The sequence below is a fragment of the Primulina eburnea genome, chromosome 5 (genome assembly GCF_022965805.1).
Source record: "Primulina eburnea isolate SZY01 chromosome 5, ASM2296580v1, whole genome shotgun sequence".
Classification (NCBI taxonomy): Eukaryota; Viridiplantae; Streptophyta; class Magnoliopsida; order Lamiales; family Gesneriaceae; genus Primulina; species Primulina eburnea.
The window spans coordinates 29,797,195-29,869,283 of NC_133105.1; positions in this window are offsets into that span (position 1 = coordinate 29,797,195).

The window sequence follows — 72,089 nt, forward strand, 5'->3', positions numbered from 1 at the left end:
CTAGTTTATGGTTGTACACCATTAGTCCTTATGACCCGGGACAACATTGAGACTCTATGTGCTAGCGTTTCACTTTGACTTGTTTACCGAGTCTCATGGGGTCATCAGGTGGCAAGGTTGGGTGTTATGTCGAAACATATAGGAGTCGATGCATTGTAGTCGGGGATTCACCGCTTACCTTCGGGTATGGATATCCTATGTGTTATCATGTGTATGTAGGTTGAAATCTCTGGCCAGATTATGGTGGTAATTGTGAAAGGGGTTTCATAGATTACACCATTGATGCAACTACGACATGACACATAGTATCGATTCATTGACAACTCTCGATGTACCAATGGTTGTCGAATCGGTCGGGATATATGAGTTGAAGGGACCGTACTGTACGCTAACCATAATTGAATGGTTCTTGCAGGCACTATCATTTGATACCTAGGGAATCATGTAAGCGATGCTGCTAGGCATTTAACATGATTGGTTGGGTATTATCAGACTTGAGTTCTGACGTTCTTGTTTTCAAGGTGTTGATAAGTAAGAATGGAGCAATTGGGGTATGCTCATATAAGGACATGTTTAGTCCGAATCACATGGAGATGTGAACCCACGGCTAGTTGTATCAATGAACCATTGAGGGCCACACAAGTACTGGCTTTCTAGATCCCGTTGAGAAGTAAAAATAGTTCAATGTGTTGAACGGCTTATAAAGGAGTTTACAAGCGTAGGGAAAATTAGAAGTATGACTTCTATAAAGGAGAAAATAGTTCAATGTGTTGAACGGCTTATAAATGAGTTTATAAACGTAAAGAAAAATAGAAATATGACTTATATGAGAGAAATGTAAATTTTGATTTATGGAAGTGTTCCTAAATTAAAATTTGGCCAAGTGAATAATGTATATGAAAATTGTGATTTTCATAGACATTATTATGGACTAAATTAAATTAATTCAAGTGTTGAATTAATTAAACACTAGTGGACCTAGTAGAGTCCAAATAATTAAAATTAATTCAAGTGTTGAATTAAATAAATCATATTGAGTCTTGTAGAGCTCAATTTAAATTAATTATTTAACTAGTGGGACTTGAGTAAATTCAAGTAATGTTTAATTAGTCTCAAATATGTTTGAGATAATTAAATTTAGTCCATGGTTTTTTTTTAATTTATTAAAAACCATATAATATATGCATGCATGGGAGGTGAAGAGTTGGAGACAACTTTTGCAACTATCAAGGCTTGGCATGCTACTTTTGTCTCTACTTTTTACAAGACCAAGACAAGTCTCCATTCCCTTCAATTGCAATAGCAATGGCCGAAATACTCCCTCAATTCTCTCCAAGTTTTTCTCTCATTTTTCTTCTTCAAGTGTTGAGGAATGAAAAATACTTCTCTTTGAAAAATGCTCTAATTTTTCTAGTGCAAAATTAGAGTGGTTCTAGCTAGTTGGTGGTGGGCTTAATATTTGAGCAAGGTGGGCTCAAAGGAAGCTTGAAGATTGTCTTGCCATTGAAGAGCTTAGTTGTATATCAACTAAGTTGGAGCCATCATCAATCTTTTAAGATTGATAGGTACATTTCTATAAACACCCAATGTATGTCATTTTTGGTGTTTATTGTATTTGCTACACATTATCATGAGGTGGCCGAATTTTTGATGAAAATTTAAAATTTTTAAACTTCCGTTGCGCTTCCGGTCACCGTAACCGATCCCCTTTCACATTATACTCACCCGGCAAGTCGAGTTTGTAGGCATTGTCATTGATCCTCACAAGAACTTGGAATGGTCCATCGCCCCTAGGTAATAGCTTTGAGCGTCGCTTCTCCGGAAACCTCTCCTTCCTCAAGTGTAGCCACACCCAATCGCCCTTCTCAAATACCACCTTATTTTTCCCTTTGTTGGCTTGCCTAGCATATTGTTCATTCTTCTTCTCAATGTTGGCTTTGGCCTTTTCATGCAACCCCCTAACAAATTCAGCCTTCTTTTTGCCATCCATGTTTAAGCTTTCACTCACAGGTAAAGACATCAAATCCAACGGAGTCAAAGGATTAAAACCGTATACAATTTCAAATGGCGAATAGTTAGTAGTAGAATGCACACAACGATTATAAGCAAACTCAACAAATGGCAAGCAATTCTCCCAATTCTTTAAGTTCTTCTTGAGAATAGCACGTAATAAAGTTCCTAACGTCCTATTAACTACCTCAGTTTGACCATCAGTTTGAGGGTGATAGGTCGTAGAAAACAGTAATTTAGTGCCAAGTTTAGCCCACAGTGTTTTCCAAAAGTAACTTAAGAATTTAACATCACGGTCCGACACAATGGTCCTAGGCATGCCATGCAGCCTAACGACTTTTCTAAAGAATAGGTCCGCAATGTTAGATGCATCATCAGTCTTGTGACAAGCAATAAAGTGTGCCATTTTAGAAAACCTATCCACAACAACAAATATAGAGTCTCTCCCCTTCTTTGTCCTAGGTAACCCCAAAACAAAGTCCATAGAGATATCAACCCAAGGTACACTAGGGACGGGAAGTGGTGTATATAATCCATGTGGTAGTGTCCTGGACTTAGCTTGTCTACAAGTTACGCATCTCTCACAAATACGCTCAACATCACGTTTCATGTGTGGCCAATAAAAATGTTCATGCAATGCACTTAAAGTTTTAGCCACACCAAAATGCCCCATCAAGCCACCCCCATGTGCTTCCGTAACAAGTAACTCACGAATTGATGACTTAGGAATGCACAATCTATCCTCTCTAAACAAGAAACCCTTATGCAAATAGAATTTATCATGTTGACCATGCATACAAGTTTCAAACACTTCTTTAAAATCATCATCTAGCACATACAATTCTTTAACAAGCTCAAACCCCAAGATTTTAGATTCCAAAGTAGAGAAAAGCACATACCTCCGGGATAGTGCGTCGGCCACTATATTTTCCTTACCTTGTTTGTACTTGATGATGTAGGGGAACGTCTCTATGAACGCCACCCACTTGGCATGCCGCTTGTTCAGCATTTGTTGACCTTTAAGGTGCTTTAGAGATTCATGGTCCGTATGGATCACAAATTCCTTAGGCCTCAAGTAGTGCTGCCACGTCTCTAGAGTCCTCACAAGTGCGTAGAACTCCTTATCATACGTGGGATAGTTAAGCGCTGCCCCATTGAGATTTTCACTGAAGTAAGCCACCGGTCGTCCTCCTTGCATTAGCACTCCACCGATACCTACACCTGATGCATCACATTCAATTTCAAAAGTATTAGCAAAATCAAGTAACACAAGTAAAGGTGCATTAATCAATTTTTGCTTAATGAGATTAAAGGACTTCTCTTGCTCCTCGTCCCAATGGAATGGAACGTTCTTCTTTATCACCGCCATCACCGGTGCCGCCAATGTGCTAAAATCTTTGACAAACCTCCTATAGAAGCTTGCAAGACCATGAAAACTTCGGACTTGACCAACATTAGTAGGCGTTGGCCAATCTCGAATAGCACTTACCTTGTCTTCATCAACTTGTATACCCTGTGAACTTACCACAAAACCAAGGAAGACAAGTTTGCTAGTACAAAATCACATTTCTTCAAGTTAGCATACAAATTTTCAGACCTTAATGTGATTAGCACAAGTTTCAAGTGGTTAACATGCTCCTCTAAGTTTTTGCTATACACTAGGATATCATCAAAATAGGCCACAACAAATTTTCCTATGTGTGCACGCAAAACATGATTCATCAACCTCATAAAAGTGCTAGGTGCGTTAGTTAAGCCAAAAGGCATAACCATCCACTCATACAACCCATATTTAGTTTTGAAAGCAGTTTTCCACTCATCACCTTCTCTCATCCTAATTTGGTGATACCCACTTCTCAAATCAATTTTGCTAAAAATGCAAGACCCATGCAATTCATCTAACATATCATCTAGTCTAGGTATGGGATGCCTATACTTAATGGTTATGTTATTGATTGCCCTACAATCCACACACATACGCCATGAGCCATCTTTCTTAGGGACTAGTAACACGGGCACCGCACAAGGTGACATGGACTCACGCACAAACCCCTTATCTAATAGCTCACTTACCTGTCGTTGCAGCTCCTTAGTTGTGGGGACCCGGACGCTAATCATCTTCTTAATCATCGTTGGGATTTAATTATCAGTTCTGATAAACAGGGTCTAAAAATTTTTCTTTTTAAAATGTAAATGCGGAAGGTAATGGAATCTAAATAATATACATCTCTGTATAACAACTACAATTCAGTAGAAAAGTACAATACTGTACAACCTCAGTCTAAGGTTTAGTTACTAAGTTCAAGTAATAAAACAAGTCTACAGTAAGTCCGGAATCACCACGCTATCTAGTCCAGCCTCTTTCTCATCTTGACCCTGATCCAGCCCCACCTGTTGTCATGCACACATACAAAACAAGACAACAGCCGGATAACTCCGGTGAGAATAAATCCCAGTATAAAACATGGTAAACATGCATATACATAAAATAAATCATGAAATATTCTATCATGAATATAATTGAAATCAATAGATTTCATAATCTATTAAATTTAATCAAGATAAGCATGCAACTCGAATCAGATAAACATGCTACTCAAATCAAATCATAAAAACATGCTATCATGACTGAAAGCAATAACAATGGGTTTCATAATCTATGAAACCACATCCATAACCACATGCAGTTCTAGTCAAATCATGTCTAGACTCGACTCAACTATAACTCTAGGGATCCCGGTGTGAAAAAAACGTCAATGGCTGTCACCTACCCTCCCACTCGGGGTGACTGTACGTCTTATTCCTAGACTTCGGTCTGAGCTGTATCAACGACTGCAATAGGAGTCAGGGCTGCTCCTAAGCTGAGATACACCGAACATCTAGATAGCTGACAATGGCTGTCAACGACTCTCCTATCTCAATGCAATGCATAACAATCTGTAAACAATGCATAATCATCTCAACATATAAATACATCATATTCAAATAAGAATATAAACGTAATCTAGTATGTGATTTTATTGGGAAACTCGAATAAGATCTTATTTGAGTTATATCTTCCCGTATATCACATGAATTATACCTTTGTCCTCCCTGTCTGACAAAGACGAAGTCTGGTATTCAACTCTGTCCATATCAAATCTGAAATGACAATATCGAATACGCTGTGTCAATGAATAACTCAATACACAATCTGTTCTGATCAATACTCAAATCAGTATATAATCTGATCAATATCTGAACAAGATACAATCTAATTCATGTCATCGACATTACAATACAATCTGAATAAAGAGTCTGATCAATCTCAATCAATACTGAATCTGATCAATTTAAATCAACTGATGTTTTGACGGCATAACAATACAATCTGAATAACCCCGTCAATCTGAACATCACAAATAGAATACTGGAACTCATAATCTGTGTCAATACAATTCATAATCTGAATACTAACACAATTCTGATATAGAATCGCAATCAATATCTTTCAAAAATCATAACAATTACAGAAACGGTATGTTCTTTAATCTGACTTCAATTCTATAATGTCTACGGTAGTAGAAACACCATATCTGAATCATATGCGGTTCTAGCAACATCATATGTTCAAAACATCTCAAAACGTAACGAAACTTACGTCCTTGTGTAGCTCGAGTCGAGAGGAACACGATACTGCGTTCGGATTTGAATTCAGATGGACGGATCTTCGACAATCGCAAATCAAAAGGCGTAAAGATTTCCTCTTCAACACCTCGACTCCTTTTCCTGAATTGTGAGGAATAACGTGTAATGCTCCTATATATATACTGCATGCAAATCGTAAAACATGGCCTCATTTTTCAAGCAACATGTAGGACCGCGGGTGCGGTCGTGTCATGCACCGCACCCATGCTTCGACATTATCTTTCATTTTCTGAAATTCACCACCGCGGGTGCGGTACATCTTAGACCGCGGGTGCGGTACCACCACCGCGGGTGCGGTCTTGTTCTTACCGCGGGTGCGGTGTCGCCTCGAATAAAATTTGCCAACTTTCTGTCCATGCACCGCAGGTGCGGTCTTGGTTGCACCGCGGGTGCGGTGTGGCTTCGGCCTCACTTTCAAAATTTCATAATTGCATGCCCGCAGGTGCACTCCTGTTCTGGGCGCGGTTGCGGTCTTGCAAGCCCCATTTTCTCACGTCTTTTCTTCCTTCATTGCATTTCATACATTCTCATATCTTCCGACTCTCACGTTAATGAAGACTAATAATCTTGGTTTATCAATTCTACACTTCTTGGGCATTACATTTCTCCCCCTCTTAGATCTGAGTTCGTCCTTGAACTCACAACAATCAATTCAAAGATATCAGAAGAAATGTATCACAGAGTTTAAACTACACTCCCATATCTAATTCCAGTCTGGAATAAGATTTCGTTAAGTGTCATGTCATAACACTTCTTCAATTCTTCTGACAGACTCAGTCTCGCATTACTGGCTATACAACATCCGTATAAACCAATCTACAGCTCATCACCTATCAGTACCATCTGCTGTTATCAAATCTGTTTCTTCTCAAACAAAGGCATCTACCCTCTTCAGCTTCAAATACCAATCGTCATCATCCGACATTGGGTTCTTAAATCTGTCCATTCTGAACTATCTTCATCTTCCTTTGAATTTTCTTCAAAAGAAATCTGTAGTACTCATCGTATACTGTCTTGTCTATAACTATCTCCTTACCTATCTGATAAGCTCATAGCTATTGTCACACAATGATGATAAATCATATTAATTAGTGCTAACATCCAGCACCAAAGCTGTACCAAAATCTTCTAATATCTGACTAATACATTCTGACAGTCTGTCAATCTGTTAAACCATTTAAGAGAGAGCTCGTGATATACTCTTTCCCAAGTACAAAAACAAGCAAAATCACAATCTGATATGCTGTATTTCTATATTCTGTTCAATCTGACCATTTTTTCTGACATCGATCTTTGTCATTTGGTCATGTTTGTACATCATCTTGTACAAACTGATAGATATAGATTGAACAATCTGTCAATCACAATCATATCATATTTCAATTTGGAGAAAATGGCGGTAATTTCATTACGAAAGCCCTAGAAATGCACTCCCATTTCTATTCAGAAACATACACATCTGTAATAATCTTCTGATTTCTATTTTCATTTGTTGACAATTCGTACAATTCAGTACAATTTCTGCCAAAATTTTCAGTACAAATCTGTCACAGCTGACTTAATCTGTCTATATCAAAACTGTCTGTTCGAATATCTTACATTCTCAGTCACAAACATCACAACTGAAGTCACTACAGCGCATTTCTGACACTATCCGTGATTTCAACTTCGAACTATTCGGCATAACAATCAGTTAATAATAAATATTAAAGAAGAAATACCTACCTGGTATTCGGCTCTGACTATCAATATCAATTCTGTTATACAATACTGAAACATTCTGATATCACCAGCTAGTCCATTTCATACAAAACACAAAATCATATATCTGTTACTCTGATCGATGCTCCATTCTGATTATCAATCAAACTCTGAACATGCTGATTGCATTTCTGAATAGCTGTACCTCTCGAAAACAACTCTGATACAATTGAACTGTATATATTCTCAACAGTTCACAACAATCTGTATCATATACGGATTCAAAACAACAGTAATATCAAATCAGATACAAAATATCAGTAACCTATACAGATATAATGAGTTCAGTGAACTCATAAAACAATGATTTCTGATGAATATCTTCATGTCATTCTGATCAACTGCTATATCTTATCTGCAATAAAATATGCTCCCCAAAACAATATAAGATGTCTCAAATACTGATTTAGAACACTAACAATACTCAGCAGATCTAAAGCAACAGTTGAATAAAATAATCTGCCGAATCAGACAAACTACATTTCTGACATTTCTGAAATTTCTGATCTTCATATCTTTCAGTCACTGATCATAATCTCAACTGTGTCAAATTCAATCGGTATACAAACTTCAGATAACGCATACTATAAATACAATCTGTTTCAAGCAGGATTCTTATCTGAATAATTTCTGTATACAATCATCACAGTTCTCAGAATATTCAATAAAATCTTCAAATATTCTATTCAGTCAATCAGATGCTGCAAATATATCAAAATTTCATAGATATAACGAGCATAGAATTCATCAGAATATCTCTGAATATACTGACACGTGCCAAAGAGCAACACTAAATCAGATGTAACTCCTGGTCGGTACTCTTTTACTGATCTTTCAATTCATTATGTACATTCAATGTTATTCTAGGATGAATTCTAAAACACCAATCAATATCTGATCTGAATTCAATTCTGAAATCTATCTTTCCGATATAAAGCAATTCTAAAATCTTATATGGGCAATATCAGTTAATTCGTCTATCATTGACAAATCTGCCAATGCTATGCTCGATTTCAGTAAATCTACTGAATACATAGATATGCAATCTGCTCCTTTCTGTATTAATCGAGTCATATACAATACGTATATCAAAGGAATTCTAAATCTAGAATCCTTATCGTGGTATCTCCACTGATCAGTCATCTCTGATCTGACTCTTACCATTTCTGGAAAAATTCTCCAATATGCCTATACTTGTTCAGCATATACATATCAATAATGCGTTCAAATCAGGAACACAAGTACATCATAAGCTATTTCTATTTCATTCTCATCTTACTGTAGTATACAATATATATAGAAATCTCTGATATCAACACTTCCTCAACAAGCAAGGACATCAATACTACAATACATACAAACCCAACAGATACAACATATCTCCATGCAACTCAGTCAAAGATATTCTTAACAAAAAATGCATTAGTATATATCAATACATATGCAATAGAATCATAAAGAATAGTACCTGTTGTGAATTCTGGATCTGTGTTTTTAGTTGAACTCTATTCCCTACAATCTTCGGATCGCTTCTGGGGACAAACTTTAGCAAAGTGTCCCGGCTGTCCACAAATATTACATCTACCAGTCACTCCCTGGCATTGCTCGGTGGGATGTCTATCTCCGCAAGTCCTGCAATATACTCCAGTATAACTCGGGCTAGAACCACTGGAGCTAGAGGAACCACTTCCCAACTTCTTGAATGACTTCTTTCGAGCTTTCAGCAAATCTTGCTTTCCACTCGTGTTGCCACGATCAACTCGAAGAGGGGATTGCTGTGTCTGGGGTTGCTTCACACACAAATTTGTTAATTGTCTAATCAAACTCGCCTCCGCTCTCTTCGCTCTACTCAAGATATCAGCAAAATGGCGAGGTCGCTGTATGTTCATCAATGCAACTATCTCTGAGTTCAATCCTCTGATGAATTGATCCGCTACAGCTTCATCATTTCCAGCTAAATGAGGAGCAAAACGCAGTAGAGTAGAGAATTTAGCCACATATCCTTCAATATTTAGTTGCCCTTGGCTCAAATTCTCAAATTCTGCTCTTTTGTCCTTCCGGTAGGAAACAAAAAAAGAAAAAAAAATCTTTGATAGAATTCAATTTTGAAAACTTCCCACGTGATCACAGTACCACGTTGTGCTAATACTCCTTTGATTGTAATCCACCAACTTCTGGAAGCCTCTCGTAACTGGTGAAATACCAATTTAACTCTCTGTTTATCTGTACAATCGAGTAAATCAAATAAAATTTCTATATCATCAAACCAGTTCTGACAATCTTCAGATGTCTCGGTACCACTCAGAATCGGCGGCTGTAATAACTGAAATTCTCTCATCTTAGCTTCTATCTGAGTTTCTGATGCATCTGTCTGTTCAGTCGAAGTACTACCCCTTTCTGGAATTCTCCGAGGCGGTATATCTGAATATCAAACAAATCAATACCCAATCTATATAATCTGTCTCAGCCCTCCGCTGATCATATACCTCTGATTCAGACTCGGTTCTGATTCAGTCTTGGTAATTACATGCTGTAATCAACTCAGATAACAAACAACATATAATAGGGAAAGAAATAAATCATGCTAGCACACACAATGTAAGTCAACATTGAAATAATTCTCATGCTAGCAATCACATGCAAGGAAAGAAAATTCAATCTACCCCGCTCATTCTCTTCTATCTCAGTCTAAAGGATCTATCGCTCTGATACCACCTGTTGTGGGGACCCAGACGCTAATCATCTTCTTAATCATCGTTGGGATTTCATTATCAGTTCTGATAAACAGGGTCTAAAAATTTTTCTTTTTAAAATGTAAATGCGGAAGGTAATGGAATCTAAATAATATACATCTCTGTATAGCAACTACAATTCAGTAGAAAAGTACAATACTGTACAATCTCAGTCTAAGGTTTAGTTACTAAGTTCAAGTAATAAAACAAGTCTACAGTAAGTCCGGAATCACCACGCTATCTAGTCCAGCCTCTTTCTCACCTTGACCCTGATCCAGCCCCCCACCTTTTGTCATGCACACATACAAAACAAGACAACAGCCGGATAACTCCGGTGAGAATAAATATTAGATTTCATAATCTATTAAATTTAATCAAGATAAGCATGCAACTCGAATCAGATAAACATGCTACTCAAATCAAATCATAAAAACATGCTATCATGACTGAAAGCAATAACAATGGGTTTCATGATCTATAAACCACATCCATAACCACATGCAGTTCTAGTCAAATCATTTCTAGACTCGACTCAACTATAACTCTAGGGATCCCGGTGTGAATAAGACGTCAATGGCTGTCACCTACCCTCCCACTCGGGGTGACTGTACGTCTTATTCCTAGACTTCGGTCTGAGCTGTATCAACGACTGCAATAGGAGTCAGGGCTGCTCCTAAGCTGAGATACACCGAACATCTAGATAGCTGACAATGGCTGTCAACGACTCTCCTATCTCAATGCAATGCATAACAATCTGTAAACAATGCATAATCATCTCAACATATAAATACATCATATTCAAATCAGAATATAAATGTAATCTAGTATGTGATTTTATTGGGAAACTCGAATAAGATCTTATTTGAGTTATATCTTCTCGTATATCACATGAATAATACCTTTGTCGTCCCTGTCTGACGAAGACGAAGTCTGGTATTCAACTCTGTCCATATCAAATCTGAAATGACAATATCGAATACGCTGTGTCAGTGAATAACTCATTACACAATCTGTTCTGATCAATACTCAAATCAGTATATAATCTGATCAATATCTGAACAAGATACAATCTAATTCATGTCATCGACATTACAATACAATCTGAATAATTACTGAGTCTGATCAATCTCAATCAATGCTGAATCTGATCAATTTAAATCAACTGATTTTTTGACGGCATAACAATACAATCTGAATAACCCCGTCAATCTGAACATCACAAATAGAATACTAGAACTCATAATCTGTGTCAATACAATTCATAATGTGAAAATACTAACACAATTCTGATATATAATCGCAATAAATATCTTTCAAAAATCATAACAATTACAGAAACGGTATGTTCTTTAATCTGACTTCAATTCTATAATGTCTACGGTAGTAGAAACACCATATCTGAATCATATGCGGTTCTAGCAACATCATATGTTCAAAACATCTCAAAACGTAACGAAACTTACGTCCTTGTGTAGCTCGAGTCGAGAGGAACACGATACTGCCTTCGGATTTGAATTCTGATGGACGGATCTTCCACAATCGCAAATCAAAAGGCGTAAAGATTTCCTCTTCAACACCTCGACTCCTTTTCCTGAATTGTGAGGAATAACGTGTAATGCTCCTATATATATACTGCATGCAAATCGTAAAACGTGGCCTCATTTTTCAAGCAACACGTATGACCGCGGGTGCGGTCGTGTCATGCACCGCGGGTGCGCTCATGCTTCGACATTATCTTTCATTTTCTGAAATTCACCACCGCGGGTGCTGTACATCTTAGACCGCGGGTGCGGTCTTGTTCTTACCGCGGGTGCAGTGTCGCCTCGAATAAAATTTAACAACTTTCTGTCCATGCACCGCAGGTGCGGTCTTGGTTGCACCGCGGGTGCGGTGTGGCTTCGGCCTCACTTTCAAAATTTCATAATTGCATGACCGCGGGTGCACTCCTGTTCTGGGCGCGGTTGCGGTCTTGCAAGCCCCATTTTCTCACGTCTTTTCTTCCTTCATTGCATTTCATACATTCTCATATCTTCCGACTCTCACGTTAATGTAGACTAATAATCTTTGTTTATCAATTATATACTTCTTGGGCATTACATTAGTCTCCTCCGGATTGCTCCTATAAGCTGGACGGTTTGGCAAGGCACTCCCGGGCACCAAATCAATTTGGTGCTCAATCCCCCTCAATGGTGGTAAGCCTTGAGGTAGCTCCTCCGGAAATACATCGTCAAATTCCTGCAATAGTGAAACAATAATGCTCGGAAGGGATCCGACTATATCACTTGTGTTAAGGAGAATCTCCTTGTAAAGAATTAACACAAGTGGTTCATGTGTGTGCGATAATTGTTTCAACTCACCTTTTTGGGCCATATATAATTTCTTTTTGGCCTCTTTCCTCTCTTTTTCTTTTCCCTCATTTTCTTTCCTCTCTTTTTTTTGTTTTTGTGGCTATCTCACTCTTTTGATCACTCTTTTTTTCAACCACTTCATTTTTGTTTTCAAAGGTCATCTCACTTTTTATTTCACTCTTTCTTTCGGCCTCATCTCTCTTTTTCTTTTCCAAGTGGTCCTCCAATACTTGCTTTGGGGACAAAGGAAACAACACGATGGATTCTTTCTTTAAAGCAAATGAATAACGATTTTTGAACACATCATGAGTAACATGCCTATCAAATTGCCAAGGTCTACCCAACAAGATATTGCAAGCATGCATTGGCACCATATCACACAAAACCTCATCCACATACTTCCCAATTGAAAAAGACACTAGAACTTGCCTATTTACTTTCACCTCCGCACAATCATTCAAACATTGAAGCCTTTATGATTGAGGATGTTTTATTGTAGGCAATCCCAACTTTTCCACCATTTCAACACTAGCCACATTAGTGCAACTCCCCCCATCTATGATTACATTGCAAACCCTACCATTCACAAAACATCTAGTGTGGAACAAATTCTCCCTTTGGCTAGCCTCCTCATCCTTGACTTGGGCACTCATGATTCGCCTAGTCACTAGCGCTTCTCCTATAACCGCTCCATATCCCACATCGGGATCCTCCAACGCAGGCATATCATCATCACTACCCTCGCCATCTCCCTCACTTTGAGATTCATAATCACCATAATCATTCAAAAACATTACCCTCTTATTAGGACACTCACTAGCAATATGACCCAACCCTTGACATCTAAAACATTTAGTATCTCTAGAACGAGTAGAAGGAATTTCAGTTTTACCTTGCACCCCGTGTCTAGGTGCCTCTTGCTTTGTCTCAATCTTAGGCTTGGTCACCACTTTGCTATCATCACGCTTTGCTACATTTGGTCGCCAAGAAGAAGACGCACCTCTAGTTTGGTTGGTGCGGCCAACTCCACGCCTTTTGAGTTGTTGTTCCACCTTTATGGCCATTTGCACCATTTCGTCTAGATCTAAGTAGTGCCGAAGCTCCACTTGATCTTGGATCTCCCTGTTCAAACCACAAAGAAAACGAGCCATAGTTGCCTCACTATCCTCCTCAATATTTGCCCTAATCATGACTACTTCCATCTCCTTATAGTAGTCCTCAACACTCTTAGCTCCTTGCCTCAAAGTTTGTAACCTCTTAAACATCTCCCTATAGTAGAGGTTAGGCACAAACCTCTTCCTCATGACCCTCTTCATCTCATCCCAATACTCAATGGGTCTCTCATTATACTTCCTTTTAGTGGTCACTAATTGATCCCACCAAATGAGAGCATAGTCTAAGAATTCAACCACCGCCAACCTTACCTTCTTTTGTTCGGAGTAGTGGTGACATTCATATACGAACTCTACCCTCTTTTCCCACTCTAGGTATGCCTCCGGGTCAGATTTCCCATGGAACGATGGAATTTTCATCTTAATGCTACCCATGTGACCATCTTTCCTAGTCTCCTCATACCTACCCCGCATGGCTTCTCTTCTTCCTCTCCCAAATCCTCTATCTCTTCCATTTCTACCCCAATTCTCATTTTGGCTCTCATCGCCTCCTCCCAAATCATACTCCTCATCATCTCTACCCAAATCCTTAGGATTAGGTTTACCCCCACTAACACTAACCTCAAGTTTACCCAACCTCTCATGCAACGACTACATTTGGGTCGTCATCATCCTACTAAAATCCCCAAACAACGCATCTATTTGGGCCTTAGACACCCCCGAATTCGAACTATCTCCTACCTCCCTCTCCATTTAATTTCAAATTTGTACCTGCAAGAAAAGGTTAGTAAAAATAAAATAATCCTCACCCGAATGCTCACGGTCACTCCAAAGAAATTCACTCGTCTCTCCTCTCTTATTTTTTTGCTCACAACAAATACTCACTAGTCACTCCAAAGAAATAACACTCACACTCAAGTAATATCACTCAAATTTGAGAGTTCTTTCAAGAGCTTCAAGCTTTGTGTTTTGAGTAAATCAAACAATCAAGTTTCAACTTGAGAACAATTGCAACAGACTCACTTAGACTGTGTAGACTAGAAATTAGAATATAGCGGATATATATATATATATATATATTTTTGGATTGTGAGAAACAATTGAATATGACTCTCTAAAGGGAATAGAACAATATACCACAAAGAATTAATGGTGAGTTTTCTAAGTTTTTTTTGTACTTTTTTTTTTTTTTTGCTTGAGTACTACTCGAAAATCCCAAAAAAAAAAGACACCACAAATTTCGAGAATCACAGATTCACGAAAAAAAAAACGAAGAACGATAGAACAAAACAGATCTGAAAATAAGCGAAGAAATAATACAGATCTGCAAATTTAAAAACAAGATTACTTACTTGAATTCAATAAAACCAAAGCTCTGATACCAAATGATATGAATCTTTGTACGAATAATTAGCAAACACGATTAAAAAGCAATCACACCCTCTATTTAATTACGATAATAAGACTCGTGTGTTTTCCCGATCTTTTGAATCAAGTAATTGATGTGTTATTCACCTCTAAACCGTAAAAGTTTAGCAACAAATAATCACGAGGATAACAATCGAAATTTGATACGAACCTTCGAAGAACGACGCCTACTACAATCCGCACAAGCACGATCGACAAACGCCGCAAAGTTATAAACTTTGATAAGTTTGATTTGATTTAACAAAGCTAAAGCCTTGAAAAGTTGAGAGAAAATTCTCACAAGTTTGATAAACTCAAAATAATATGTGTATTGTGTGTTCAAAATTCGTCCATTATTTTTACATATCAAAAGGATTACTAGAATCTAGTTTCCTAACAAAGTAAAACTATAAAGAAGGAAATAAAATCGCACAGAAAACACTAGACACGGACCCCGTGCCGACCTCCGTGTCCGGGTCCGTGTACATACTGTAAATAATCTTCAGTCGGGAACAAGGGACACGGACCCCGTGCTCACCTCCATGTACGGGTCCGTGTAGGCACTCTCTTCGCCAAATACATAGGGCACGGACCCCGTGCCTGGGTCCGTCTTCAGGTCCGTGCATGTTAGAGTAGGTGCACGTCGAGCCAAGTGTTGGCCGAGAGTTCACGATGAAACTCTATGTATAAACAATCTTTATTTTAATAATATTTGAATTTATTATATTGGCGCATCTTTATCTGTATACCCATGCTAGTTGCATAGATAAAGTCTTTGAATATACAAATAGTAGAAAGAATATGAGATGCTCATATGATGAGTATCATGAAACTCATATTTGGAATACTGTATATTCTAAAACGGTTCCTAGTCGATTCAGCCGCCACTAAGAAGGATATAGGCCGCTCGAGTTAGAGACTAGTATCTGCGATGTGAGTACCATGTTTCATTGGTAGGGGACATTGTGATGTCCGAACATGCAGATAGGTGCTCCTTGTAGAGTGCACTGAACAACCCTCCATAAAAGGACTTTCCAAGTGGTTCTCACTTATCGAGTGGAATAGTCCTAGTTTATGGTTGTACAGCATTAGTCCTCATGACCCGGGACAACATTGAGAATCTATGTGCTAGAATTACACTTTGGCTTGTTTATCGACTCTCATGGGGTCATCAGGTGGCTAGGTTGGGTGTTCTGTCGAAACGTATAGGAGTCAATGCCTTGTAGTCGGGGATTCACCGCTTACCTTCGGGTATGGATATCCCATGTGTTCTCATGTGTATGTAGATTGAAATCTCTGATCAGAGTATGGTGGTAATTATGAAAGGGGTTTCATAGATTACAGCATCGATGCAACTACAACATGAAACATAGTATCGATTCATTGACAACTCTCGATAAACCAATGGTTGTCGAATCGGTCGGGATATATGAGTTGAAGGGACCGTACTGTACGCTAACCATAATTGAATGGTTCTTGCAGGCACTATCATTTGATACCTAGGGAATCATGTAAGCGATGTTGCTAGGCGTTTAACATGATTCGTTGGGTGCTATCAGACTTGAGTTCTGACGTTCTTGTTATCAAAGAGTTGATAAGTAAGAATGGAGCAATTGAGGTATGCTCATATAAGGACATGTTTAGTCCGAATCACATGGAGATGTGAACCCACGGCTAGTTGTATAAATGAACCATTGAGGGCCACACAAGTGCTAGCTTTCTAGATCCCGTTGAGAAGTAAAATATTTCAATGTGTTGAACGGCTTATAAATGAGTTTATAAGCGTAAGGAAAAATAGAAGTATGACTTCTATGAGAGAAATATAATTTTAGTTTATGAATGTGTTCTTAAATTAAAAGTTGGCCAAATAAATAATGTATTTGAAAATTGTGATTTTCATAAACATTATTATGGACTAAATTAAATTAATTCAAGTGTTGAATTAATTTAACACTAGTGGACCTAGTAGAGTCCAAATAATTAAATTAATTCAAGTGTTGAATTGATTAAATCAAATTGAGTCTTGTAGAGCTCAATTTAAATAAATTATTTAACTACTGGACTTGAGTAAATTCAAGTAATATTTAATTTGTCTCAAATATGTTTGAGATAATTAAATTTAGTCCATGGATTTTTATTTGTTAAAAATCAAATTAGATATGCATGCATGGGAGATGAAAGGTTGGGAAGACAACTTGTGCAAAGTCCAAGGCATGGCATTGGAATTCACAACTACTTTTCCCACAACCAAGACTAGTCTTCCTCCTCCCATTTTTCAATGTATATGGCCGAAACTTACACTCATATTCTACCAAGTTTTCTCTCAATTTTTCTCTTCAAGTGTTGAGGAAGAACAATGCTTCTCCTTGAAAAATCCTTTTATTTTTATAGTGCAAAATAAGAGGGGTTCTAGTTTGCAAGTGGTGGGCCTAATTTTGAAGGAAAGATTCAAGAACAAGGTGAAGCTTGTAGATTGTCTTGCCATCAAGAGCTTAGTTGTATATCAACTAAGTTGGAGCCATCATCAACCTCAAGAGGTTGATAGGTAACTATTTCTAAACACACTATGAATGTCATTTTGGTGTTTTATTGTATTTCCTACACAAACTCAAGGTGGCCGAAATTTATATGCTAAAATCGAAAATTTTTGTGCTTCCGTTGCGTTTCCGGCCACCGTAACCGATCCCCATTCAAGTGGTATCAGAGCTATGGTTACGATTTTGTGTAGCAAATACAAGATATTATATTGAGATTGGTTTCTAACCGCTTGAGAAATATTTTTGCAACAAAAACAAGGCCGAAAATTTTTCATTTTTGGGCAGCAAGTTGCTGCCCATTTCGGGCACCTCGGGCTGCCCGAAACGGGCAGCAAGGGCCTAGGGCTGCCCGAAACCCCTATGATTTAATAAAAAAAATAAAATTTTGTGGCCGGAATCCGGCGACGGAAATGACGACTAGGGTTTTCCAAAAGTGTTTTGGATTATCAAAGTGTCATGGGCCTTGAGTTGTTGGGCCATTGGATGGCTAACATATTGGTGAATTTTAAATGGGCCAAAACGTTTTTGGTGAAAAATAATTTTTAGCGCCCTTAAGTTTAAAATTACAAAAGTTGCAAATATTTTCTCATGAAATAAATATTTTAAGTTGGACTTTAAATATTTATAGTAAATGGTGATTTACAAGAAATTCGGTTATAAATAAATTAATTTGAAAGTAGACAAAGGTGTTTGTATACTTTGTTAATTTAGTTTATAATCGTGGCGGTTAGTGATTGGATCAAGATATATAATATTGGATCAATTAATTATTGTGATAATTAATTGATGGTCTATGATATGTGATATTATGCATGAAGGATGATCAAAAGCCCAAGCCCAATTTGCTAGGTGTATGCTAGGATATTTTGTGTTGAATGATTGTAATAATTATCAATTCATAAAGTGGGCTTGGTTTATGGCCCGTTCCCACCCCCATGAGATGTATCCCTATTTGCCATGGATATTTATTTGTAAATATTAGTATAGTGGATGATCAAGATTGGAAGATGGTGGCCATGATGATTATGAAGATCGAAGACATGTAAATATTGGAAGCTAATGTAATAGTTGCATTTGCATCCCATTCATTTCCCTAGGATTGGACCTAGGCCCGTGTTTAGCTCACACGGTCCGTTAGTATTGGGGCGATTGATCTTCCTTGTTTGTTTACTATTTATAATATATGCATGATATGTTATAAATAATGAGTATGTGCGTTATTATTATGATAATAACAAAGTAGCATGAATCCGGCAAACATACGATCAAGTATGGCGAGCTTTTAAAATAAAATTAATGATGAGACCTTTCAAAATTAAAAACCCTCATTTTGAATAAGATTCAAAATTAATATCAAGCCCGAAAAGGGGAATTATAAAATTGTTTATAATTTCCTTGTCTTCTATCGACAATGGATGCATGATGAACGCTACCCATACTCGGGGCTCGGCTCATATTATTGGGGGAGCTCTGGGTGCCGGAAAGCTGTGACATCTATTGACATGGTGATGTAAACTACGTGGAACTCCCATGATTTCGGCTCATATTATTGAGGGAACTCATGGCGACCGTCCATTAAGGTTCAATATCGATGGGTTAGGCTTGACACGTAAAGATGAACGACGTCATATTATTGGGTCCTAATCAAACGTGAGACAAAAGTTTACGTAGAGGGTTGCATAGCGATGCAATTGGAAACTATCTTTTAGGAATTATGATTGGCTGATATTATTCGGGATCATAATTCGCTAATTGGACCTTACGTACCTACTGAGGAAAGGAGTTTCCCGTTTTCACTAGAGGGTAGTGAAAATGTCAAAACAGTGGGAGCGAAAATTTATAAAGTTAAAGTCCAAACTTTATATCTTATTAAATATTTTAAAATAGTCATTAACATTTATCTGTTTACTTTTCAGTACTATTTGACAATGTCTTCAATTCGCAATCCGCTTTCAGCCATACTCGAAAAACATGTGTTAACCGGACCTAACTACCTCACTTGGCTAAGAAATCTGAAAATCGTCTTGAACTCGGAAAAGATTGCATATACACTGACTGAGTCGCCCCCTGATAAGGCTCCGACTGACTGCACTCCTGAGGAATTGCAGACCTACAAAGATTGGTGTGACCATGACTTGAAGGCCTAGTGTTATATGCAGGCTTCTATGAATGATGAGCTGCAGAGGCGTTTTGAGGGTGCAAAGAGTGCTGCTGACATTCATTTGCAACTCAAGGAGCTCTTTGGTGAGCAGACTCGGCCTCTTAGGCATGCTACCGTCAAGGAGCTAATCACTTTGCGCATGCGAGATGGGGCCTCCGTCCATGAGCATGGCCTAAAGTTGATTGGACTCGTGGACAAGCTTGTTGGCATGGATTTGATGTTGCCTTCGGAGTTGACCACCGACGTGTTGCTGTTATCGCTGCCTAACTCATTTGATCCTTTTGTGGTGAATTTCAATATGAACAAGATGGAGCCGACCCTTGAGGAGTTGGTGAACATGCTTGTGACTTTTGAGTCCACCATCAAGAAAGAAAAGTCGGTTCTTTATGTGGGCTCTTCCTCTGGTACGAAGACCGGTCCACCTGGGAAGGGAAAGAAACGTTCTTTCCAGCTCCCCAAGAAGAGCGTGCCCTCGAAGAGGCAGACTCCGAGTCCCGTATGAAAGGGGATCGGTTACGGTGACCGGAAGCGCAACGGAAGATTCAAAAATTTCGAAAATCATATTTTCTAGCAAAAAAAAATTTCGGCCACCTCTCTTATAATGTGTTGCAAATACAATAAAAACACATTCATAGGGTGTTTGAGAGATATACCTATCAATCTTTAAAAGATTGATTGTGGCTCCAACTTTGTTGTTGAACAACAAAGCTCTTGTATGGCAAGAAAGATCTACAAGCTCCACCTTTCTTTTGGACTCCTTTCTTCCAATCAAGCCCACCACCAACTAGGTAGATCCACCTTACACTTGCACTAGAAAATGTATGGCATTTTTCTTTGAGAAGTGAGTGTTTTTCTCCAACAATTGAAGAACAAGAAAATGAGAGAAAAATGGAGAGTAAATGTGAATATTAACTCGGCCACTATTCATGCTAGGAGAGAAGGAGAGACATTTTTTTGGTTGTGGGAAAAGTTGTTCCAAAAAGTTGCATGCCATGCCTTGAAAACACAAAAAGTAGTCTCCCAACCTTTCACCTCCCATGCATGCATATTATATGGTTTTTAATCAAATTAAAACCTTGGACTAAATTTTAATTATCTCAAACATATTTGAGACTAATTAAACATTACTTGAATTTACCCAAGTCCCACTAGTTAAATAATTATTTTAATTGAGCTCTTCAAGACTCAATATTATTTAATTAATTCAACACTTGAATTAATTTAATTATTTGGACTCTACTAGGTCCACTAGTGTTTAATTAATTCAACACTTGAATTAATTTAATTTAGTCCATAATAATGTTTATGAAAATCACAATTTTCAATTACATTATTTACTTGGCCAATTTTAATTTAGGAACACTTCCTTAAATTAAAATTTATATTTCTCTCATAGAAGTCATACTTCTATTTTTCTTTACACTTATAAACTCATTTATAAGTCGATCAACACATTGAACTATTTTCGCCTTTATAGAAGTCATACTTCTAATTTTCCTTACGCTTATAAACTCCTTTATATGCCGTTCAACACATTGAACTATTTTAACTTCTCAACGGGATCTAGAAAGCTAGTACTTGTGTGGCCCTCAATGGTTCATTGATACAACTAGCTGTGGGTTCACATCTCCATGTGATTCGGACTAAACATGTCCTTATATGAGCATACCCCAATTGCTCCATTCTTACTTATCAACTCCTTGATAACAAGAACGTCAGAACTCAAGTCTGATAGTACCCAACCAATCATGTTAAACACCTAGCAGCATCGCTTACATGATTCTCTAGGTATCAAATGATAGTGCCTGCAAGAACCATTCAATTATGGTTAGCGTACAGTACGGTCCCTTCAACTCATATATCCCGATCGATTCGACAACCATTGGTTTATCGAGAGTTGTCAATGAATCGATACTATGTGTCATGTCGTAGTTGCATCGATGGTGTAATCTATGAAACCCCTTTCATAATTACCACCATACTCTGGCCAGAGATTTCAACCTACATACACATGATAACACATAGGATATCCATACCCGAAGGTAAGCGGTGAATCCCCGACTACAATGCATCGACTCCTATGTGTTTCGACAGAACACCCAACCTTGCCACCTGATGACCCCGTGAGAGTCGGTAAACAAGTAAAAGTGTAATTCTAGCACATAGAGTCTCAATGTTGTCCCGGGTCATAAGGACTAATTCTGTACAACCATAAACCAGGACTTTTCCACTCGATAAGTGAGAACCACTTGGAAAGTCCTTTAATGGAGGGTTGTTCAGTGCACTTTACTAGGAGCACCTATCTGCATGCTCGGACATCACAATGTCTCCTACCAATGAAACATGGTACTCACATCGCAGATACTAGTCTCGAACTCGAGCGGCCTATATCCTTCTTAATGGCGGCTGAATCGACTAGGAACCGTTTAGAATATACAGTATTCCAAATATGAGTTTCATGATACTCATCATATGAGCATCTCATATTCTTTCTACTATTTGTATATTCAAGGGCTTTATCTATGCAACTAGCATGGGTATACAGATAAAGATTTGCCAAAATAATAATTTCAAATATTATTAAAATAAAGATTGCTTATACATAGAGTTTCATTGTGAACACTCGGCCAACACTTGGCTCGACGGGCACCTACTCTAACACCGTAGTGGCAGCCACACGAGTGAAGGCTGAGAAGACTGTTGACATCTGTCATCACTGCAAGAAGCCTGGACATTGGAGGCGTAACTGCAGGGAATATCTTGCCCAGAAGAGTTCTGGCAAAGGTATGTTCTACATTGAAGTAAATATCTCCATTAACTCTACTTCTTGGGTATTGGATACCGGCTATGGCTCACATCTCTGTAATGATTTGCAGGTGATGGGAAGAAGTAGGAAGATCAGGGAAGGTGAGACCTTCTTGAGGATGGGCAATGGGGCAAGAGTTGCTGCCAAGGCTGTAGGAGATGTTTACTTGCATTTGAACAATGATTTTAAGCTTGTTTTAAGAGATGTTTTGTTTGTACCAGACTTGGTGAAAAACATTATTTCCATTTCAATGCTTGATATTGATGGATTTTCTTGTTTATTTAGCAAAGGTGTTTGCAATATTTACAAGAATGAATGTTTAGTTGGTACCGGAGAACTTGAAAACCATCTCTACACCTTAAAATTAAAAGATATTCCGATTAACAATGTCTAAGCAATAACAACAACAAATAAGCGCAAACAAGATACTCTTAATTCGGCACAATTATGGCATGCTCGATTAGGACATATTTCCTTAAGAAGGATGAACAAGCTAGTGGGAGTTGGCATGTTTGATATGTCCGATATTAATGCTCTCACGACTTGTGAATCCTGTCTGAAAGGAAAGATGACCAAAATTCCCTTTAAGGGCCATGTGGAGCGAGCCAAAGGGTTATTGGATTTGATCCATACCGATGTGTGCGTTCCGCTTAGCATCACTACTAAGCATGGACATGCCTACTTCATCACCTTTACCGATGACTTTTCGAGGTATGGGTATGTGTATTTGATGAAATAAAAGTCTGAAGCCTTTGAAAGGTTCAAAGAATTCAGAAGTGAAGTAGAGAAACAATTGGGACGAAGCATCAAGGCACTTCGATCGGATCGAGGTGATGAGTACTTGAGTGCCGAGTTCCAAGAGTATCTTAGGGAGAATGGGATTCTCTCACAGTGGACTCCGCCTGCTACACCACAGTTGAATGGTGTTTCGGAGCGTCGTAACCGGACTTTGATGGACATGGTTCGGTCTATGATGGGGTTCACGGAGTTGCCGCCATCATTTTGGGGATATGCGCTTGAGAAAGCGGCACAGTTGTTGAACAATGTCCATTCAAAAGCAGTTGACAAGACTCCATATGAGATATGGATGGGTAAGCCACCCAAATATTCTTATCTTAGAATATGGGGGTGCCCTGCTTATGTGAAGCAGGTAGTGGGAGATAAATTGGATAGTCGATCCATTTTATGTTACTTTGTGGGATATCCAAAGAATTCGGTTGGATTCTACTTCTATCATCCCCAAGAAACAAAAGTGTTTGTTTCTAGGAATGCAACCTTTTTGGAAAAGGAATTTCTATTGGATAGAAAAGGGGAGATGATAGAACTCGAAGAAGTTCGAGAGACACCCACAATTATAGAACCCACACCCGAAGAGCCAAGAGAGGAGATACAAGCTCCTAGAAGATCCGAGAGAGTCTCGAGACCACCTATGAGGTATGGTCTGCTTCTTGAAGAGGACCATGATGAGCCTAACCTAGGATGTGATCCAAGGACCTTCAAGGAAGCATTATCTGATGCCGATTCATCCAAGTGGCTGGAAGCAATGGAATCTGAGATGAATTCCATGCATTCGAACCAAGTGTGGAATCTCGTGGATCCACCTGAGGGAATTGTTCCCATAGGGTGCAAATGGATTTACAAGAGGAAACTTGGGGCGGATGGGAAGGTATTGACCTTCAAAGCGCGATTGGTGGCAAAAGGATATACTCAAGACAAGGAGTTGACTTTGAGGAAACCTTTTCTCCAGTTGCAATGTTCAAGTCCATAAGGATTTTGCTAGCCATAGCTGCATGGTATGACTATGAGATATGGCAGATGGATGTTAAGACAGCCTTTCTTAATGGGGATATTAAGGAAGAGATTACATGTCTCAACCCGAAGGGTTTACATCTGTCGGAAGTGAGCATATGGTATGCAAACTTCAGAGATCTATTTATGGTCAAAAACAGGCATCTAGGAGTTGGAACCTTAGATTCGATAGTACAATCAAAGAGTTTGATTTTACTAAGAATCCTGAGGAACCCTGTGTGTACAAGAAGGTCAGTGGGAGTGCTGTGACATTCCTGGTGCTGTATGTTGATGACATTCTACTCATTGGAAATGATGTAGGAATGTTGCAATCAACTAAGATATGGTTAGCAAGCAAGTTCTCGATGCAAGACTTGGGTGAAGAAACTTTTGTATTGGGAATACAGATCTATAGAGATAGATCAAAAAGATTGCTTGGTCTCACCCAGTCCACATACATTGATATCATCCTGAAGCGGTTCTGGATGGATGAGTCCAAGAGAGGACATCTACCAATGTGTCATGGCGTGTCCCTATCCAAGTCCATGTCTCCCAAGACTGATGAAGAGATAGTGGCGATGACACGCATTCCATATGCATCTGCAATTGGTAGCATCATGTATGGGATGATATCTGCACGTCCTGACGTGGCCTTCGCACTAAGTGTAGTGAGTAGATATCAATCGAACCCTGGTCTTCCACATTGGAATGCTGTGAAAGACATACTCAAGTACTTGAGGAGGACCAATAAATTGTTCTTGGTCTATGGGGGTGGAGAACTAAAATTGGAAGGCTATACCGACTCTAGCTTCCAAAGCGATATTGATGACTCAAAGTCAACCTCTGGATTCATATTCATGCTCAATGGTGCTGGTGTCTCTTGGAAGAGTTCCAAGCAAGACAGTACAGTGGATTCCACCACTGAGGCAGAATACATTGCTGCATCAGCTGCAGCAAAGGAGGCAGTTTGGATAAGGAATTTCGTCCAAGAGTTGGGCGTCATTCCTAATGGAGTTGCTCCTGTCCCGGTGTTTTGTGACAACACGGGAGCGATTGCTCAAGAAAAGGAGCCGAGGTCTCATCAGAAGTCCAAACACGTATTGAGAAAGTACCACATCCTCAGAGAGATCGTGGAAAGAGGACATGTCATGATTGACAAAGTCGACTCCGCAGATAATGTTGCTGATCCACTAACTAAGCCTTTACCAGGACCATCATTCGAGAAGCATCGCGAATCAATGGGTCTGAAGTATATGGGTAGTTGGCTCTAGTGCAAGTGGGAGATTGTTAGAGTAGGTGCACGTCGAGCCAAGTGTTGGCCGAGAGTTCACGATGAAACTCTATGTATAAACAATCTTTATTTTAATAATATTTGAATTTATTATATTGGCGCATCTTTATCTGTATACCCATGCTAGTTGCATAGATAAAGTCCTTGAATATACAAATAGTAGAAAGAATATGAGATGCTCATATGATGAGTATCATGAAACTCATATTTGGAATACTGTATATTCTAAAACGGTTCCTAGTCGATTCAGCCGCCACTAAGAAGGATATAGGCCGCTCGAGTTAAAGACTAGTATCTGCGATGTGAGTACCATGTTTCAATGGTAGGGGACATTGTGATGTCCGAACATGCAGATAGGTGCTCCTTGTAGAGTGCACTGAACAACCCTCCATAAAAGGACTTTCCAAGTGGTTCTCACTTATCGAGTGGAAACGTCCTAGTTTATGGTTGTACACCATTAGTCCTTATGACCCGGGACAACATTGAGACTCTATGTGCTAGAATTACACTTTGGCTTGTTTACCGACTCTCATGGGGTCATCAGGTGGCAAGGTTGGGTGTTCTGTCGAAACGTATAGGAGTCGATGCATTGTAGTCGGGGATTCACCACTTACCTTCGGGTATGGATATCCCATGTGTTCTCATGTGTATGTAGATTGAAATCTCTGATCAGAGTATGGTGGTAATTATGAAAGGGGCTTCATAGATTACACCATCGATGCAACTACAACATGACACATAGTATCGATTCATTGACAACTCTCGATAAACCAATGGTTGTCGAATTGGTCGGGATATATGAGTTGAAGGGACCGTACTGTACGCTAACCATAATTGAATGGTTCTTGCAGGCACTATCATTTGATACCTAGGGAATCATGTAAGCGATGTTGCGAGGCGTTTAACATGATTCGTTGGGTGCTATCAGACTTGAGTTCTGACGTTCTTGTTATCAAAGAGTTGATAAGTAAGAATGGAGCAATTGGTGTATGCTCATATAAGGACATGTTTAGTCCGAATCACATGGAGATGTGAACCCACGGCTAGTTGTATCAATGAACCATTGAGGGCCACACAAGTGCTAGCTTTCTAGATCCCGTTGAGAAGTAAAATAGTTCAATGTGTTGAACGGCTTATAAATGAGTTTATAAGCGTAAGGAAAAATAGAAGTATGACTTCTATGAGAGAAATGTTATTTTAATTTATGAATGTGTTCTTAAATTAAAAGTTGGCCAAATAAATAATGTATTTGAAAATTGTGATTTTCATAAACATTATTATGGACTAAATTAAATTAATTCAAGTGTTGAATTAATTAAACACTAGTGGACCTAGTAGAGTCCAAATAATTAAATTAATTCAAGTGTTGAATTGATTAAATCAAATTGAGTCTTGTAGAGCTCAATTTAAATAAATTATTTAACTAGTGGACTTGAGTAAATTCAAGTAATATTTAATTAGTCTGAAATATGTTTGAGATAATTAAATTTAGTCCATGGATTTTTATTTGTTAAAAATCAAATTAGATATGCATGCATGGGAGATGAAAGGTTGGGGAGACAACTTGTGCAAAGTCCAAGGCATGGCATTGGAATTCACAACTACTTTTCCCACAACCAAGACTAGTCTTCCCTCCTCCCATTTTTGAATGTATATGGCCGAAACTTACACTCATATTCTACCAAGTTTTCTCTCAATTTTTCTCTTCAAGTGTTGAGGAAGAAAATACTTCTCCTTGAAAAATCCTTTTATTTTTCTAGTGCAAAATAAGAGGGGTTCTAGTTTGCAAGTGGTGGGCCTAATTTTGAAGGAAAGATTCAAGAACAAGGTGAAGCTTGTAGATTGTCTTGCCATCAAGAGCTTAGTTGTATATCAACTAAGTTGGAGCCATCATCAACCTTAAAAGGTTGATATGTAACTATTTCTAAACACACTATGAATGTCATTTTGGTGTGTTATTGTATTTCCTACACAAACTCAAGGTGGCCGAAATTTATATGCTAAAATCGAAAATTTTTGTGCTTCCGTTGCGTTTCCGGCCACCGTAACCGATCCCCTTTCAGTGCAGGCACTGGAAAAGCTCATCTCAGGTTGTAAAGGACACGGACCCCGTGTGTAGGTCCGTGTGCAGGTCCGTCCAGACTTGGTCAGCTCGCCCAATGCTTGAATGACATTCCGGTGGCCTCCAAACGTACTCCCATGCACCACGACCCCTTCAGGCTTGCTCATGACTCCTAGTAGTGCCTCCTTGAATCTCTTTAGTCGACCTCTCGTGATTGGTCTCTCCGGCAACTGCAAAGGATCCCATGCTTTCCTTGGGACGTCCACGTTCGCATCACAAGTAGTAGAAAAAAACAATTTTGTGCCAAGTTTATCCCATAAAATCTTCCAAAAGTAAATCAAGAATTTTACATCGCGACCAGAAACAATAGTCCTAGGCATGCCATGCAACCTAACGACTTCCTCTAAAGAACAAATCCGCAATGTTTGAAGCATCATCGGATTTATGACAAGCTATAAAATGTGCCATCTTAGAGAATCTATCCACAAAAACAAAAATAGAATCCCTCCCCTTCTTAGTCCTAGGAAACCCCAAAATAAAGTCCATAGAAATGTCAATCCAAGTTCTTTTTAAGAATAGCACGCAAAAGTGTTCCCAAAGTTCTATTGACAACTTCAGTTTGTCCATCCGTTTGAGGATGACAAGTAGTAGAAAACAACAATTTTGTGCCAAGTATAGCCCATAAAGTCTTCCAAAAGTAACTCAAGAATTTAACATCGCGACCAGAAACAATAGTCCTAGGCCTGCCATGCAACCTAATGACTTCTCTAAAGAACAAATCCGCAATGTTTGAAGCATTATCGGTTTTATGACAAGCTATAAAATGTGCCATCTTAGAGAATCTATCCACAACAAACAAAAATAGAATCCCTCCCCTTCTTAGTCCTAGGCAACCCCAAAATAAAGTCCATAGAAATGTCAATCCAAGTTCTTTTTAAAATAGCATGCAAAAGTGTTCCTAAAGTTCTATTGACATCTTCAGTTTGTCCATCCGTTTGAGGATGACAAGTTGTAGAAAACAACAATTTTGTGCCAAGTTTATCCCATAAAGTCTTCCAAAAGTAACTCAAGAATTTAACATCGCGACCAGAAACAATAGTCCTAGGCATGCCATGCAACCTAAACACTTCCTCTAAAGAACAAATCCGCAATGTTTGAAGTTTCATCGGTTTTATGACAAGCTATAAAATGTGCCATCTTAGAAAATTTATCCACAACAACAAAAATAGAACCCCTCCCCTTCTTAGTCCTAGGCAACCCCAAAATAAAGTCCATAGAAATGTCAATCCAAGTTCTTTTTAAGAATAGCACGCAAAAGTGTTCCCAAAGTCCTATTAACAACTTCAGTTTGCCCATCTGTTTGAGGATGACAAGTAGTAGAAAACAACAATTTTGTGCCAAGTTTAGCCAATAAAGTCTTCCAAAAGTAACTCAAGAATTTAACATCGCGACCAGAAACAATAGTCCTAGGCATGCCATGCAACCTTACGACTTCTCTAAAGAACAAATCCGCAATGTTTGAAGCATCATCGGTTTTATGACAAGCTATAAAATGTGCCATCATAGAGAATCTATCCCCAACAACAAAAATAGAATCTATCCCCTTCTTAGTCCTAGGCAACCCCAAAATAAAGTCCATAGAAATATCAATCCAAGTTCTTTTTAAGAATAGCACGCAAAGGTGTTCCCAAAGTTCTGATGTGAAACTTTGTACGAATAAATAGCAAACACGAATAAAACGCAATCGCACCCTCTATTTAATTACGATAATAAGACTCGTGTGTTGTCCCGATCTTTTGAATCAAGTAATTGATGTGTTATTCACTTCTAAACTATAAAATTTTAGCAACAAATAATCACGAAGATAACAATCGAAATTTGATACGAACCTTCGAAGAACGACGCCTACGACAATCCGCACAAGCACGATCGACAAACGCCACAAAGTTTTAAACTTTGATAAGTTTGATTTGATTTAACAAAGCTAAAGCCTGGAAAAGTTGAGAGAAAATTCTCACAAGTTTGATAAACTCAAAATAATATGCGTATTGTGTGTTAAAATTTCGTCCAAGATGTTTACATATAAAAAAGGATTACTAAAATCTAGTTTCCTAACAAAGTAAAACTCTAAAGAAGGAAATAAAATCGCGCAGAAAACACTAGACACGGACCCCGTGCAGACCTCCGTGTCCGGGTCCGTGTACATACTGTAAATAATCTTCAATCGGAAACAAGGGACACGGACTCCGTGCTCACCTCCGTGTACGGGTCCGTGTAGGCACTGTCTTCGCCAAATACATAGGGCACAGACCCCGTGCCTGGGTCCGTCTTCAGGTCCGTGGAGCTACTGGAATAACTCATCTCATGAAGTACAGGACACGGACCCCGTGTGCAGGTCCGTTCAGACTCGGTCTGCTCCATCAATGCTTGAATGATATTCCGTTGGCCTCCAAACGTACTCCCATGCATCACGACCCCTTCAGGCTTGCTCATGACTCCTTGTAGTGCCTCCTTGAATCTCTTTAGTCGACCCCCGTGATTGGTCCCTCCGGCAACTGCAAAGGATCCCATGCTTTCCTTGGGACGTCCATGTTCGCATCATCCTCCCCTTCTTGAAAAGGATTTGTCCTCAAATCTTGCTCATCACCTACATCAAACAACGACAAATCACTAACATTAAATGTAGAACTTACGTTGTACTCACCTGGCAAGTCGAGTTTGTAGGCGTTTTCAATGATCCTCTCAAGAACTTGGAATGGTCCATCGCCCCTAGGTAATAGCTTTGAGCGTCGCTTCTCCGGAAACCTCTCCTTCCTCAAGTGTAGCCACACCCAATCACCCTTCTCGAATACCACCTTCTTTTTCCCCTTGTTAGCTTACTTGGCATATTGCTCATTTCTCTTTTCAATATTGGCTTTGGCCTTTTCATGCAACCCCCTAACAAATTCAGCCTTCTTTTTTCCATCCATGTTTAACCTTTCACTCACAGGTAAAGACATCAAATCCAACGAAGTCAAATGATTAAAACCGTATACAATTTCAAATGGCGAATAGCTAGTAGTAGAAGGCACACAACGATTATAAGCAAACTCAACAAATGGCAAGCAATTCTCCCAATTCTTTAATTTCTTCTTGAGAATAGCACGTAATAAAGTTCCTAATGTCCTATTAACTACCTCAGTTTGACCATCAGTTTGAGGATGACAGGTCGTAGAAAACAGTAATTTAGTGCCAAGTTTAGCCCACAGTGTTTTCCAAAAGTAACTTAGGAATTTAACATCACGGTCCGCCACAATAGTCCTAGGCATGCCATGCAGCCTAACGACTTCTCTAAAGAACAAGTCCGCAATGTTAGATGCATCATCAGTCTTGTGACAAGCAATAAAGTGTGCCATTTTAGAAAACCTATCCACAACAACAAATATAGAGTCCCTCCCCTTCTTTGTCCTAGGTAACCCCAAAACAAAGTCCATAGAGATATCAACCCAAGGTTCACTAGGGACGGGAAGTGGTGTATATAATCCATGTGGTAGTGTCCTAGACTTAGCTTGTCTACAAGTTACGCACCTCTCACAAATACGCTCAACATCACGTTTCATGTGTGGCCAATAGAAATGTTCATGCAAAGCATTCAGAGTTTTTGCCACACCAAAATGTCCTATTAAACCACCCCCATGTACTTCCCTAACAAGTAGTTCACGAATTGATGATTTAGGGATGCACAATCTATCTCCTCTAAACAAGAAACCATTATGCAAGTAGAATTTATCATGTGGACCATGCATACAAGTTTCAAACACATCCTTAAAATCCTCATCTAGCACATACAATTCTTTAACAAGCTCAAACCCCAAGATTTTAGATTCCAAACTAGAGAAAAGTACATACCTCCGTGATAGTGCGTCGGCCACTATGTTTTCCTTACCTTGCTTATACTTGATCATGTAGGGGAATGTGTCTATGAAGGCCACCCACTTAGCATGCCGCTTGTTCAGCTTTTGTTGCCCCTTGAGGTGCTTTAAATGAAAGCGGACCGGTTACGGTGGCCGGAAACGCAACGGAAGCATAAATTTCGAAAAATAACATAGAAATTTCGGCCACCTTGGTTTTTCATGCAATATTTACAAAACAAAACAAAAACATGCATAGGATGTTTAAAAGATTTTACCTATCAACCTCTTAAGGTTGATGTAATGGCACCAACTAAAGTATAAATACTTTAGCTCTTCTTGGTTGAAAGATCTACAAGCTTCCACCTCCAATCCTCCAAGAATTAGGCCCACCACAAGCTATGTAAATCCCCTCAAGTTTTGCACTAGAAAAACTTGAGGATTTATCAAAGGAAGTGAGTATTCTCCAAGAAATGAAGAACAAAAGATGAGAGAAAAATGAGAGAAAAATCCTCTTGTGATTTCGGCCAAGTGAGTTGTTAGTGAGAGTGGGAGACTAGCCTAGGTATTGTGAAAAGTTGTCTCTCAAAAGTTGCATGCCTTTTGAATATTTTAATAAAAAGTAATCAAGGCTCTTCACCTCCCAAGCATGCAAACCCTAGCATGTCTCACATATATTATATGGTTTTTAACACATTAAAAACCATGGACTAAATTTTAATTATCTCAAACACATTTGAGATTAAATAAATACTACTTGAATTTATTCAAGTCCCACTAGTTAAATAATTATTTTAATTGAGCTCTACAAGGCTCAATATTATTTAATTAATTCAACACTTGAATTAATTTAATTATTTAGACTCTACTAGGTCCACTAGTGTTTAATTAATTCAACACTTGAATTAATTTAATTTAGTCCTCAATAATGTTTGTGAAAATCACAATTTTCAACTACATTATTTACTTGGCCAAATTTTAATCTTAGGAACACTTCCATAAATTAAAATTTATATTTCTCTCATAGAAGTCATACTTCTATTTTTTCTTTACGCTTATAAACACATTTATAAGCCGTTCAACACATTGAACTATTTTACTTCTCATCGGGATTTACAAAGCTAGTACTTGTGTGGCCCTCAATGGTTCATTGATACAACTAGCCGTGGGTTCACATCTCAATGTGATTCGACTAAACATGTCCTTATACGAGCATACCCCAATTGCTCCATTCTTACTTATCAACTCTTTGATAGTAAGAACGTCAGAACTCAAGTCTGATAGTACCCAACCAATCACGTTAAACGCCTAGCAGCATCGCTTACGTGATTCCCTAGGTATCACATGATAGTGCCTGCAAGAACCATTCAATTATGGTTAGCGTACAGTACGGTCCCTTTAACTCATATATCCCGACCGATTCGACAACTATTGGTTTATCGAGAGTTGTCAATGAATCGATACTATGTGTCATGTTGTGGTTGCATCGATGGTGTAATCTATGAAACCCCTTTCATAATTACCACCATACTCTGATCAGAGATTTCAACCCACACATACATGCAAAACACATAAGATATCCATACCCGTAGGTAAGCGGTGAATCCCCGGCTACAATGCATCGACTCCTATATGTTTCGCCGTAACACCCAACCTTGCCACCTGATGACCCCATAAGAGTCGGTAAACAAGTCAAAGTGAAACGCTAGCATATAGAGTCTCAATGTTGTCCCGGGTCATAAGGACTAATGGTGTACAACCATAAACTAGGACTTTTCCACTCGATAAGTGAGAACCACTTGGAAAGTCCTTTATAGAGGGTTGTTCAGTGCACTCTACCAGGAGCACCTATCTGCATGCTCGGACATCACAATGTCCCCTACCAATGAAACATGGTACTCACATCGCAGATACTAGTCTCTAACTCGAGCGGCCTTTATCCTTCTTAGTGGCGGCTGAATCGACTAGGAACGGTTTAGAATATACAGTATTCCAAATATGAGTTTCATGATACTCATCATATGAGCATCTCATATTCTTTCTACTATTTGTATATTCAAGGACTTTATCTATGCAACTAGCATGGGTATAAAGATAAAGATGCGCCAAATTAATAAATTGAAATATTATTAAAATAAATATCGTTTATACAAAGAGTTTCATTGTGAACAGTCGGCCAACACTTGGCTCGACGTGCACCTACTTTAACAATCTCCCACTTGCACTAGAGCCAACTACCTATATGCTTTAGACCCATTGACTCGCGATGCTTCTCGAACGATGGTCCTGGTAAAGGCTTAGTTAGTGGATCAGCAACATTATCTGCGGAGCCGACTTTGTCAATCACGACATCTCCTCTTTCCACGATCTCTCTGAGGATGTGGTACTTTCTCAATACATGTTTGGACTTCTGATGAGACCTTGGCTCCTTCGCCTGAGCTATGGCTCCCGTGTTGTCACACATCACCGGGATAGGAGCAACTCCACTAGGAATGACGCCCAACTCTTGGACGAAATTCCTAATCCAAACAGCCTCCTTTGCTGCACCCAATGCAGCAATGTATTCTGCCTCAGTGGTGGAATCCGCAGTACTGTCTTGCTTGGAACTCTTCCAAGAGACAGCACCACCATTGAGCATGAATATGAATCCGGAGGTTGACTTCGAGTCATCAACATCGCTTTGGAAGCTAGAGTCGGTATAGCCTTCCAATTTCAGTTCTCCACCCCCATAGACCAAAAACAACTTATTGGTCCTTCTCAAATACTTGAGGATGTCTTTCACAGCTTTCCAGTGTGGAAGACCAGGGTTGGATTGATATCTACTCACTACACTTAGTGCAAATGCCACGTCAGGACGTGTAGATATCATCCCATACATGATACTACCAATAGCCGAAGCATACGGAATTCGTGTCATCGCCGCTAACTCTGCATCAGTCTTGGGAGACATAGACTTGGATAGGGACACGCCATGACACATTGGTAGATGTCCTCTCTTGGACTCATCCATCGAGAACCGCTTCACGATGGTATCAATGTATGTGGACTGGGTGAGACCAAGCAATCTTCTTGATCTATCTCTATAGATCTGTATTCCCAATACAAAAGATGCTTCACCCAAGTCCTGCATTGAGAACTTACTTGCTAACCATATCTTTGTTGATTGCAACATTCCTACATCATTCCCAATGAGTAGAATGTCATCAACATAAAGAACAAGGAATGTCACAACACTCCCACTTACCTTCTTATACACACAGGGTTCCTCAGGATTCTTAGTAAAACCAAACTCTTTGATTGTACTATCGAATCTGAGGTTCCAGCTCCTCGATGCCTGCTTAAGACCATAAATAGATCTTTGAAGTTTGCATACCATATGCTCACTTCCGATGGATGTAAACCCTTCAGGTTGAGACATGTAAATTTCTTCCTTAATATCCCCATTAAGGAAGGCTGTCTTTACATCCATCTGCCATATCTCATAGTCATACCATGCAGCTATGGCTAGAAATATCCTAATGGACTTGAACATCGCAACTGGAGAAAAGGTTTCCTCATAGTCAACACCTTGTCTTTGAGTATACCCTTTCGCTACCAATCGCGCTTTGAAGGTCAATACCTTCCCATCCGCCCCAAGTTTCCTCTTGTAAATCCATTTACACCCTATGGGAACAGTTCCCTCAGGTGGATCCACAAGATTCCACACTTGGTTCGAATGCATGGAATTCATCTCAGATTACATTGCTTCAAGCCATTTGGATGAATCGGCATCCGATAACGCTTCCTTGAAGGTCCTTGGATCACATCCAAGATTATGCTCATCATGGCCCTCTTCAAGAAGCAGACCATACCTCACAGGTGGTCTCGAGACTCTCTCGGTTCTTCTAGGAGCTTGTATCTCCTCACTTGGCTTCTCGGGTGTGGGTTCTACAACTGTGGGTGTCTCTCGAACCTCTTCGAGTTCTATCATCTCGCCTTTTCTATCCAATAGAAATTCCTTTTCCAAAAAGGTTGCGTTCCTAGAAACAAACACCTTTGTTTCTTGAGGATGATAGAAATAATATCTAATGGAATTCCTTGGATATCCCACAAAGTAGCATAAAATGGATCGACTATCCAATTTATCTCCCACTGTCTGCTTCACATAAGCAGGACACCCCCATATTCTAAGATAAGAATACTTGGGAGGCTTACCCATCCATATCTCATATGGAGTCTTGTCAACTGCCTTTGTATGGACATTGTTCAACAACAGTGCCGCTGTTTCAAGCGCATATCCCCAAAAGGATGGCGGCAACTCCTTGAACCCCATCATAGACCGAACCATGTCCATCAAAGTCCGGTTACGACGCTCCGAAACACCATTTAACTATGGTGTAGCGGGCGGAGTCCACTGCGAGAGAATCCCATTCTCTCTAAGATACTCTTGGAACTCGGCACTCAAGTACTCACCACCTCGATCCGATCGAAGTGTCTTGATGCTTCGTCCCAATTGCTTCTCTACTTCACTTCTGAATTCTTTGAACTTTTCAAAGGCTTCAGACTTGTATTTCATCAAATACACATACCCATACCTCGAATGGTCATCGGTAAAGGTGATGAAGTAGGCATGTCCATGCTTAGTGGTGATGCTAAGCGGACCGCACACATCGGTATGGATCAAATCCAATAACCCTTTGGCTCGCTCCGCATGGCCCTTAAAGGGAATTTTGGTCATCTTTCCTTTCAGACAGGAATCACAAGTCGTGAGAGCATTAATATCGGACATATCAAACATGCCAACTCCCACTAACTTGTTCATCCTTCTTAGGGATATATGACCTAATCGAGCATGCCATAATTGTGCCGAATTAAGAGTATCTTGTTTGCGCTTATTTGTTGTTGTTATTGTTTGGACATTGTTAAGTGGAATATCTTTTAATTTTAAGGTGTAGAGATTGTTTTCAAGTTCACCGGTACCAACTAAACATTCATTCTTGTAAATACTGCAAACACCTTTGCCAAATAAACAAGAAAATCCATCGATATCAAGCATAGGAATGGAAATAATGTTTTTGATCAAGTCTGGTACAAATAAAACATCTCTTAAAACCAAATTAAAATCATTGTTCAAACATAAATAAACATCTCCCACAGCCTTGGCAGCAACCCTTGCTCCATTGCCCAACCTCAAGAAGGTCTCACCTTCCCTGAGCTTCCTACTTCTTCCCATCACCTGCAAATCATTACAGAGATGTGAGCCACTGCCGGTATCCAATACCCAAGAAGTAGAGTTAATGGAGATATTCACTTCAATGTAGAACATACCTTTGCCAGAACCCTTCTGCGCAAGATATTCCCTGCAGTTACGCCTCCAATGTCCAGGCTTCTTGCAGTGGTGACAGATGTCAACAGTCTTCTCAGCCTTGGCTGGCGCGGCTGCCACTACGGGACTCGGAGTCTGCCTCTTCAAGGGCTCGCTCTTCTTGGGGCGCTGGAAAGAACGCTTCTTTCCCTTCCCATGTGGACCGGTCTTCGTGCCAGATGAAGAGCCCACATAAAGAACCGACTTCTCCTTCTTGATGGTGGACTCAAAGGTTACAAGCATGTTCACCAACTCTTCAAGGCTGGGCTCGAGCTTGTTCATATTGAAGTTCACGACAAAAGGATCGAAAGAGCTAGGCAGTGACAACAGTAGCACATCCGTGGTCAACTCTGATGGCAAGATCAAATCCATGCCCACGAGCTTGTCCACGAGCCCAATCAACTTTAGGCCATGCTCATGGACCGAAGTCCCATCTCGCATGCGTAAAGTGATGAGCTCCTTTACTGTGGCATGCTTCAAAGGCCAAGTCTGCTCACCGAAGAGCTCCTTGAGGTGCAAATGAATGTCAGCAGCATTCTTTGCATCCTCGAATCGCCTTTGCAGCTCATCGTTCATCGAAGCCTGCATGTAACACTTGGCCTTCAAGTCATGGTCGCACCAATCCTTGTAGGTCTGCAGTTCCTCGGGACTGCAGTCAGTCGGAGCCTCATCAGGGGGCGACTCAGTCAGTGTGTATGCGATTCTCTCCGAGTTTAGGACGATCTTTAAATTTCTTAGCCAAGTGATATAGTTAGGTCCGGTTAGAACGTGTTTTTCGAGAATAACCGAAAACGGGTTGCGAATTGATGACATTGTCACAGATTTGTACTGAAAAGTAAAACAGATAAATGTTAATGACTATTTCAAAATATTTAATAAGATATAAAGTTTGGACTTTTACTTTATAAATAATCGCTCCCACTGTTTTGACATTTTCACTACCCTCTAGTGAAAACGGAAAACACTTTCCTCAGTAGGTACGTAAGGTCCAATTAGCGAATTGTGATCCCGAATAATATCGGCCATCACAACTCCTAAAAGGTAGTTTCCAATTGCATCGCCATGCAACCCTCTACGTATACTTTTGTCTCACGTTTGATTAGGACCCAATAATATGACGTCGTTCATCTTTACGTGTCAAGCCTAACCCATCGATATTGAACCTTAATGGACGGTCGCCATGAGTTCCCTCAATAATATGAGCCGAAATCATGGGAGTTCCACGTAGTTCACATCACCATGTCAATGGATGTCACAGCTTTCCGGCACCCAGGGCCCCCTCAATAATATGAGCCGAGCCCCGAGTACGGGTAGCGTTCATCATGCATCCATTGTCGATGGAAGACAAGGAAATTATAAACAAATTTATAATTCCCCTTTTCGGACTTGATATTAATTTTGAATCTTATTCAAAATGAGGGTTTTTAATTTTGAAAGGTCTCATCATTAATTTTATTATAAAAGCTCGCCATGTTTGATCGTATGTTTGCCGGATTCATGCAACTTTGTTATTATAATAATAATAACGCACATACTCATTATTTATTACATATCATGCATATATTATAAATAGAGAACAGTACAAGGATGATCAATTGCCCCAAAACTAATGGCCCGTGTGAGCCAAACACGGGCCTAGGTCCAATCCTAGGGTAAATGCAGGGATGCAATGCAACTAAATTATTACATTAGCATCCAATATTACATGTCTTCGATCTTCATAATCACCAAGGCCACCATCTTCCAATCTTGATCTTCCACTATTCTAATATTTACATTTAAATATCCATGGCACATAGGGATACATCTCATGGGGGTGGGAACGGGCCATAAACCAAGCCCACTTTAAATTGATAATTATTACAATCATTCAACACAAATATCCTAGCATACACCTAGCAAATTGGGCTTGGGCTTTTGATCATCCTTCATGCATAATATCACATATCATACACCATCAATTAATTATCACTATAATTAATTGATCCAATATTATATATCTTGATCCAATCACTAACCGCCACAATTATAAATTAAATCAACAAAGTATACAAACACCTTTGTCTACTTTCAAATTAATTTATTTATAATCGAATTTCTTGTAAATCACAATTTACTATAAATAATTAAAGTCCTACTTCAATTATTTATTTTATGAGAAAATATGTGCAACAATTGTAAATTTAAACTTAAGGGCCCAAAACTCATTTTTCACCAAAAATAGTTTGGCCCATTTAAATTTCACAAAATTATTGTGACCATCTAATGGCCCAACAACTCAAGGCTCATGAATCTAAGATTGTCCAAACACTTTTGGAAACCCTAGCCGTCATCGCCGTCGCCGGAGCTCCGTCGCCGGATTCCGGCAACAAAAATTTTTTTTTTTTATTTTAAAAACTGCATTTTCGGGCAGCCCCCTCGGGCTGCCCTTTGCTGCCCGAAAATTCCGGGCAGATCGGGCAGCCCTCGGGCAGCAACATGCTGCCCGAAAATTTATTTATTTATTATTTTTTTTGAAATAAAAATTTCGGCCCTTTGCAAATCTTGCACAAAAAATTCTCAAGCGGTTAGAAATCGATCTCAATACAATATTACGTAAATATAGCACAAAAACCGTAACCTTAGCTCTGATACCACTTGAAAGCGGACCGGTTACGGTGGCCGGAAACGCAACGGAAGCATAAATTTCGAAAAATAACATAGAAATTTCGGCCACCTTGGTTTTTCATGCAATATTTACAAAACAAAACAAAAAACATGCATAGGATGTTTAAAAGATTTTACCTATCAACCTCTTAAGGTTGATGTAATGGCACCAACTAAAGTATAAATACTTTAGCTCTTCTTGGTTGAAAGATCTACAAGCTTCCACCTCCAATCCTCCAAGAATTAGGCCCACCACAAGCTATGTAAATCCCCTCAAGTTTTGCACTAGAAAAACTTGAGGATTTATCAAAGGAAGTGAGTATTCTCCAAGAAATGAAGAACAAAAGATGAGAGAAAAATGAGAGAAAAATCCTCTTGTGATTTCGGCCAAGTGAGTTGTTAGTGAGAGTGGGAGACTAGCCTAGGTATTGTGAAAAGTTGTCTCTCAAAAGTTGCATGCCTTTTGAATATTTTAATAAAAAGTAATCAAGGCTCTTCACCTCCCAAGCATGCAAACCCTAGCATGTCTCACATATATTATATGGTTTTTAACACATTAAAAACCATGGACTAAATTTTAATTATCTCAAACACATTTGAGATTAAATAAATACTACTTGAATTTATTCAAGTCCCACTAGTTAAATAATTATTTTAATTGAGCTCTACAAGGCTCAATATTATTTAATTAATTCAACACTTGAATTAATTTAATTATTTAGACTCTACTAGGTCCACTAGTGTTTAATTAATTCAACACTTGAATTAATTTAATTTAGTCCTCAATAATGTTTGTGAAAATCACAATTTTCAACTACATTATTTACTTGGCCAAATTTTAATCTTAGGAACACTTCCATAAATTAAAATTTATATTTCTCTCATAGAAGTCATACTTCTATTTTTTCTTTACGCTTATAAACACATTTATAAGCCGTTCAACACATTGAACTATTTTACTTCTCATCGGGATTTACAAAGCTAGTACTTGTGTGGCCCTCAATGGTTCATTGATACAACTAGCCGTGGGTTCACATCTCAATGTGATTCGACTAAACATGTCCTTATACGAGCATACCCCAATTGCTCCATTCTTACTTATCAACTCTTTGATAGTAAGAACGTCAGAACTCAAGTCTGATAGTACCCAACCAATCACGTTAAACGCCTAGCAGCATCGCTTACGTGATTCCCTAGGTATCACATGATAGTGCCTGCAAGAACCATTCAATTATGGTTAGCGTACAGTATGGTCCCTTCAACTCATATATCCCGACCGATTCGACAACTATTGGTTTATCGAGAGTTGTCAATGAATCGATACTATGTGTCATGTTGTGGTTGCATCGATGGTGTAATCTATGAAACCCCTTTCATAATTAACACCATACTCTGATCAGAGATTTCAACCCACACATACATGCAAAACACATAGGATATCCATACCCGTAGGTAAGCGGTGAATCCCCGGCTACAATGCATCGACTCCTATATGTTTCGCCGTAACACCCAACCTTGCCACCTGATGACCCCATAAGAGTCGGTAAACAAGTCAAAGTGAAACGCTAGCATATAGAGTCTCAATGTTGTCCCGGGTCATAAGGACTAATGGTGTACAACCATAAAATAGGACTTTTCCACTCGATAAGTGAGAACCACTTGGAAAGTCCTTTATAGAGGGTTGTTCAGTGCACTCTACCAGGAGCACCTATCTGCATGCTCGGACATCACAATGTCCCCTACCAATGAAACATGGTACTCATATCGCAGATACTAGTCTCTAACTCGAGCGGCCTTTATCCTTCTTAGTGGCGGCTGAATCGACTAGGAACGGTTTAGAATATACAGTATTCCAAATATGAGTTTCATGATACTCATCATATGAGCATCTCATATTCTTTCTACTATTTGTATATTCAAGGACTTTATCTATGCAACTAGCATGGGTATAAAGATAAAGATGCGCCAAATTAATAAATTGAAATTGTAGTGACCTGTTCCAGAATCACCTACTAATCAAGAACTAAGCATGCAATTAACCTAATTAACAATAATCAGAGATAACAGCGGAAAAAGTCAACAAAATAATGGTTATACAACCCAATCGAAGTCTAGAATAACTCAAAATAAAATACCCAATACAACCATATCGAATCAAAACAATACCGATAAACTAAACCAACCAGCTACTCAACGTCCTCCTCCTGCTCCTCCTGAGCTGTCCAACCTGAGGCCTGCCCCGTGGGAATGGGGTGTCCAAGAATAAACAAAACCGAGGACGTGAGCGATAAGAACGCCCAGTACAAAAGCATGAGTATACAAACCTATATGAAATGCACATGCTATGATATGATACCAGGGTAGTCAAGAAACAGGAGTCACAAAAGATCTCAAAATGCTCAGTCTAGAGGCGCCAAGTGGATAGTGCCGCGCGGTACACCTCTGGGTCACTGCATCCACTACAAGACAGACGTGGACCTAAAATGTCCCGGACCACCGAAGCCCTCCCGACCCGTCGGCCACTGTGTACTCTCGGTGTCCATGCGTCCACAAGACAGGGCTGAGCGGCCCCAAGATATAGCTTATCTCGAAAGAGATACAGCTCAACAGTAAAGGCTATCTCAAAGGAGAATACGGCTCAACATGAAATGCAACGTGCAGTAATAAACGTGACATAATAGCATGCGTCATATGACATATAACAATGCACCACATAATCATGCAACACATATATGAATGTATACTCAACCAGGATATCTCGGATAGTACTTTCGTACCTCTATCACAGCAAGCCTAGCCTTACGCAACACCGCTAATCAGGTCTAGCACAAGCCTACGCATCAAAAGCACACTCAAACAATACTACCATGCTCGACTAGCAAAACCAGTACTCCCTAGTACTACCAAAGGTTTAGGGTTTACCTTCGTCCGTCGACAGCCCTTTGATGTCGATTGCCTTGAAACTCAGACGTCGCTACGCTACCACTCCTGGCAGCTCCTGGCTATCGCTCGACCAACAACTTAACCCTGGAACCTTCCAAATCTCTCACTAAAGACTCAATCTCAAGAAATGGCAATACCAAAATGAGGAATTCGAGCACTATTTATAGGCCATGTTCGGATCCTCCGAACAACACTTCGGAACGTCCGAACGCTACGTGTCCATTGGCTCTTGACAGCTCATGATCGGATCCTCCGATCATACACTTCGGACCGTCCGAACATGCACGTGTCCAGCTGCTCTTGACACCTCATGATCGGATTCAACGAACTACACTTCGGAACGTCCGAACTCCCACGTGTCGATCAACTCTTGACACCTAATGATCGGATCCACCGAACTCACTTCGGATCGTCCGAACGCTTCTGTGCTTCCGAACCATCTTCGGTCCGTCCGGTCATGACTCGGTCAAAATTACACATTAAACCTTCTTAATCACCATTACTCCGTTAATTACCCAATTTGGAATTCGGGCTACTACAGAAATATTATTAAAATAAAGATCGTTTATACAAAGAGTTTCATTGTGAACAGTCGGCCAACACTTGGCTCGACGTGCACCTACTCTAACATTAAAGACTCATGATCCGTATGAATCACAAACTCTTTAGGCCTCAAGTAGTGCTGCCACGTCTCAAGAGCCCTCACAAGTGCATAGAACTCCTTGTCATACGTGGGATAGTTCAGCGCTGCCCCATTGAGCTTCTCACTAAAGTATGCCACCGGCCTCCCTCCTTGCATCAACACGCCACCAATACCTACACCTGAAGCATCACATTCAATTTCAAATGTATTAGCAAAATCAGGTAACACAAGTAAAGGAGCATTAATCAACTTTTGCTTAATGAGATTAAAGGACTTCTCTTGCTCCTCGCCCCAATAGAATGGAACGTTTTTCTTGATCACCGCCGTCATCGGTGCAGCCAATGTGCTAAAAACTTTGACAAACCTCCTATAGAAGCTTGCAAGACCATGAAAACTTCGAACTTGACCAACATTAGTAGGCGTTGGCCAATCTCGAATAGCACTTACCTTGTCTTCATCAACTTGTATACCCTGTGAACTTACCACAAAACCAAGGAAGACAAGTTTGCTAGTTCAAAAATCACATTTCTTCAAGTTAGCGTATAGATTTTCAGCCCTTAATGTGATTAGCACAAGTTTCAAGTGGTTAACATGCTCTTCTTGATTTTTGCTATACACTAGGATATCATCAAAATAGACCATAACAAATTTTCCTATGTGTGCACGCAAAACATGATTCATCAACCTCATAAAAGTGCTAGGTGCATTAGTTAAGCCAAAAGGCATAACCATCCACTCATACAACCCATATTTAGTTTTAAAAGCAGTTTTCCACTCATCACCTTCTCTCATCCTAATTTGGTGATACCCACTTCTCAAATCAATTTTACTAAAAATGCAAGACCCATGCAATTCATCTAACATATCATCTAGTCTAGGTATGGGATGCCTATACTTAATGGTTATGTTATTGATTGCCCTACAATCCACACACATACGCCATGAGCCATCTTTCTTAGGGACTAGTAAAACGGGCACCGCACAAGGTGACATGGACTCACGCACAAACCCTTTATCTAATAGCTCACTTACCTGTCGTTGCAGCTCCTTAGTCTCCTCCGGATTGCTCCTATAAGCTGGACGGTTCGGCAAGGCACTCCCGGGCACCAAATCAATTTGGTGTTCAATCCCCCTCAATGGTGGTAAGCCTTGAGGTAGCTCCTCCGGAAATACATCGTCAAATTCCTGCAATAGTGAAACAATAACGCTCGGAAGGGATCCAACTATATCACTTGTGTTAAGGAGGATCTCCTTGTAAATAATTAACACAAGTGGTTCATGTTTGTGCAATAATTGTTTCAACTCACCTTTTTGGGCCATGTATGATTTCTTTTTGGCCTCTTTCCTCTCTTTTTCTTTTCCCTCATTTTCTTTCCTCTTTTTTTTTGTTTTTATGGCTATCTCACTCTTTTGATCACTCTTTTTTTCAGCCACTTCATTTTTGTTTTCAAAGGCCATCTCACTTTTTAATTCACTCTTTTTTTCGGCCTCATCTCTCTTTTTCTTTTTTAATTGGTCCTCCAATACTTGCTTTGGCGACAAAGGAAGCAATACAATGGATTCTTTCTTTAAAACAAATGAATAACGATTTTTGAACCCATCATGAGTAACATGCCTATCAAATTGCCAAGGCCTACCCAACAAAATATGGCAAGCATGCATTGGCACCATGTCACACAAAACCTCATCCACATACTTCCCAATAGAAAAGGACACTAGAACTTGCCTATTTACTTTCACCTCCGCACAATCATTCAACCATTGAAGCATATATGGTTGAGGATGTTTTATTGTAGGCAATCCCAATTTTTCCACCATCTCAACACTAGCTACATTAGTGCAACTTCCCCCTTCTATGATTACATTACAAACCTTACCATTCACAAAGCATCTAGTGTGGAACAAATTCTCCCTTTGGCTAGCCTCCTCATTCTTGACTTGGGCACTCATGATTCGTCTAGTCACTAGCGCTTCTCCTACAACCGCCCCATATCCCTCATCGGGATCCTCCAACGCAGGCATATCATCATCACTACCCTCTCCATCTCCCTCACTTTGAGATTCATACTCACCATAATCATTCAATATCATCACCCTCTTATTAGGACAATCACTAGAAATATGACCCATCCCTTGACACCTAAAACATCCAACATCCCTAGAACGATTAGAAGGAGTTTCAGATTTACTTGGACTCCTTGCTTAGGTGCCTCTTGCTTAGTGTCAAATCTTGGTTTGGTCACCACTTTATTTTCCTCACGCTTCACTCCGCCTGACCGCCAAGAAGATGATGCACCTCCGGTTTGATTGGTGCGGCCAACTCCTCGCCTCTTGAGTTTTTGCTCCACCTTTATGGCCATTTGCACCATCTCGTCTAGATCTAAGTAGTGCCGAAGCTCCAATTGATCTTGGATCTCCCTGTTCAAACCACAAAGAAAACGAGCCATAGTTGCCTCACTATCCTCCTCAATATTTGTCCTAATCATGACTACTTCCATCTCCTTATAGTAGTCCTCAACACTCTTAGATCCTTGCCTCAAATTTTGTAACCTCTTAAACATCTCCCTATAATAGTGGTTAGGCACAAACCTCTTCCTCATTACCCTCTTCATCTCATCCCAAGACTCAATGGGTCTCTCATTATACTTCCTTTTAGTGGTCACTAATTGATCCCACCAAATGAGAGCATAGTCTAAGAATTCAACCACCGCCAACTTCACCTTCTTTTGTTCGGAGTAGTGGTGACATTCAAATACGAACTCTACCCTCTTTTCCCACTCTAGGTATGCCTCCGGGTCAGATTTCCCATGGAACGATGGAATTTTCATCTTAATGCTACCCATGTGACCATCTTCCCTAGTCTCCTCATATCTACCTCGCATGGCTTCCCTTCTCCCTCTCCCAAATCCTCTATCTCTTCCATTCCTACCCCAATTCTCATTTTGACTCTCATCGCCTCCTCCCAAATCATACTCCTCATCATCTCTACCCAAATCCTTAGGCTTAGGTTTACCCCCACTAACACTAACCTCAAGTTTACCCAACCTCTCATGCAACGACTCCATTTGGGTCGTCATCACCCTACTAAAATCCCCAAACAACGCATCTAGTTGGGCCTTGGACAACCCCGAATTTGAACTATCTCCTACCTCCCTCTCCATTTAATGTCAATTTGTACCTGCAAGAAAAGATTAGTAGAAATAAAATAATCCTCACCCAAATGCTCACGGTCACTCCAAAGAAATTCACTCGTCTTTTCTCACAATTTTGTTTGCTCACAAGAAATACTCACCGTTCACTCCAAAGAAAAGTCACTCGCACTCAAGTGTATCACTCAAATTTTGAGAGCTCTCTTGGAAGTGCTCAAGCTTTGTATTCTGGGTATATCAAACAATCAAGGTTCAAACTTGTGAACAAATGCGACCGACTCACTTGGACTGTGTAGACAAGAAATTCGAATATAGGGAATATATATATATATATATTTTTGACTGTGAGAGACAATTGAATATGACTCTCTAAAGGGAATAGAACAATATACCAAAACAATTGTGTAGGCAAATGGTAAGGGCCAAGATCTTGACTCTGTTAATATGAGATTTTAATTATATTAACATGAGATTATTGAAGTTAAATTGATATAATTATAGACGGGCTACTACGAGACCAGATTGGCCAAACATTTAGAGTATACAATTTTTGGGACAGAAGTGTTGGCGCCCAAGCGGTAAAGATCGACCGCCCGAGCGCCAGTGTCCCTGAAAAGTACGTCGCGGGCAGAAGATGTGGCGCCCGGGCGGTAGATTATTACCGCCCGAGCGCCAAGAGTGCGACTTGAAATTGCTGGACAGAAGATACCGCGCTCGAGCGGTAGATTTCCACCGCTCGAGCGCCGACCGAAATTCACGAAAAGTAAACACGTTGCCTTAACATGAAATTGGGATATATATATATATATATATATATATATATATATATATATATATATATATATATATATCATTCTTCAGAATGAAGAATTAACAAAAGTCGAGGAGAAGCTTCAGAGAATTTGTGTGGAAAATCCTTACGCCTTTTGTGAGAAATCTGTCCGTTAGATTTTAAATCCGACTTCGATACTGTGTTCATATCAACGCAGGCTGCTACAGGACGTAAGTTTTATTACGTTTAGACAAGATTTGAAATTATGATATTGTCAGAATTGAATATGATTCAGATATGGTGTTTCTGCTACCGTAGACATTATAGAATTGAAGTCAGATTAAAGAACAGACTGTTTCTGTAATTGTTATGATTTTTGAAATAGATTGTGACACCTCTGACCCGTTTTAATAAAATAACAGCGGAATTTAAAATTTTCTTTAAAATGGAAGAAGGATTCAAAATACATTTCATATATATATATTCAAAAGTATACACATGATCAATAAAATGATACAACAAAAAGCAAAATATCATTCTTGTGATCATGTCAAAATGCTAGCAAAATAACTTCTTCCTTCCATCTTTGGTATGCATATGACTCCGGCCCACAATCAACGTCCCGGCCCGTCGCTCTTATCTGCATCACATGAAAATAACTGAAATGAGTATAAAACTCAGCAAGTGGAACTCTTACATAGCAATGATACATATCATACTCTGAAAACATGACTTTGAAAACATTAAATACCATCAACTCTGAAATATGAATATCATAGCGTGAATAATAATAACGATGGTATTTCTTTTTTCTCTGGTATGGATTGACATCTATATAGTATCTCTGTCTCTTACCTATATCCCATCGATATAAATCGACAACTCTGAGGGATTTAAGTCTATGGTCGTTGATCAACTAATTGCATGCAATCTCTGACTATGTATCTATCAATCCATAAAACATTTGAACTCTCTCTTTGACATTTCATCAAACACTTTGAAAGCATTAAGCTCTTGTATTCCCTTTTCAATAATTGAGACATAAAATGCCTCCAATATGTATAAAAAGTGTATCAATACATAACCATGAATCAAATGAAGGGAATAACACTTTAAAATCATTAGAACACCATACATATAATATCATGTGAGCACAAGGGATGAAATTCCACTTACAACCACTTGGAACCTTGAATCTAAACCCTTGGTTGAATTCCTACACAATAAACCAAGTATTGAACCATCAACAACTCAATAATCATAAACCCATATTAATTAATCCATAAACCAACACCATCAACAAACCCATATCATCTCCAACACCAAAAACTAAGAAATAACCAAACCAAAAGCTTACCTTAGCTTTCTTGATCCCAAAATAACTTAGTTCCCTCAACAATAATCCACCAAGAGCAAGAATCAAAGAAAGGAATTGAAAAGAAATTGGAACCCTAGTCTCCCAAGGAGAGAAAATTCGAAAATGGGGGAGGAGGAAATGAGAAGAATAAGACCAACTCTCATATTTAAGCACTAAAATCGCCAAACACGCTTATACTGTACCCGGCACTCGGGCGGTCGAAAATTACCGCTCGGGCGCCAATGTTTCTGCCCGAAACCCAAAAATCCAGAATGAGTGGCGCTCGGGCGGCCAAACATTACCGCTCGGGCGCCACTCTGCGCACTGCCACGTTAAAGATCGCTTCATAACCGCCTCTTCCCGTCCGAATTAGAAAAAGTGGTAAACTACAAAGTCGTAGCCCTATGTCTTATCTTCAATCCCTCAAAATTTCAGATCATTTGGTGCTCGGAGTAAAACGTTATCCCCATTCTCCCAACATGTGTCACTGGAGAAACGTCGAAACACACGACACACTTCGGGGCTTTTTTGGCTTACCTTCCACAATGATTTGAACAAAACTAAAAATTAGAAAGTTATACCTCTATGTCTTATCTAACAACTCCAATTGGCCTCATACCAATTGGCTCAACATACGAATTATCATGAATTAAATCGTAACGCCGCTACAATAGCACTACACATCATCTATAACCAACCATACTATAAATCATAAATCGAAACTCTTAACATCCAAACTATACCTAAACTTGACCAAGTAGTCAATAAACTTATGAAAACTTAAACCGTACCGTACACCAGGCTCGGTTATTACAGAGATTGACTGAGATTCTATATCAGAATTGTGTTAATATTCAGAGTATGAATTATGTTGACACAGATTATGAATTCTGGTAGTATATCTGTGATGTTGAGATTGACGGGGTATCAAGACTGTATTGTTATGCCGTTAAAACATCAGTTGATTAGATTGATCAGATTCAGTAATGATTCCGATTGTAACGTGATATCGTTGATAGGAATTAGATTGTACCTTGTTCAGATATAGATCAGATTATATACTGATTTGAGTATTGATCAGAACAGGTTTTGATTCGAGTTATATACTGATGTTGTATTTATATGATTGTCATTGCCAGACTGGGTATGGACAGATCAGAATACGAGACTTCGTCTTCGTCAGACCGGGAAGACAAAGGTATAAATAAATGTTGATTCGGGATGGCACAACTCGAGTTAGGTCTGACTTGAGTTTCCCTAAATCACATACTTTACTTTATTGCATTGATATTTGCAGATTATCAGATTGATATGTGCATGTATTGACTTAGAACAGAGTCAGAGTTAGAGTCTAGGGCAGACAGCCTAGCTAGGGCAGAACCGCCGAGTCGTTCTCAGAACCGATAAGACTCTAGACTTACGGTGTATCGAAGAGCTTCAGATGTAGATCGACGTCTATCTCAGATACATTCGATACAGCATACCAAAGTCTAAATTAGATTGGGATCCCTAGATTTGAGATAAGATAAGATTAGATCACGAGTCATTGATTCATGTAGTCAGATTAGATACATGTTTTGATGTTTGTTTATGCTTTTATACAGATCCGTATTAATTTATGTTTCGTAGATTGCGATTCATGTTTTATTTACAGACTGGTATGGATACATGTTGTTGATTATGCTACATGTGACAAGATATATTTCATGTGTTTATATATGTTTTATATGATTGCATTTAATACATTGTTTATACTGGGATATTTATATCTCGCCGGAGTTATCCGGCTGTTGTCTTGTTTTGTATGTGTGCATGACAACAGGTGGGGCAGGATCAGGGTCCAGAAGATGAGGAGAGATCGAGATTAGAGTGGTGATCACGGACTTGGATGTAGATAGGTTTTATTACTTGAATGTAGTAGTTGAACCTAATTTTAAATTAGAGGCATGTTATACAAGATTTGTATTATTATACTAGTTTGTATAATATATTGATTCCATTACCTTCCGCATTTTAAAAGAAAAATTTTTAGACCCTGTTTATCTTAACTGATAATTAAACCCCAAAGATGATTAGCGTCCGGGTCCCCACAACAGGTGGTATCAGAGCGATAGATCCTTTAGATTGAGATAGTCAGAATTGATAGATATTTTAGATGGAGAGAGTCAGAACTGATAGATATTTTAGACTGAGATAGCAGAGAATGAGCGGGGCAGATTGATTTGTCTTTCCTTGCATGTGATTGCTAGCATGAGATTTATTTCAATGTTGACTTACATTGTGTGTGCTAGCATGATTTACTGCTTTCCCTATTACATGTTGTTTGTTATCTGAGTTGATTGCAGCACGTAATTGTTAAGCCTGAATCAGAACCGAGTCTGGATCAGAGGTATATGATCAGAGGAGGGCTGAGACAGATTGTATAGCTTGTGTACTAATCTGTGTGATATTCAGATATACCGCCTCGAAGAATTCCAGAAAGAGGTAGCACTTCGTCTGAACAGATAGATGCATCCGAAACGCAGATAGAAGTAAAGTTGAGAGAGTTTCAGTTATTTCAGCCGCCGATTTTGAGTGGTATCGAGACATCTGAAGATTGTCAGAACTGGTTAGATGACATAGAAATATTGTTTAATCTAATTGACTGTACAGATGAACAGAGGGTTAAAATGGTGCCTTATCAGTTACGAGAAGCCGCCAGGAGTTGGTGGATTACCAGTAGAAGAATGTGGGCACAGAGAGGTACAGTGATGTCGTGGGAAATATTCAGAACTGAATTCTATCGAAGATTTTTCTCATCCTCGTATCGAGAGGACAAGAAATTAGAGTTTGAGAATTTGAGCCAAGGGCAGCTGAATATTGATCAATATATTGCTAAATTCTCTACTCTACTGCGTTTTGCTCCTCATTTGGCTGGGAGTGATGAAGCTGTAGTGAATCAGTTCATCAGAGGGTTGAACTCGGAGATAGTTGCCTTGATGAATATGCAGCGACCTTACCATTTTGCGGATATCTTGAGTAGAGCGAAGAGAGCTGAGGCGAGTCTGATTAGACAATTAACAAGGTTGTGTGTGAAGCAACCTCAGATACAGCAATCCCCTCTTCGTTATGATCACGGCAGTACGAGTGGGAAGCAAGATTTGCTGAAAGCTCGGAAGAAGCCATTCAAGAAGTTAGGAAGTGGTCCCTCGAGTTCCAGTAGTTCTAGTCCGAGCTATACTGGAGTGTATTGCAGGAGTTGCGGAGGGAGGCATCCCACCGAGCAATGCCAGGGAGTGACTGGTAGTTGTCATATCTACAGACAGCCGGGACACTTTGCTAAAGTTTGTCCCCAGAGACGGTCCCGAAGATCTTAGGGAACAGCGTTCAATTGAGAAAGAGACCCAGAACCCACAACATGTACTATTCTTTATGATTCTGATGCATATGTCTTGATATATACTAATGCATTTCGTATGATTATATTTGATGGAGTAGCATGGAGATATGCTGTATCTGTTGGGTCTAGTTGTACTGTAGTATTGATTTCCTAGCTTGTTGAGGAAATGTTGATATCAGAGATTTCTGTATATATTGTATACTGCAGTAAGATGAGAATAAAATAGAGATAGATTATGATGTATTTGTGTTTTATGATTTGAACGCATTATTGATATGTATATGCTGAACAAGTACAGACACATTGTAGAATTTTTCCAGAAATGGGAAGAGTCAGACCAGAGATGACTGATCAGTGGAGATACCACGATAAGGATTCTAGATTTAGAATTCCTTTGATATCTGTATGGTATATAACTAGATTAGTACAGAAATGAGCAGATTGCATCCTTATGTATTCAGTAGATCCACTGAAATCGAGTTTAGTATTGAAAAATTGGTCAGTATTATACAAGTTGGCTGATGTTTGCCTAGATAAGATTTCAGAATGGTGTTATATCGGAAAGATAAATTTCAGAATTGAATTGAGATCAGGTATTGCTTGTATAGTAGATTTAGTACAGAATGGTATTGACTATACAGAATGATACAAAATGAATTGAAAGAATATTTGAAAGATCATATTAAATATTCTGAGAATTATGATTCTTGTATACAGAAATTGTTCAGATATGTATTTTGTTGAATCAGATTGTATTCAGAATAGATGATATCTGATGCTAGTATACTGATTGATTTTGAGACAGTTGATATTGTGATCAGTGACTGATCAGATACCGATATCAGAAATATCAGAAGGTCAGAAATGTCAGAATTGTCAGAGATTGATATTATATGAATTGACAGATTATCGGATATGATTGTGTTTTGAACTGCTTGAGAATTATTGCTTCTAGATCAGTATTTTATACAGATCGGATTGTTTGGGGAGCATATTGTATTTGCAGACGATATATAGCAGTGGATCAGAATAGCATGAAGATCGGATTGATTTGTCAGAATCGATAGTATTGTTAGAACTTACAATCTTATATATTTACTAGATTAGTATAGATTATTTTTATTCTGAATCAGTATTGATACAGATTTTATGAACCGTTGAGAGTATATACAGTTCAGCTTGTATCAGAAATGAATTCAAGAATTCCAGCTGTTCAGAAACGTGATCAGAGTGGTCAGAACAGTATTTCGATAATCAGAGCGGAGTATCGGTCAAAGAAACAGATATATGATTTGGTGTTTTGTATTAGATGGATTGTGGTATGATATCAGAATGTTTCAGAGTTGTATAACAGAATTGATATTTATAGTCAGAGCCGAATACTAGGTAGGTATTTCTTCTTTAATTTATATTATTAACTGATTTGGTTGTACCGAATAGTTTGAATCAGATATCACAGATAGTGTGAGACATGCACAGTGATGGATGCAGTTTTCATTCGGGTAACAGATAGTTTTGGTATAGACAGATTAGATCAGTTATGGCAGAATTTATGCTGAAATGTGGGCAGAAATCATACTGATAGGTCTGAATCGCTAACAGAATAAGCAGAAAGATAGAAAGCAGAAGATTTATTACAGAATTGTATATTTCTGAATAGGAATGGGAATGCATTTCTATGGCTTTCGTAATGACAGTACTGCCATTTTCTCCAGATTGTGATATGATATGATTATGATTGACAGATTGATCAATCTATATCTATTAGTTTGTACCAGATAATGTACAAACAGAACCAGATGACACAGATTGATGTTAGAGGAATGATCAGAATCAACAGAATGTTGAGATAGAATATATCAGAATGTAATTTTCTGGTTGATTTTGTACTTGTGACAGAGTATATCATGAGTTGCTCCTTAGATTTATCGCATATTGACAGACAGCCAGGGTATATGTATTATCCAGATATTGGAAGATATCCCGAGAACTGTAATGCTGGATGTTAGCACTAGATGATATTTCATATTGTCATTATATGAACTATTGTATAATTATAGCTATCAGATTATCAGATGGGTAATGAGATAGTTACAGACAAGATATTATACAGTGAATACTACAGATTTTTAATTCTTTTGAAGAAATTTGAAGGAAGCTGAAGATAGTTCAGAAAGAACAGATGTCATAAACCAACATCGGATGATGATGATTGGTATTTGAGGTCGAGGATTGAATATGTCTTAGATCGAGAGCAGCAGATTTAACGATGGTTGACTGTATTGGATCATTATAGACTATGTAGTGGTTTATACGGATGTTGTATAACCCACATGGCAAGAGTGATTTTGTCAGAATTAAATTGAGAAGTATCATGATAATATACTTCATGAAGTCTTATTCCAGATTGAAAATCAGAGATTGATACAAGAAAGAGATTTCAGAATGGATTCAGTAAGATGAGAGTTTTGATTTAAAACTCTGTATACATTTTTTTTCTAATATATCTAAATTGATTACTTGCGAGTTCGAGGACGAACTCAGATCTAAGAGGGGGAGAAATGTAAGGGCCAAGATCTTGACTCTGCTAATATGAGATTTTAATTATATTAACATGAGATTATTGAAGTTAAATTGATATAATTATAGACGGGCTACTACGAGACCAGATTGGCCAAACATTTAGAGTATACAATTTTTGGGACAGAAGTGTTGGCGCCCGAGCGGTAAAGATCGACCGCCCGAGCGCCAGTGTCCCTGAAAAGTACGTCGCGGGCAGAAGATGTGGCACCCGGGCGGTAGATTATTACCGCCCGAGCGCCAAGAGTGCGACTTGAAATTGCTGGACAGAAGATACCGCGCTCGAGCGGTAGATTTCCACCGCTCGAGCGCCGACCGAAATTCACGAAAAGTAAACACGTTGCCTTAACATGAAATTGGGATATATATATATATATCATTCTTCAGAATGAAGAATTAACAAAAGTCGAGGAGAAGCTTCAGAGAATTTGTGTGGAAAATCCTTACGCCTTTTGTGAGAAATCTGTCCGTTATATTTTAAATCCGACTTCGATACTGTGTTCATATCAACGCAGGATGCTACAGGACGTAAGTTTTATTACGTTTAGACAAGATTTGAAATTATGATATTGTCAGAATTGAATATGATTCAGATATGGTGTTTCTGCTACCGTAGACATTATAGAATTGAAGTCAGATTAAAGAACAGACTGTTTCTGTAATTGTTATGATTTTTGAAAGAGATTGACTGAGATTCTATATCAGAATTGTGTTAATATTCAGAGTATGAATTATGTTGACACAGATTATGAATTCTGGTAGTATATCTGTGATGTTGAGATTGACGGGGTATCAAGACTGTATTGTTATGCCGTCGAAACATCAGTTGATTAGATTGATCAGATTCAGTAATGATTTCGATTGTAACGTGATATTGTTGATATGAATTAGATTGTACCTTGTTCAGATATAGATCAGATTATATACTGATTTGAGTATTGATCAGAACAGGTTTTGATTCGAGTTATATACTGATGTTGTATTTATATGATTGTCATTGCGAGACTGGGTATGGACAGATCAGAATACGAGACTTCGTCTTCGTCAGACCGGGAAGACAAAGGTATAAATAAATGTTGATTCGGGATGGCACAACTCGAGTTAGGTCTGACTTGAGTTTCCCTAAATCACATACTTTACTTTATTGCATTGATATTTGCAGATTATCAGATTGATATGTGCATGTATTGACTTAGAACAGAGTCAGAGTTAGAGTCTAGGGCAGACAGCCTAGCTAGGGCAGAACCTCCAAGTCTTTCTCAGAACCGATAAGACTCTAGATTTACGGTGTATCGAAGAGCTTCAGATGTAGATCGACGTCTATCTCAGACACATTCGATACAGCATACGAAAGTCTAAATTAGATTGGGATCCCTAGATTTGAGATAAGATAAGATTAGATCACGAGTCATTGATTCATGTAGTCAGATTAGATACATGTTTTGATGTTTGTTTATGCTTTTATACAGATCCGTATTAATTTATGTTTCGTAGATTACGATTCATGTTTTATTTACAGACTGGTATGGATACATGTTGTTGATTATGCTACATGTGACAAGATATATTTCATGTGTATATATATGTTTTATATGATTGCATTTAATACATTGTTTATACTGGGATATTTATTTCTCACCGGAGTTATCCGGCTGTTGTCTTGTTTTGTATGTGTGCATGACAACAGGTGGGGCAGGATCAGGGTCCAGAAGATGAGGAGAGATCGAGATTAGAGCGGTGATCACGGACTTGGATGTAGATAGGTTTTATTACTTGAATGTAGTAGTTGAACCTAATTTTAAATTAGAGGCATGTTATACAAGATTTGTATTATTATACTAGTTTGTATAATAGATTGATTCCATTACCTTCCGCATTTTAGAAGAAAAATTTTTAGACCCTGTTTATCTTAACTGATAATTAAACCCCAAAGATGATTAGCGTCCGGGTCCCCACACAAATTTTCGAAATTTGTACTCTTTTTTTTTTTTTTTTTTTGCCTAAGTACTACTCGAAAATCCCCAAAAAAAGACACCAACAAATTTCGAGAATCACAGATTCACGAAAAATTTTACGAAGACGATAGAACAAACAGATCTGAAAGCGGAATTAAAGAATATCACAGATCTGAAATTTAATAACAAGATACTTACTTGAATTCAATAAACCCAAAGCTCTGATACCAAATGATGTGAATCTTTGTACGAATAAATAGCAAACACGAATAAAACGCAATCGCACCGTCTATTTAATTACGATAATAAGACTCGTGTGTTGTCCCGATCTTTTGAATCAAGTAATTGAAGTGTTATTCACCTCTAAACTATAAAAGTTTAGCAACAAATAATCACGAGGATAACAATCGAAATTTGATACGAACCTTCGAAGAACGACGCCTACGACAATCCGCACAAGCACGATCGACAAACGCCACAAAGTTATAAACTTTGATAAGTTTGATTTGATTTAACAAAGCTAAAGCCTTGAAAAGTTGAGAGAAAATTCTCACAAGTTTGATAAACTCAAAATAATATGTGTATTGTGTGTTAAAATTTCGTCCAAGATGTTTACATATCAAAAAGGATTACTAGAATCTAGTTTCCTAACAAAGTAAAACTCTAAAGAAGGGAATAAAATCGCGCAGAAAACACTAGACACAGACCCCGTGCAGACCTCCGTGTCCGGGTCCGTGTACATACTGTAAATAATCTTCAATCGGAAACAAGGGACACGGACCCCGTGCTCACCTCCGTGTACGTGTAAGGCCCAAGAAATTTATCATGTTAATTCGAAATGATTTGACGATGGTTATTATAATCGGACACGATTTGTTGATAATTGACATGATTGAGATTATACGGACTTGAATAAAGAGGCCGGGCGTCATTGCATTATGAGCCAAGATTTCGGACAGACCCTGTGGCGCCCGTGTAGTATCCCGATACCTAATTTGAGTTAATTATTGGATTAATTATTTTTCGGTGGGATCGGAAGGACCGAACCGGGTTCGGATCGTCCGATCATGGTTCGGATCGTCCGAGGTGGGTTCGGATCGTCCGAGCCAGGTGGCTGGACCCGTGGCAGACATGCAGAATTCGGATCGTCCGAGCAAGGGTTCGGATCGTCCGAGACAGGTGGCTGGACACGTAGAAGGCATGCAAGGTTCGGATCGTCCGAAGTGGGTTCGGATCGTCCGAAGTGTACCGGATCGGAGCTTCCGAAGTGGATCGGATCGTCCGAACATTGGCTATAAATAGAGGCGCGAGGCTTCATTTCTTACTCGCCATTTCAGAGCGTTCCAGAGCGTTTTAGTCGTTTCTGAGAGGTTTCTAGTCTTTCCCGAGGTTCAGGCACTAGCAGGGAGCTACTGGCTTTGTAGCGGAGCTGTGCTCTAGTTGGGAGCTAGCGGCATCAGCGGGCTAGCGACGGACGAAGGTTTGGAATTGTATCATTATTATTTCAGGATTATCTAGTTAAGTCTGGTAGATAAGTTTTAGTGATGGTTTTCACTTGATGAATAGGCTTGGAATAGACCTGTTTGTCTGGTTTTCCAGTGGATTAGGATTGCAGTGATAGAGGTACGAAAGTACTATCCGAGATATCCTGGTCGAGTATACATCCTTATATGTGTTGCATGATTATGTGGTGCATTGATATATGTCATATGATGCATGCTATTATGTCACGTTTTATGATGCATGTTGCATTTCATGTTGAGCCGTATCTCCTTCGAGATAGCCTTTACTGTTGAGCTGTATCTCTTTCGAGATAAGCTATATCTTGTGGGGCCGCTCAGCCCTGTCTTGTCTTGTGGACGCATGGACACCGAGAGTACACAGTGGCCGACGGGTCGGGAGGGCTTCGGTGATCCGGGACATTTTTGGTCCACGTCTGTTCTTGTAGTGGATGCAGTGACCCAGAGGAGTACCGCGCGGCACTATCCACTTGGCGCCTCTAGACTGAGCATTTTGAGATCTTTTGTGACTCCTGTTTCTTGACTACCCTGGTATCATATCATAGCATGTGCATGTCATATAGGCTTGTATACTCATGCTTTTGTACTGGGCGTTCTTATCGCTCATGTCCTCGGTTTTGTTTATCTTGGACACCCCATTCCCACGGGGCAGGCCTCAGGTTGGACAGCTCAGGAGGAGGAGGAGGAGGACGTTGAGTAGCTGGTTGGTTTAGTTCTTCGGTATCTTTTTGTTTCGATATGGTTGTACCGTATATTTCATTTTAGTTGAGTTGTCCTGGTTTTTCGATTGGGTTGTATTACTATCTTTTGGTGACAGTTTTCCGCCTTTATTTCTGATTGTTTTTAATTAAGTTAATCGCATGCTTAGTTCTTGATTAGTAGGTGATTCTGGAACGGGTCACTACATTTATGGTATCAGAGCATGCTTATGATTTTGGGATATAGATTCTGTTTTGGGATTTTCGTGGATCATTTTACCATTTTCCCTATTCTATCTTGTAGCGATGGCTGACCACTTTGGTGATGAGAGTAGTCAGGGAAGTGTAGGTCGTTGGGGTGACCAGGACGATCGTAGGCGTCATCGTGAACATCGTCATCGTCGGGATGGTCCTAGGCGTTTTGATTTGAACCGTTTCATTCAGATGGGGCCTAAGCCTTTAGTCGGCGGTGAGACTCCCGATGATGCTGAGGATTGGTTAGAGCGCATGGAGAGTTGTTTCCGTGCATTCCAGTGCACCGAGGAGCAGAGGATGGAGACCCTTAGTTTTCTTCTCGAGGGCCGTGCGCGCAAGTGGTGGCGATCGACTTCTGCGCCGATAGTTCAGTCCCAGGGTAGGGTGACTTGGGCCGATTTCCGTGCAGCTTTCATGCAGCTGTATTTTCCTCCAGCCCTTCGCCAGGCAAAGACGATTGAGCTCCTGAATCTTAAGCAGGGGAGTATGTCTGTTGATGAATATCAGCAGAAGTTCTTCGAGTTGTTACCCTTTGCCCCTTATATCAGTGGCAGTTCTGAGGCCAAGTATGACCATTTCCTCCAGGGTCTTAACCAGGAGATTTTTGATCGAGTCATTGTCTGTGATAATCCTACTTCTTATGATGGGTTAGTGAACCGGTGTCGCCAGGCAGAGATCAGTCTCCAGCGTGGTAGGGCTATTCTTTCTTCTAGACCTCCGAGTACTTTGAGCCCTCGATCTCAGTCTTTCAAGAAATCTGGTTCTTCTTCTTCTGGATCTGGATCACGGTCTAGCGGTGTTTTCCGCTTTGGTAAGAAGAAGGTTTCTTGTGTGCATTGTGGGAAGAACCATCCATCGGAGCAATGCCGATCAGCCGCGGGAGCTTGTTTTCAGTGCGGAGAGATGGGTCATCTCAAGAAGAATTGTCCTCAGTTGCGAGGTGGAGCAGGATCTGGTTCCGGATCTCAGACGACTGTTCAGCAGAGGAGGCAGGGTCAGGCAGTGGGTAGTTCAAATCTTCGACCTCGTGCCCAAGGTCAGGTTTTTGCGCTGAACCAGGATCAGGCTGCAGATGAGACAGAGAGAGTCATAGCAGGTACTTTTCGTTTATGCGGTATTCCTGCTGTTGTTCTTATTGATACCGGAGCATCACATTCATTCATTTCTGCACGATTTGTTAAGCGTCATAAGTTACCATATGTTTCTCTAGACGTCATTCTTTCCGTTTCTACCCCGATGGGTCATTCGGTGTTAGCAATGCGTCTAGTGATGGGTTGTCCCTTAGATTTTGAGGGTAACGAATTGATTGCGAATCTTATGATCTTGGAGATGGAAGATTTTGATTGTATTCTAGGTATAGACCTATTGACTACTTACCGAGCTACCGTGGATTGTTACCAGAAGCTTGTTCAGTTTCGTACGACTGAGAGCTCTAGTTGGTTTTTCTATGGTGAGGGAGCGCGACCTCCGATGCCAGTGGTATCTGCTCTGAAAGCCTGTCGTGCTTTAGAGGCGGGCGGGGAAGGCTACCTCATCTATGCGATTGATTCTTCCACAGGTAGTGTTGGTATAGATGATATTCCAGTGGGTTGTAAATTTCCTGATGTTTTTCCAGATGAGATTCCTGGTTTTCCTCCGGTTAGAGAGGTGGAATTTGGCATTGAGTTAATGCCAGGGACTGCACCGATTTCTCGTGCCCCCTATCGTCTTGCTCCGTCAGAGATGATGATATTTCCAAGACTGCATTTCGTACTCGATATGGACATTACGAGTTTCTAGTTATGCCATTCGGATTGACGAATGCGCCAGCGGTGTTCATGGATCTAATGAACCGAGTCTTTCGGGATTTTCTGGATCAGTTTGTTGTGGTTTTCATCGATGATATCTTGATTTATTCTCACAGTGTGGAAGAGCATATCCAGCACTTGAGGATTGTGTTGCAGATTCTTCGCGAGAAGCAATTGTATGCTAAGCTGAGTAAGTGCGAATTCTGGATTGATCGTGTAGTATTCCTTGGTCATGTGATTTCCAAGGAAGGAATTTCTGTGGATCCCAGCAAGATCGAAGCAGTGCTGAATTGGTCACGTCCTACGACGGTGGCTGAGATCCGTAGTTTTCTAGGTCTGGCAGGGTATTATCGTCGCTTCATCGTGAATTTCTCTCAGGTAGCTAGACCATTGACGCAACTTACTCGGAAGGATGTTCCATTTGAGTGGTCATCTGAATGCGAAGATAGTTTCAGAGAACTTCGTCGACTTCTGACTTCTGCACCTGTTTTGGCGTTACCGTCAGGATCTGATGGTTTCAGTGTTTACACCGATGCCTCTTTTCAAGGCTTAGGGTGTGTGTTGACGCAGAATGATCATGTGATCGCTTACGCATCCAGGCAGTTGAAACCTCACGAGGAAAAGTACCCTATTCATGATCTAGAATTAGCTGCTATTGTGTTCGCGCTGAAGATCTGGCGTCATTACTTGTACGGAGTTAAGTTTGAAATTTTTACTGATCATAAGAGTCTGAAATATCTGTTCACTCAGGCTGAGTTGAACATGAGACAACGTCGTTGGATGGATCTACTTAAAGATTATGACTGCGAGATCAAGTACCATCCAGGCTCTGCGAATCTCACAGCAGATGCTCTTAGTCGCAAGGTGAGAGTCTCTGCACTTCAGACCAGTGCTATGATTAGTACTATCCAGGATTGTTGTTCGTTGGGATTTAATTTCAAACATCGGAAAGGTATGGAGAGCATTCGTGTTGCTACCATTTTATCTGAGCCAATTTTGTTCGCTCGGATTCGAGATGCACAGATGTCTGATCTCAAGACTCAGAGATTAGCCCGATTGGTTGGTGGAGATAGCAATTTCCATTATCAGTCTAATGGTATTCTGTGTTTGTCTAATCGGGTTGTGGTACCAGAGGATGATACTTTGAGGGAAGAGATCTTGGCTCAGGCTCATCGAAGCAAGTTGAGTGTCCATCCAGGAAGCAACAAGATGTATAAAGATTTGAGGACACGATTTTGGTGGAAAGGGATGAAGCGCAGCGTTTATCAGTTTGCTTCCAAGTGTCTTGTTTGTCAGCAGGTTAAGGCAGAGCACCGTCGACCGGGAGGATTATTGCTAAACTTACCTATTCCCGAATGGAAGTGGGAGCATATCGCGATGGACTTCATTACTCACTTACCATTGTCTTCGAGGAATAGTGATGCTATTTGGGTAGTGGTGGATCGACTCACCAAATCTGCTCATTTTCTGCCATATAACCGTGATTTCACTTTCGATCGTATGGCTCGATTGTACATTCAAGAGATTGTACGTTTGCATGGGGTGCCAGTCAGTATTGTTAGTGACAGAGATCCTCGTTTTACCTCACGATTTTGGGGTAGTTTCCAGGCGGTATTGGGTACGTCCCTAAGTTTAAGTACAGCTTATCATCCAGAGACCGACGGTCAGACGGAGAGGACTATCCGTACACTTGAGGATATGATGCGAGCTTGTGTGATGGATTTCGGAACCGCTTGGCAGGATCATTTGGCTTTGATTGAGTTCGCGTACAACAACAGCTATCATCGTAGTATTGGTATGGCACCATTTGAGGCGTTGTATGGGCGACGTTGTCGTACTCCATTATTCTGGGACGAAGTTGGGGAACGACATGTTGAGGGACCGGAGTTAGTCCAGCAGGCTATTGATAAGGTTGCAGTAATCAAGAAGCGGATTAAGATCGCTCAGGATCGACAGGCTAGTTATGCGAACACCAAACGTCGACCTCTTTATTTTCAGCCAGGTGAGAAAGTGTTTCTCCGAGTTTCGCCTTTTCGCAGGATTTTGAGATTTGGTCTCAAGGGTAAGCTGTCTCCGAGATTTATTGGTCCATTTGAAATATTGGAAAGCGTGGGAGATTTGGCTTACAGACTTGCATTGCCGCCGTACCTATCAAGTATTCATGATGTGTTCCACGTATCTTTGTTGAGACGATACGTAGCAGATGAGTCTCACATCTTGCATCCCTCTGAAGTTCAACTAAATTCGGATTTGTCTTATGTGGAACGACCAGTTCGGATTCTAGATCGCAAAGACAAGGTGTTGCGGAATAAGATCATTCCTCTTGTCTTAGTTCAGTGGCAGCGCAGAGGCACTGAAGAAGCCACTTGGGAGCTAGAGAGTCGTATGCGTTCGGAGCATCCAGAACTCTTTTGAGTTATGCTTTGTATATGTTTGTGTTTGCAGTTGTAATCGAAATATCAGTTGTATTCAACAACAATTGAGATGTAATAACGATGTTGTTATTCCGTTTTGTTCATCCTATAAACCTGATTTCGAGGACGAAATCTTTTTAAGGGGGGGAGAATGTAGTATCCCGATACCTAATTTGAGTTAATTATTGGATTAATTATTTTTCGGTGGGATCGGAAGGACCGAACCGGGTTCGGATCGTCCGATCATGGTTCGGATCGTCCGAGGTGGGTTCGGATCGTCCGAGCCAGGTGGCTGGACCCGTGGCAGACATGCAGAATTCGGATCGTCCGAGCAAGGGTTCGGATCGTCCGAGACAGGTGGCTGGACACGTAGAAGGCATGCAAGGTTCGGATCGTCCGAAGTGGGTTCGGATCGTCCGAAGTGTACCGGATCGGAGCTTCCGAAGTGGATCGGATCGTCCGAACATTGGCTATAAATAGAGGCGCGAGGCTTCATTTCTTACTCGCCATTTCAGAGCGTTCCAGAGCGTTTTAGTCGTTTCTGAGAGGTTTCTAGTCTTTCCCGAGGTTCAGACACTAGCAGGGAGCTACTGGCTTTGTAGCGGAGCTGTGCTCTAGTTGGGAGCTAGCGGCATCAGCGGGCTAGCGACGGACGAAGGTTTGGAATTGTATCATTATTATTTCAGGATTATCTAGTTAAGTCTGGTAGATAAGTTTTAGTGATGGTTTTCACTTGATGAATAGGCTTGGAATAGACCTGTTTGTCTGGTTTTCCAGTGGATTAGGATTGCAGTGATAGAGGTACGAAAGTACTATCCGAGATATCCTGGTCGAGTATACATCCTTATATGTGTTGCATGATTATGTGGTGCATTGATATATGTCATATGATGCATGCTATTATGTCACGTTTTATGATGCATGTTGCATTTCATGTTGAGCCGTATCTCCTTCGAGATAGCCTTTACTGTTGAGCTGTATCTCTTTCGAGATAAGCTATATCTTGTGGGGCCGCTCAGCCCTGTCTTGTCTTGTGGACGCATGGACACCGAGAGTACACAGTGGCCGACGGGTCGGGAGGGCTTCGGTGATCCGGGACATTTTTGGTCCACGTCTGTTCTTGTAGTGGATGCAGTGACCCAGAGGAGTACCGCGCGGCACTATCCACTTGGCGCCTCTAGACTGAGCATTTTGAGATCTTTTGTGACTCCTGTTTCTTGACTACCCTGGTATCATATCATAGCATGTGCATGTCATATAGGCTTGTATACTCATGCTTTTGTACTGGGCGTTCTTATCGCTCATGTCCTCGGTTTTGTTTATCTTGGACACCCCATTCCCACGGGGCAGGCCTCAGGTTGGACAGCTCAGGAGGAGGAGGAGGAGGACGTTGAGTAGCTGGTTGGTTTAGTTCTTCGGTATCTTTTTGTTTCGATATGGTTGTACCGTATATTTCATTTTAGTTGAGTTGTCCTGGTTTTTCGATTGGGTTGTATAACTATCTTTTGGTGACAGTTTTCCGCCTTTATTTCTGATTGTTTTTAATTAAGTTAATCGCATGCTTAGTTCTTGATTAGTAGGTGATTCTGGAACGGGTCACTACAGCCCGGGCCGTAGAAAAACACCGCCCGAGCGCCAATGCACCACAAGAATGAAATTCGGACAGAAACTCTCGCGCCCGAGCGGTAAAGATTTACCGCCCGAGCGCCAGGGGATAAGAAGTTAGGTTCCGGACAGAAGGCTTCGCGCCCGAGCGGTAAAGATTGACCGCTCGAGCGCGAGTCATGCAAAACGAAATTGAGACACTTGTGTGTTTGCTTGTACGGGTATGTATATATATATATATATAAGCATGCAAAATTCTTCAGAATATTGAGAGGAAATCGAGAAGAAGCTTCAGAAAGTTTCTAAGAAAAATCCTTACGCTTTTTGTGAGAAATCCGTCCGTCTAATTTTGAATCCGAATTCAGCACCGAGTTCCTATCAACGTAGGCTACAACTGGACGTAAGTTTTGTTACGTTTATACAAGATTTGAATTTATGATATTGTCAGAATTGAATATGATTCATATATGGTGTTTCTGCTACCGTAGACACTGTATAATTTAAGTTAGACTGAAGAACAGACTGGTTATGTAATTGTTATGATTTTCAGAGTCAATTTGACTGAGATTCGATATCAGATTTGTGTTATCGTTGAGATTATAAATTGTATTAATACCGATTATGACTCGTGGTATTATATCTGTGGTGTTCAGAATGACGGGGTATTCAGATTGTATTGTTATGCCGTCGAAACATCAGTTGATTAGATTGATCAGATTCAGTAATGATTTCGATTGTAACGTGATATTGTTGATATGAATTAGATTGTACCTTGTTCAGATATAGATCAGATTATATACTGATTTGAGTATTCATCAGAACAGGTTTTGATTCGAGTTATATAATGATGTTGTATTTATATGATTGTCATTGCCAGACTGGGTATGGACAGATCAGAATACGAGACTTCGTCTTCGTCAGACCGGGAAGACAAAGATATAAATAAATGTTGATTCGGGATTGCACAACTCGAGTTAGATCTGACTTGAGTCTCCCTAAATCACATACTTTACTTTATTGCATAGATATTTGCATATTATCAGATTGATATGTTTTAAGTCTAATGATTGATAGCATAGCCAGAGATTGAATCTAGGGCAGAACAGCCTAGCTAGGGCAGAACAGCCGAGTCTTTCTCAGAACCGATAAGACTCTAGACTTACGGTGTATCGACGCGCTTAAATGTAGATCGACGTTTAAAGTAGACACTCGATACAGCATACCGAAGTCTAAATTAGATCGGGATCCCTAGATTAGAATGAGAGATGAGTCAATTCTTAGATAGTGAGACTAGAGTTTAATTTACAGATCCGTAGTAATTATGTTTCGTAGATTACGATTCATGTTTTATTTACAGACTTGTACTGATACATGTTGTTGATTATGCTACATGTGATAAGATAAAATTCATGCTTTTATATATGTTTTATATGCTTGCATGATTACATTGTTTATACTGGGATATTTATATCTCACCGGAGTTATCCGGCTGTTGTCTTGTTTTGTATGTGTGCATGACAACAGGTGGGGCAGGATCAGGGTCCAGAAGATGAGGAGAGATCGAGATTAGAGTGGTGATCACGGACTTGGATGTAGATATGTTTTATTACTTGAATGTAGTAGTTGAACCTAATTTTAAATTAGAGGCATGTTATACAAGATTTGTATTATTATACTAGTTTGTATAATAGATTGATTCCATTACCTTCCGCATTTTAAAAGAAAAATTTTTAGACCCTGTTTATCTTAACTGATAATTAAACCCCAAAGATGATTAAGAAGATGATTAGCGTCCGGGTCCCCACAGTACGGGTCCGTGTAGGCACTGTCTTCGCCAAATACATAGGGCACGGACCCCGTGCTTGGGTCCGTTTTCAGGTCCGTGGAGCTACTGGAATAACTCATCTCATGAAGTACAGGACACGGACCCCGTGTGCAGGTCCTTTCAGACTCGGTCTGCTCCATCAATGCTTGAATAATATTCCGTTGGCCTCCAAACGTAATCCCATGCATCACGACCCCTTCATGCTTGCTCATGACTCCTTGTAGTGCCTCCTTGAATCTCTTTAGTCGACCCCTCGTGATTGGTCCCTCCGGCAACTGCAAAGGATCCCATGCTTTCCTTGGGACGTCCATGTTCGCATCAAGTTCTATTGACAACTTCAATTTGTCCATCCGTTTGAGGATGACAAGTAGTAGAAAACAACAATTTTGGGCCATGTTTAGCCCATAAAGTATTCCAAAAGTAACTCAAGAATTTAACATCGCGACCAGAAACAATAGTCCTAGGCAAGCCATGCAACCTAGGGACTTCTCTAAAGAACAAATCCGCCATGTTTGAAGCATCATCGGTTTTATGACAAGCTATAAAATGTGCCATCTTAGAGAATCTATCCACAACAACAAAAATAGAATCCTTCCCCTTCTTAATCCTAGGCAACCCCAAAATAAAGTCCATATAAATGTCAATCCAAGTTCTTTTTAAGAATAGCACGCAAAAGTGTTCCCAAAGTTCTATTGACAACTTCAGTTTGTCAATCCGTTTGAGGATGACAAGTAATAAAAAACAACAATTTTTTACCAAGTTTAGCCCATAAAGTATTCCAAAAGTAACTCAAGAATTTAACATCGCGACCAGAAACAATATTCCTACTCATGCCATGAAACCTAACGACTTCTCTAAAGAACAAATCCGCAATGTTTGAAGCATCATCGGTTTTATGACAAGCTATAAATGTGCCATCTTAGAGAATCTATCCACAACAACGAAAATAGAATCCCTCCCCTTCTTAGTCCTAGGCAACCCCAAAATAAAGTCAATAGAAATATCAATCCAAGTTCTTTTTAAGAATAGCACGCAAAAGTGTTCCCAAAGTTCTATTGACAACTTCAGTTTGTCCATCCGTTTGAGGATGACAAGTAGTAGAAAACAACAATTTTGAGCCAAGTTTAGCCCATAAAGTATTCCAAAAGTAACTCAAAAATTTAACATCGCGACCAGAAACAATATTCCTAGTCATGCCATGAAACCTAACGACTTCTTTAAAGAACAAATCCGCAATGTTTGAAGCATCATCGGTTTTATGACAAGCTACAAAATGTGCCATCTTAGAGAATCTATCCACAACAACAAAAATAGAATCCCTCCCCTTCTTAGTCCTAGGAAACCCCAAAATAAAGTCCATAGAAATGTGAATCCAAGTCCTTTTTAAGAATCGTACGCAAAAGTGTTCCCAATGTTCTATTTACAACTTCAGTTTGTCCATCCGTTTGAGGATGACAAGTAGTAGAAAACAACAATTTTGTACCAAGTTTAGCCCATAAAGTATTCCAAAAGTAACTCAAGAATTTAACATGCCTGTCCTTTCATAAGTGGAGAGAGAATAAAGCGCCCATAATAGAGACGTTTATTGTTTGTTCTTGATTCAACACATTTCCACTGTAGTGTCCGAGTAGATACTGTTACTTTCTCTCGAACCATAGTAATATTATTTTATTTGATTGAATTTGAATCATTTATTTCTCTTGTTTCTTTTTAAATTTCTTCACTATTCATTTCCTACACACGTCTTTTTTTCGGAGGTCTACAGCCATTATGTGGCATAGGGGTTACATCTCGTACGAAAGTTAATAGTATACCACTTCTACGAATAGCGCGTAATGCTGCGTCTCTTCCGAGACCGGGACCTTTTATCATGACTTCTGCTCGTTGCATACCTTGATCAACTACTGTACGAATAACATTTGCTGCTGCAGTTTGAGCGGCAAAAGGTGTGCCTCTTCTCGTACCCTTGAATCCACAAGTACCAGGCGGAGGACCAGGAAATCACTCGACCCCGTACATCTGTAACCGTGACAATGGTATTATTGAAACTTGCTTGAACATGAATAACTCCCTTTGGACCAGAAACAATATTCCTAGTCATGCCATGCAACCTAACGACTTCTCCAAAGAACAAATCCGCAATGTTTGAAGCATCATCGGTTTTATGACAAGCTATAAAATGTGCCATCTTAGAGAATCTATCCACAACAACGAAAATAGAATCCCTCCCCTTCTTAGTCCTAGGCAACCCCAAAATAAAGTCCATAGAAATGTCAATCCAAGTTCTTTTTAAGAATAGCACGCAAAAGTGTTCCCAAAGTTCTATTGACAACTTCAGTTTGTCCATCCGTTTGAGGATGACAAGTAGTAGAAAACAACAATTTTGAGCCAAGTTTAGCCCATAAAGTATTCCAAAAGTAACTCAAGAATTTAACATCGCGACCAGAAACAATATTCCTAGTCATGCCATGAAACCTAACGACTTCTCTAAAGAACAAATCCGCAATGTTTGAAGCATCATCGGTTTTATGACAAGCTATAAAATGTGCCATCTTAGAGAATCTATCCACAACAACAAAAATAGAATCCCTCCCCTTCTTAGTCCTAGGAAACCCCAAAATAAAGTCCATAGAAATGTGAATCCAAGTCCTTTTTAAGAATCGTACGCAAAAGTGTTCCCAATGTCATATTTACAACTTCAGTTTGTCCATCCGTTTGAGGATGACAAGTAGTAGAAAACAACAATTTTGTACCAAGTTTAGCCCATAAAGTATTCCAAAAGTAACTCAAGAATTTAACATGCCTGTCCTTTCATAAGTGGAGAGAGAATAAAGCGCCCATAATAGAGACGTTTATTGTTTGTTCTTGATTCAACACATTTCCACTGTAGTGTCCGAGTAGATACTGTTACTTTCTCTCGAACCATAGTAATATTATTTTATTTGATTGAATTTGAATCATTTATTTCTCTTGTTTCTTTTTAAATTTCTTCACTATTCATTTCCTACACACGTCTTTTTTCGGAGGTCTACAGCCATTATGTGGCATAGGGGTTACATCTCGTACGAAAGTTAATAGTATACCACTTCTACGAATAGCGCGTAATGCTGCGTCTCTTCCGAGACCGGGACCTTTTATCATGACTTCTGCTCGTTGCATACCTTGATCAACTACTGTACGAATAACATTTGCTGCTGCAGTTTGAGCGGCAAAAGGTGTGCCTCTTCTCGTACCCTTGAATCCACAAGTACCGGCGGAGGACCAGGAAATCACTCGACCCCGTACATCTGTAACCGTGACAATGGTATTATTGAAACTTGCTTGAACATGAATAACTCCCTTTGGACCAGAAACAATATTCCTAGTCATGCCATGCAACCTAACGACTTCTCCAAAGAACAAATCCGCAATGTTTGAAGCATCATCGGTTTTATGACAAGCTATAAAATGTGCCATCTTAGAGAATCTATCCACAACAACGAAAATAGAATCCCTCCCCTTCTTAGTCCTAGGCAACCCCAAAATAAAGTCCATAGAAATGTCAATCCAAGTTCTTTTTAAGAATAGCACGCAAAAGTGTTCCCAAAGTTCTATTGACAACTTCAGCTTGTCCATCCGTTTGAGGATGACAAGTAGTAGAAAACAACAATTTTGTGCCAAGTTTAGCCCATAAAGTCTTCCAAAAGTAACTCAAGAATATAACATCTCGATCAAAAACAATAGTCCTAGGCATGCCAAGCAACCTAACGACTTCTCTAAAGAACAAATCCGCAATGTTTGACCATCATCGGTTTTATGACAAGTTATAAAATGTGCCATTTTAGAGAATCTATCCACAACAACAAAAATAGAATCCCTCCTCTTCTTAGTCCTAGGCAACCCCAAAATAAAGTCCATAGAAATGTGAATCCAAGTTCTTTTTAAGAATAGCACGCAAAAGTGTTCCCAATGTTCTATTTACAACTTCAGTTTGCCCATCCGTTTGAGGATGACAAGTAGTATAAAACAACAATTTTGTACCAAGTTTAGCCCATAAAGTATTCCAAAAGTAACTCAAGAATTTAACATCGCGATCAAAAACAATAGTCCTAGGCATGCCATGCAACCTAGCGACTTCTCTAAAGAACAAATCTGCCATGTTTGAAGCATCATCGGTTTTATGACAAGCTATAAAATGTGCCATCTTAGAGAATCTATCCACAACAACAAAAATAGAATCCCTCCCCTTCTTAGACCTAGGCAACCCCAAAATAAAGTCAATAGAAATGTCAATCCAAGTTCTTTTTAAGAATAGCACGCAAAAGTGTTCCCAAAGTTCTATTGACAACTTCAGTTTGCCCATCCGTTTGAGGATGACAAGTAGTAAAAAACAACAATTTTGTGCCAAGTTTAGCCCATAAAGTCTTCCAAAGTAACTCAAGAATTTAACATGGCGACCAAAAACAATAGTCCTAGACATGCCATGCAACCTAGCGACTTCTCTAAAGAACAAATCCGCAATGTTTGAAGCATCATCGATTTTATGACAAGCTATAAAATGTGCCATCTTAGCGAATCTATCCACAAAAACAAAAATAGAAGCCCTCCCCTTCTTAGTCCTAGGCAACCCCAAAATAAAGTCCATAGAAATGTCAATCCAAGTTCTTTTTAAGAATAGCACGCAAAAGTGTTCCCAAAGTTCTATTGACAACTTCAGCTTGTCCATCCGTTTGAGGATGACAAGTAGTAGAAAACAACAATTTTGTGCCAAGTTTAGCCCATAAAGTCTTCCAAAAGTAACACAAGAATATAACATCTCGATCAAAAACAATAGTCCTAGGCATGCCAAGCAACCTAACGACTTCTCTAAAGAACAAATCCGCAATGTTTGACCATCATCGGTTTTATGACAAGTTATAAAATGTGCCATCTTAGAGAATCTATCCACAACAACAAAAATAGAATCCCTCCTCTTCTTAGTCCTAGGCAACCCCAAAATAAAGTCCATAGAAATGTCAATCCAAGTTCTTTTTAAGAATAGCACGCAAAAGTGTTCTCAAAGTTCTATTGACAACTTCAGCTTGTCCATCCGTTTGAGGATGACAAGTAGTAGAAAACAACAATTTTGTGCCAAGTTTAGCCCATAAAGTATTCCAAAAGTAACACAAGAATATAACATCTCGATCAAAAACAATAGTCCTAGGCATGCCAAGCAACCTAACGACTTCTCTAAAGAACAAATCCGCAATGTTTGACCATCATCGGTTTTATGACAAGTTATAAAATGTGCCATCTTAGAGAATCTATCCACAACAACAAAAATAGAATCCCTCCTCTTCTTAGTCCTAGGCAACCCCAAAATAAAGTCCATAGAAATGTCAATCCAAGTTCTTTTTAAGAATAGCACGCAAAAGTGTTCCCAAAGTTCTATTGACAACTTCAGCTTGTCCATCCGTTTGAGGATGACAAGTAGTAGAAAACAACAATTTTGTGCCAAGTTTAGCCCATAAAGTCTTCTAAAAGTAACTCAAGAATATAACATCTCGATCAAAAACAATAGTCCTAGGCATGCCAAGCAACCTAACGACTTCTCTAAAGAACAAATCCGCAATGTTTGACCATCATCGGTTTTATGACAGGTTATAA